This window comes from Ptychodera flava, chromosome 6, assembly GCF_041260155.1.
Source record: "Ptychodera flava strain L36383 chromosome 6, AS_Pfla_20210202, whole genome shotgun sequence".
Classification (NCBI taxonomy): domain Eukaryota; kingdom Metazoa; phylum Hemichordata; class Enteropneusta; family Ptychoderidae; genus Ptychodera; species Ptychodera flava.
In genome coordinates, this window is record NC_091933.1 from 5,670,151 (window position 1) to 5,742,239 (window position 72,089).

General features: G+C 37.8%; 1 long non-coding RNA gene across 2 annotated transcripts; it reads left to right on the forward strand.

Moving 5' to 3' along the window:
* The first annotated feature begins 12,848 nt into the window (after positions 1 to 12,848).
* Positions 12,849 to 50,786, forward strand: LOC139134681 (uncharacterized). 2 transcript variants are annotated; one of them, XR_011552835.1, is made up of 6 exons: positions 12,849 to 13,118; positions 24,898 to 25,035; positions 37,764 to 37,864; positions 38,151 to 38,232; positions 43,278 to 43,547; positions 44,330 to 50,786. It is a non-coding gene; the product is annotated as an uncharacterized lncRNA (long non-coding RNA). The 2 variants fall into 2 exon arrangements; XR_011552836.1 differs by lacking the exon at positions 12,849 to 13,118 and adding an exon at positions 20,470 to 20,900 and having other exon boundaries at positions 44,330 to 45,514.
* Positions 50,787 to 72,089: the final 21,303 nt, after the last annotated feature.

The window sequence follows — 72,089 nt, forward strand, 5'->3', positions numbered from 1 at the left end:
ACATATGCAAAACCATTGTTTTTGGCGTGGCGTGAATAATTAGTACTAAATTGCATGATTAGTGAATTTTGAAAAAGCTAGGTTTCTAGAAAGATGGTGACGAAATTTAGTACTGGTGTTTCTCACACAATTCTGATAACAGACAAAGATTTACATCAGTATTTTGTCAATTAATTGCTAATTTGCATATTTAATGAATATTTATGATAAGTTTAATGTAAGGAATCCTGCATCAAATTTGACTAATGTGGTACAGATGTTGATCTCCCAGGACTACCATAGTGTGCAATGGCATTTAGCAGTGTTAAGTCAATTACTTGCTAATTTGCATATTTGATGAATTTTCATAATTAAGATGATGTGTTTAGAAATTCTGCAAAGTTTACAAAATCTAGTCCTGTAATAGTGTTCAAAGACCTATCGGTATCATGATAATTAAGGTCTAATTTGCATATTTAATGAAATTTACTTATAAGCGTAATTAGTTAAGAAATACTGCATCAAATTTGATAACACGTCGTAGCATAGTTCCTAGAAAATGATGTACAGATGTAGATCTTTCAGTGTGTTGAATTTCACTTGTTGAATTTTTCAATGAAAACAGGCAAATTTGTTGCAATTTTTCTAAGATTTTTAGGTTTTTTTAAATTCAAAAAGCCATGGTTTTCAGGAAACAGAAACATTTTTACCTCACATTTGGTATATATATAAAATCAATGAGAGGCTATCTTATAAAGATGAATCAGTTCATTTGCATATCTGTGTATGTATGTATGTCTGTCTGTATGTGTGTTTGTGTTCGTGTGTGTGTGCGTGTGTGTGTGTGTGTGTGCGTTTGCCGTGAATACAAAGTGACGACGTCAACTTGAAGATGCACACACAAAGTGAGGACAGGGGTGACAAAGTGAGGGCCCTCACAACGTTTTTTATGGCAAACGGTTCCCGAAGTCTTCAAGATGATTTTCTGTGAGTTTGGGACTGTCGTCACTTTGCACGATAAAACTGACCATGTGTGTTCCTGATGGGACACACACCATGAGCGCCATCTTGAGGCCCGCTGGGGAGAAACACACAGGTAGACACACTCATTATATGATTGTAGCGCCACCCCGCCTCCTTTTCCTTTCATTGCAACTTTGTGCGCTCTGGGAACTATTGTTATGTAAATTTAATTTTAGCTAATTGCATGAAGTCGTCACTTTGTGTGTAGACAACGTGTGACACAGTATGTACATTTCAGGTGTTTGCGCGCGTGGTCTCACTTAGTGTGTAGACTACAGACCTGTGTCATTCTGTCATGACACAATTCTATCACTGATTGCTGGATACCTCGCCAGTTATTGCATATTTAGGTTGGAATATGATCATTTCTGGAGCGATATTACATTACATCAAGCAGGGCATTGGGTATGGTGTTTAAAAATTGCTACGTGGTTCATTTGTGGGGAGTTGCGCACCATAATCCTTAGCTATAGGTAACCACGTCGCATTCAAATATTCTACGTGATCAGACTTTTGATATGAGTTTTCTTCTTTTTTAATGTAGTTGTCTCGTATATTATTTTCAAGAACAAATTTAATGAATATTTAATGCATTCTTCCTTTTGAAACCATGTATTTGCATTCGCTGATTGTTATTATATTCATCCTCATCAGTTTTCGATCAGTCAAACATGAAAATATGCAAGACAAAGAGGAAGTACATATCCATTTTTTGGTGCGCCATGCGTTCAGTCTTGAATAAAAGTAAACAGACCTGTGTCAATCTTATAACAGAAATTTTGTCAGCTGTTGCTGGATATACTGCGCCAGTTATTTCTTTTTAAGTGTGGGATTTCCAGAACATTTGACATTACATCAAGCAGGGCATATTTGGTGTCATTGTATAAAAACAGCTATGCGGCTGTCCCACTTGTGAGGAGTTGCGCATTGTGATCCTAAGCTACAGGTGACCCAAGTCACATTTAATTAATCTACGTGATCTGACTATATAGTTTTTAATACAAGATGCCTTCGCGATGTGCTGACAGACTGAACCCCTAGCAACAGCACTCCAGCCATAGCCTGTATAACACATTGCTTGTCACTTCTGTATGCTTAGAGTGGTATGAAAGACAGCAAGCATTTACTAGTACATGTGTGTTTCTTTACATTTATACTTTATTTATTCCGGCAGAAATCATTATTAAAATGACAGGTGGGTTTCTTATTGTAAACGAATAGTATGCGAAACTCACACAAAACATCTACTGGTCAAGCGGGCCAGGAACTTTAGAAAAATCACTGGCCTTAAAGAAAATCAACCGGTCCGATCCTCAGGTCAAATCAAATATTGTGCAGATTTTTACCCGCGCTCAGTATAGGGGCCTAGAAAATTTGATCGAAAAAATACACAGAGACCACTTCATCATCCTAACATCAAACTGATTTTGTGCCTTTAAATTCATTTGCAGGAAAGCAAATGAAGATGGCTATCAAAACCAAAAGTTCGGGCAACTGATCTCAGTGCAAAAAAAAAAAAAATCATATGAAACGAAATCAGGGAAAGGTTAAGCACAAACACATAAAACATTTTTATTTCTTAAAACAGCCTTTAACAACAAGTATTTCTAACATTGAGAAAACGAGCACAAGCGTGGTCTTGAAATAGGTGTCAATACGAAAAAGTTAAGCGTCAAGAACTCTGATCAGGGATGGCTATAAGTTTTGGCAGCACAAACACCTGATCACACAAAAATGGAGTCATTACAACAGCTGACTCTTTCAAAAATCGATTCTGGCTTCTCCTCGAAGATGACTATCATCGAATCCAAGGAAGGGAATACAAAAAACTAGCTAAGGGCAATTGATAAAGAGAAAAATACTGAAGTGTCGAAACCCACGTGAAAAGATGAATCACAAAAATGTAATCTTTACAGGTGACCAAGGCAAATGGCCATCACGGTCAAATCACAATGAAGGCGCGATTTTGCACAATGTTTAAATATCGGACATTTACTTTCTAGTATCAAAGTTTGACGTCCAAAATATTTCTGTCATACATAACAATCTGTATACGGGCCTTATATCGATACTAGACGATACAAGAATGACTTGCTTTCTGTTGCGGCACGCCGGGTTTGCGAAATTGCCGATATTTTATGCCAGGCTGATACCTATCGGCGATGTTAGGACTCTAATAATCGATACTAGACAATTCTAGAATGACTTGCCTCGCGTCTCGACACGCAATATCTGTGAAATCAAAGATATTTACTTGATATTTATCGCCTGGGACTCTAATATTGATATTATACAATGACTTGCCTTGTGTCTGTTGCACGTCTGTGGTGGCAAGATTAAAAACGTAAAGGCCGTAAATGACAGAAATCCTGTCGGAAAACACCATAGCTATGGACCCACAGCTAGTGACTCCAATATCGATAATAGTCAACTCTAGACTTTTAAATCGTGGGTAATTATTCAATGTATATCGGAGATTTTACCACCCTACAGATCTTGACAAGCCCGACTTCCTCAGTCCGACCCTAACTTCGATACTTGACAATCCTATAATTGTCAAATCGCCGGCAAATATTCGATGTAAATCGGGGATTTCACTTGTACCTTGCAGATCTGGCCCCGCGGTCTGCCAAGCCCAATTTCCGTGGTCCGACTCTACTAGACTTGTCTAAAACTGTGGGTAAATGTCCTATATTGGAGATTTTACCACCTCACATATCTGACCGAACAATTCTAATTTCGATACCGTGTTGTCTAATAGCTGTAAATATTCGATATCATATAAAAGTGCAATGTTGCGGCGCGGTCGTCCTCGAAATCCAGTTTACCTCGACACGGTCGATACGCTGAACAATAATAACTCTTTTATTACCATAACGAGATCTCGCACTGCAAACATGCTTGAAAAATGGGGAGCACATTGATAGCGTCCCTACTCTCGCGAGAAATCATGAGGTAAGATCTTTCGCCTAGATGCAGTACCGATCAGCCCGTTCAGTTTTTATTGCGAATCTCACGGTTTGCAAATCTCTTGAAGGAATAAATTTCCTTTCTTTGAATAATGCTGTCGGGTATTTAGCCTAGCAAAACATTTGGGTAAACTTCTTTCCATGTAGTGAAAGTTACTGGCCGGCGTCTGGAAGAACAGCAGGACATCTTTCAAGAGTTAAGGTCCGGCATGAAAATAGCTGGTCTCGGGCCATTGGATTAGCTCGAATTTCGCCCGCTGTCTGTGGTGTGCTGTGGGATACTCTGTATGTACTGATTTGACGTCTGGTGTGGAGTGAATGATGTATACGATATGAGGCAAATCTGTCCGATGAGCCATGCAGTCGACTGGGACAATGTGGGAATCATTTCACAACTGTCAAACTGCAAAAAGAAGACACTGCATAATATTGATGAAACTAAAATAATAATTTAAAAAAGTACCCAGGTATAGGCACTGTTTTGAAAATTATGAATGTTGAACATGAGAATTTCCGTTTACTTCGCAGAATCCACTAACTGTAAATCATTCTTGTTTCATAAGACACATAGTTGCACTAATTGTCAAACTGTCAACCGCAAAGTGATAAATAACATAATTGACAATTAAAATCATTAATAATGCTAATGGATGCGGTTTTAATTTGTATCATTCCATGCCCAAGTCAAGACCACTAAAGGGTAATCACAAATCCCTCACAGACCACAAATGAACATGACACACCGCGCGCGAACGCAACCTCAAAGTCAGGGAAAGGCGACGACAAATCTCAACTGCTACTGATTGCCCTCACAGGAGTAACAACCTTTTTTGTTTGCAAACGACGCTATGCCTTGTTTGTTTGCAAACGACGTAATGCGGTAATTTGTTGGTAGAAATGATCACGTGATGGAAAGTTTTCCACTTAATGAATGTTCTATATTCCTACACATATCTGTTAACCTTCTCGGCCTAATTCTGCTAAGACTATGACTAAATGTCGGCGTTTTACATCGCAAATACGACGCAAACGCAAAATCCGACTCTTCGAGGTTCTTCATACTACCGACGAACGCGAGCGGGCCCCCTCTCTCTGTGTGTCTGTCTGTCTGTCTGTCTGTCCCTCCCTTCCTCTCTCTCTCTCTCTCTCTCTCTCTCTCTCTCTCTCTCTCTCTCTCTCTCTCTCTCTCTCTCTCTCTCTCTCTCTCTCTCTCTCTCTCTCTCTTATTGATGAGTTTTCCTCGAAATAGAAGCAAATTATGCTGTTCTGTCAATATATATTTCTCTTCCAATTACCATTGTATCAAAATTATGCTTCTCATTATCACAAAGTTTAACAGTACCTGTATTTGTCTCAAATTGGCAATTCATTGACGCTGTAAATCAGAATAATGATAAAAGTCTAGTTTGAGCTCATTTTTAACGTATTTTATCATCACATATATTTAAAGGGACAAAGTCTGTCATTTTTCATGGATTTTGTTTGATACGAGATACTACTTATAGTGTTTGAAATGTTGAAAGATACTGAATGATGGGTAACCGTGCATATATTCGACCCAGGATTTAGACAAATTAAATGAAACCATCGCGAAAATGAATTAATGGTCATGACCATTAGTTCATTTTCACGATGGTTTCATTTGTCTAAAACCGGAGTCGAATATATGCATGGTCACCCATTCATTTCAGTATCTTTCAACATGTCAAACAATATAAGTAGTATCTCGTATCAAACAAAATCCATGGAAAATGGCAGACTTTGTCCCTTTAATACCCTATAAAATTTATGATTAAACCGAAACATTAAAATAACTGTGTTTGCCTAGAGTCCCCGATCTTCGCCATAATGCGGTATGTAAGTTGAGTTTAATTAAACAAATGCAGATTAATTCAGATTGGTTTTTGGTACAGTCACTTTTGATGTATCAGGTGTGCATTATATATGCGGCTAAGCTTAGTTGTTCGGTATTCTGATTCAGCGCGCACTATAATGAATCCAGTTAGGCCTACACCAAGCCGATTGCGCTACGTATGAGATGAAAGTTGCAATTTGTAAACCACTTGTCACCCGATCAGAGACCTCCTTGTTGTTGATATGTGTTGATAGTATAAGTTTTAGATCATATTTGGAAAAAAAAACTAATCATGGCGAAAGTCTGTCTTAACGACCTGACAATCATCCACGAATGGACTGATGATCATCGAGGTTTTTGTGATAGAGGTCGAACATCACCACGTCACCTCCGACGGGTTAAGTCATAAAGGCAACGTCAAAGCAATAGTTCAATAGAGATTCACTATTGTAATATCTTTACTCATTGTACTTGAAGACATTATCTTTCTGGCTTTATTATCCTAACATCCTCTCGTTTGCGTCATACGATTAGTTTACCAAGGAAATCCTCCTCCTGCTGAAAAATTGATACGATATTTTCACACCCAATCACGAAGAAATCTCTCTATTTTACGGATAACCCCTATTTCAATAATACCACTAGAATTTGGGGCTATTTTTTCACTGACAGGATTAAAATGTAAAATCATCCACGACCAAATTTACATTAAGCCTATTCCACGGAATCGCTGATTTGCAGCACAGTTTCGTTGAACGACATCATCAGATGACAGTAAATACGTACCGTTGCCCCAATAATTAGATACATTAGGCTATTATGAGTCAATCCATCAGACTGAAGGTTTATTACTACCTACCTACCTACCTAATATTGTAAATTTGGCTCACTGCTTATACCGGCAAAATCATACTATACCCATCACAATGCAATGTACGCTGCGCTGTTTTCGTGGGGGGGGGGGGGGGGGGGGGGGGGGGGGGGGGGGTTGCCACCATCACTGACTGTGAGAGTTCGTTGACCCGGAACGTACATGAAAGTTGCAGGACGCGCAACGCGACGTAGCGATGTCGACGTCGAATCGCGACAAATCGTGGTTTAAAAATTGGGCCCTTCCCTCCAATTACAATTATCAGATAGGAGTATAAACCTAAATTAAAGGAATCTTTCAGTAATAAGATTTGTTTACGTGCCCAAGCGTTACGATGATTTACGATTCCCCGCATGAGCGTCGTATAGCTCTGAACGTGAGGTAGTGACGGTAAACGGAACAGTGTGAGTCCGTTCGTTGTACAGGCGGGAACAGGCTTGTGGCTGGCTATATTTAAAGTAAAAAGAAAATAATAACTATGAATATTGTAGCTAGCCGATTCAGTCAATCAGCACATTTCATTTTGAATAGATGTAGGCTACCTGCATTTCTTTTATTTATCATCCCCGTCAGATTTCGATATGTAAGAAAACATAAACACCTACAAAGGGATCTACCTATTTTTTGATACGTAGGTCTATAGTTTCACTTATTTAATCATGTAACGTCACAGTATATAATCACACTCAAATAATATTATTTACATTGCATCAAACTTCTGAACTTGATGTGTAACATAGCACATCAATATCATTGTCTTGTGAATTTGTGTGCATGTGTTGGGAATGCCGTAGCATTGTTAACATGCAGAGTACTTCTCAAGTGATAGTCATTTGAACTCAAAATATACATTACACGGAGTTATGATCAGAATTTACGACGTTTATGAACAACCTTCAGCAGTTATAATGTTCATAATATCTATGAAGCATTTACCAAACGTACAACTTGCAAGTTTTAATCTTATATTATCTCCGCGGCCTACCACGCGACTTGTAATCATCATCTGTGAGCCACGAAATTCAATAATGCTTTGAAAAGTCTTGATCAGTTCCAATAAAAAGATTCACTTACTATAATTAAAAAATTACTAACAACTTTATCTTGCCTTATGAATGAATTCAAACAACCTTGAATGAGTTTAGTTTTAAAATTATGTATACCGAAATAATGTAAAAATATGACATTATTTGATATCCCGGCACATGGTCGTGATTGGATATCTAAAAAGTCAAGCAAATGCCTGCCTGGTGCATGTGCTTTGACACACTGTGTAACCTATATACTTTTTGTCATTAATATCATTCCACAAACGTCGCAACCACATGTCAAACGTTTAAAATGGGCTATAATTGCAAATCAGTAAGGCTTTCAGTCACTATTGTTGATTATTGTCAAGTTGAAACTCGGATTGATTCATAATATCACAAGAAAAATATTAGGATGTAAACTCATGGAAGAAGTATTCTTTTCCTGAAACAGGTAGGAGATAAAAGTTACTCAGCGTCAAAATGTTTCATGGAACATGAAGTAGTAATTATTTGCAGACGTGACGATGCTACACAAAATCGATTTCAAGTTCAACCGATATTTAGTGTCAGACAAAAGCACAACATCGTAGTCGTCAAATTTAAATTCTTCATAGTCGGAAAAATGTTAATAAAGATTTTTCCAGTGCTATTACGATCTTAAAGATGAAAATATCACCTATAAATGGCTATTTTGCAAGCCCCGTGTCTTTCCAATCATTCATTCGAAATTGCTTTTGTGAAAGAAAAACAACTTCCGTTAGGCCCACAACAGTCTCCGTATTTTGATCAATTTTGGGGAGGAAGAGGCCCATGCTATCCACTTCGTGGGCATATACTTTAAAATTCATTCGGTATGCCCCCTTTTCGCCTCACTTAGAGTTTGAATTAAAAAATAATGTTGATACATTGAAAAATGTTTACACCATGCATGAGCTACATACAGGTGTAGCTGTGGAAACGCAGCTATCTGTTGGCAGGGTAGCGTGCGTCGAGGCTTTGCGGGTCATCAAAAGGTCAACCCGCCACGGACATATCCGTGGCTGGGTTGACCTTTTGATGACCCGCATAGCGACGAAAGCTGCATTTCCACAGCTACATACAGGTGCAGCCAAAGAACAGTGCACTTTTAACGAGGGTCCTTTACTATGATAAGATATATTGTGCATGGCAATTAATGCGAACAGACTAATTTTAAGTCAAGAGGGTAATTCATTAGCCGTTCATAATTTGTCCTCCAACAGAAAATTTTTCGACTTTTTCTCCCACTCCCACTTATTTTGGCTGTTTCCTCTCCCCAATGTGAAATTCTGAAGCTCTCCTGCCCTGTGGCGAAAAAACTTGCCATTTCTCCTGCCCTGGAAAAAAAATTCCCCTCAAAATTTTGTCAATCATTTCCCCTGCAGACACGAAGCTACCTTACCCTTTGATAAAAAAACATGCCGATTTCCCCCTGCTCCGTGAAAAAAATTCCCCTAAAAATTGATGTGGGGGCTCAATCAAGATAGGCTAAGTAGTCTGGGTAACCCTCAAAAGGTATAAGTGCTTGCCCTGTGTCCCCATCCCTGGAAACACCATGGCTCAACTTCCCCTGTCCCCGTTTTAAAAGTAGCTTCCCCTCTCCTCGCCCTGTCCCCAGGACAATCAACCGATATTTGCCCTGTCCGACAAAAAAGCACTAAAATTTGCTCCCCTGTCGCCCGAAAATATGTCCCCTGCGCGATATGTCAATAAACCAATCAATATATAGACAAATCCAACAATATCGACCCTCTCTATCAATTCTACTTCAGTCTACGGTAAACTAGTGAATAACCGCTCCAAAATTAGATCAACTGCTGAATAAGAATTTCTTCTGAGGAGACAATGCTCTCTGTTTTCCTTATACATGGACTGATATTTAACGTATCTAAAGCATCGATCAGGTCGGGACGACACAGAGAATACAATCAGCCTGACGAAAGACAATGTTGAAGTAAAACTTCCTGACTAATATGCTCGAGGGTCGCCACGTCGTCGTGATATAAGTATTTTTCTCTTAGGCATATACATCAAAGAAATATTTGAATACATTAATTCTCTTAAACCCGATTCAATTAATCGAAATTATTTCATCCCTAATTTACCGGCTCGGAGTACTTTCATCCTCAATGTCCTGTCCTAATTTTTCTGATCATTGTATCGTATACTACATGTAACGTACTCTGTGACGTGTCCCGGTATCAGTGAGCACACATAGACATGCCAGGCTCCAGTATATTGTACACCGACACGGACAGTATGCGAGATGTTTTGCGAAACGACGAATGTATCAAGTGTCATTATGCTTGCACCTCGGGCTTTCGCCTAACACCGCCAGACCATTCTCACGTTGAGGAGGAATAGCTACTAAAGAGAACAAAAATTGCCTATTTTAAGGCTGAGAAAAGTGGAGGCGGTAGCAATGGCGGTAGCCGTAAACAAAGTTGCGAAACGTTTTCCCAATTTCACAAAATTTCGCACGGTTCAGATTTGGAAAAGTGTCTTTCCTTCATCTGAATGTTAGTAAATCTGAAGCACTGTGGCTCGGTTTATGGAAAAAATAGACGCGACACCTCGGCTGATTTGAAATGGCAATCATCATCCAAAAAATTATTAGGGATTTACTTTGGTTCCGACCGTTTACGCCTAAGACTTCTACTTAGCTGGGAGAAAAAATTGAAAGGCTTAAGACCGTTTTGAGACTTTGGTCAAAGAGTGAGCTCTGCATATGGCAGGCCTGTGTGTTACCGGCGTTATACGGCCTCCCACCACAGGCCGTGTAACGCCGGTAACACACAGCCCTGCCATGCAGAGCTAAGAGTAAGCTAAGTCTGTATGGACGTAAAATCACTATCATCAATCAAGCAATTTTTAAGTTTTTATGGAATAATTGGCCTGACAGAATAAAAAGACTTACATTGATTGTAACTTACGAACGTGGAAGGCTCAAGATTCCCGACATCTTTGCCCTCCATGATGCCATTCTGTGCTTCACGGATTCGTAGACTGTGCGATTCAACGATCGCTCGCTGGTAAGCTTTGCTATTGAGATGGCTAAGTATTTATATGGATTTATTTTCTAATTTTTCATTTCAACTTCAGAAATTATTGCTTTCATACTTAGACGCAATATCAAAAGGCACAAGGCAGGTTCCTGTTGCTCTAATACGCCGAATCCAAGTTATCTAGATATCCGCAATCAAATTATTTGGGGCAATATCAACATCTCGAACAATGGTACAACTATTTTATCCACTGTGGCACACTAGATTAGTTCGAATATCATCTACATTAATGACATCGTCGATGACTATGGCGACTTTGTTTCGCCTACAAAGTGTTGTTCACGACAAATCGGATTGTGGAATGAAAAAGGCTTTTAAATCTCATTCCAAAACAATGGAACGTATTCTGAAAGACACCCGTTTTGATCAGATACGTAGACAATATAATTTTGTGTATGTAAACAGAAAACGTTTCTCTTTCACAACGACCGAATACTTTAATATCCAAGTTTTTTATGACATTTTGTTGTCAAACGTGTCATACCAATTGGATTATTAATAATTCTTAGAAAATAATAATTATCACTTGTATATATGTTCGGCATTAAAATCAAGACGGGAGGTTCATGACTTTAGAGGAAGGCCACAATTTCGAATGCAAGTTTGGAGGAGAGTCGACGTCACCATTTTCAAGGCAACCAGTTAATATTTGAATCACACCACCCTGCTTCTGTTAATTCTGTCCTTACCCTATGTTAAGCATGCCCGTGAGGCCATCTCGACATGACAAACATGTCTCTATAAGAATATTCGAAATAATTCTAGCTGTACCATTATTTAATTGGAGTTTTTACATGTTGATTATCACGACACATCTCTAGATTTTTCAAAAATAGTCGATCTGTAAATTATTTAGTAGGAGTTTCTTTTAATTCCACGACTTACTATTTTTGTGAAGTCTAGAGAGAACGTTTTGATAATGAGCCGCCATGGCAACGAAACACCGTCCGCTCTTCAAGCATGCGCACCATAATCTTTGCAAGGAAACTAGCTACAAAGTGCCGAACGAGTTGCCTAACTCAGGTTCCAGTCGCGTCGCTTGATGTGGTGCCTACGGTGTTGCTCGTCGTGTTGCCTCGTGTAACTTGGCATTTAGATCATGATCGCCCACTAAAAGTTTGCGCTTTCCTGTTAATTTGTCATATTTCGCCAGAATCCTTCGCACAAAATATCATAACTTGATATAGAAGTTGACAACATTCCAATCCAAATTATATGAATGACGATCACTATTTCTAAAACCAAACCTTGCGCAATGAAATTAATACAAACCGACCTACAATATGTCCATCACCATTATTTTTAAAATATGCGTCGTTTCTTCCTAGAAAATAAATATTCTGACACAATTCAACATTATTCCAGTATATCAGAAACCACTTTCTGATACCTATTAATAATTTTATGTCTTACAAATAGTCAACCGAAGTTTGTTTTCAAGGTCATGCCAGCCTGATCCCCTGCAGTCTACTCTAAGATAAATCTATTTACATGACAAAGGCCGCAAGAGGTATATGCGCTGCCTGCTGTATTATTGTAACATTGTTACAAATATATACACGGTTGGGTTAGGCTGGTAATTCAACAAAAGGTCAGCTCTTGGCTTGGTCGGCTTCTGCACCCTGGGGCATGAGGCCGGGGTTGCTCGTTTTCTGTCTTAAATGATCAAATAAACGAATCTGTGCTCGGAATGCTCGCTTGTCACACAATAAATTACTGGCAAAACTTACAAACAGGGGATTTGCTAACAATATTGAGAAATTTTACATTGTGAGTTTTTGTTGTTGTTATTATTATTATTATTATTATTATTATTATTCACTCAGATATGTGTCATGGTGACAATGAAATTAGTTTTGATAATGCATATCTCGTATTTCAGACGTAATATTTAATCATGTGAATTGTTTTGTGTCATGGGGATATATACGGCTCGGGCTGCTGCTGAGGCGCGCAAGAATTTGAATATGTATTTATGCAAATGACACTTCCAAGTTCCAGCGAGCCGTGCAAACAGTTGCGCCGCGTACTGCGCACAATGCAAGTTTCAGCTGAGATCGAGACTACGAACATGATGTAGTCTACTGGTATGGTCGCTGGCGCGGCGGTTTGTCAATTTTTGGGGTCACCACATGTCTGCGTGATCGATGACCTTTGATGACGCAAAAAATTGATACTTCCGCCGCCGCCACCTCGCTGACGACGTGAATGTTGAGTCAAGAACGGGTGCATGGCACGGTCGCGATCGCTCAGCTGATTGATGAAGGTACCAGAGTACTGGGGCGAGCCGTACTACGCACTTAGTAGGTAAGTAGCCGTGCATTATTGTGACAACATCGTCCGAAGATACTGTTAAATAATTTTACACTTCTGCTACATGCAAGTCCAAGTGACTTGAGCCTTTGCTAGTGATGGTTTTCATACGAATATGATAATAGATGCGTGCTTTTTTCGCGCCAATTCAACCACTGCCAACTCTGCTGCTGGCATGTCAACCGTTCACTAATGCATGATTCAGCTGATATGATCTTGATACACGGAAACATGTTGAATAGGCAAATAAGAGATATCATGAAAAAGTCGAAATTTATAAAGGCGTTCAAGAAGTACCGTAGCACGTGACCTGTGAAATGAAAGTGGTAGACACGAGACGGCTGCTCCATCTTTCAAATCATTGCATCAGTTGACTTATCTACCATTGGTACCGGATGTACCGTACATGTACAAAGCCATTTCGCATACAAAATCACTTTGTCACACAATGATTATCAAGAATACCTCTTGGCTAAGTTAAAAGAAGTCTGGTGTTTAAATGGCACTTTTCCGCGCGCAAGGGATTCAAAGCCTGTCAGTGACTTTGTTGAAGGCACATGCGTTTTATAGAAAATCAATTTTGTGCGTGTGTGATTTCATAATTGACAGAGTCCTTGCTGCTTTTCGATGTGATTTTAAAATGGCACTGTCGTATTTTTATGGATGTGTTTTCATTGTTGATCAAATAATGTCCTCTACACAAATACTGTGTTTGATTCTTAAAGGGAAATTAGCTGTAACTTTTGGCTATTTTGTCAGTATTCAAGTTCTTTGTATCAACTACAGTTTCTTGCCCCAAACCCTATGTCATGCTGAAGTGTCAAGTAATTTGCTTGTCAACACACACTATCAGGGTTCTCAAAATTTTTGAAGTAGGCGGAAAGTTTAGAAAAGTAGGCGGTTAGCTTCCGTGTGCAACCAGGTTCCCTGGGCACTGGGGGGGAGGGAGGGGTGTGTTAAGTATTTTTTTAATTTGAAGACATTTCTGAGCAATTTTATGCATTTTATACAGTGTATGAGACAACTGTACAGGGTTCGCGGTAGAGGTCGCCACAGTCGCAAAATGCGACTAAAACTTGTTTGTGGCGAACAAAAACCCATCGGCAATCGCCACGATCTGAAAAGCATGGCGACAGCTTATTTCTATAGTCGAAATTGATAAAACTAATCAGTCCAAATCTTAATGCTTTTCCACTGATATGCTAAAGACAACATAAAAGCTCTTTATTTAAAGCACTTACTTGAAATTGTAAAGGAAGACAAAATACAGAAAACAGTTACAATTACATTCTCGCGATCTCGATCTCCATGAACTGGCATTCCGATCACGTTGATACTTAGCCCTGCGTACGATGCTGTGTGTTCCGCTACAGCTAATAGCCCCGCTCACGGGGCTATTAGCTGTAGCGGAACACACAGCATCGTACGCAGGGCTAGTTGATACTAAGATAGACAACCATAGCCAAAAGCAGCAAAACTCAGCGACGATTCCGAGCTTTATTGTCACAGTATTTCATATCGCAGTATCAAATCAAACTGATAACAAATCCCTGGATCAGCGACATTTTAGTGAAATTTCCACATTAATCATAACTTGAAAAAGTAAACGTGAAACAAAGACGTCGTGTATGCTGTCGATCAACAGCATAGTGTGAACCGTAAAGTAACTTGCATGGCATGTGCATTGAGTGCACATAAATGCAAGTCGCGATCGACATTGCAATATCAAACGGTCTACATCTTGTGAAAACAACGACATAGCAGTGAAAGTTGTAATAGTCACCGGTAAAAACTCTTCACTGATGAAAGGATAATAGCTTCAAACAAATGAAATTGCATATTTAGAGAAGGAAAACCAACGTAGCATCGTGGCCTTGAGTGAGAATAACAATGGCGGATGTGCAGAGTGGGACTATTCTATTTAGGTAACGGGGGTGCGGAGGGACACAGATTCATGAAGGTACTGGCAAAACGTGCCATTTTCCTAACGATGCTGTAGCGGGAACTTCAATGTCTCTTTTTAACAGTTTTTCTGATTGGAAAAGTAATTTTACTAACTGTAATGATCTACAATACGCTCATCACCTTTCTGTATGGGGTTTTAACTAGGGTAGGCATGTAAAGTAAAGTGAAGTAAGCCTTTATTGAAATCCTATCCCAATTGGGGATCTTGATCATAAAGTGCAATACAGGTTTTGCAAAATCAACAACAAAAGAGTATATATAGATGAGGATGTAACATGTTCATCAATATTTTACTCTTTTTCATTTTTATTTTCGTCTGAGTTCAAACAATTTTCCCAAATCACATAATGATTATTTGTCTGTTCTTGAAAAATGTTTATAAGGTCTTGTGTGTCTCTGAATGTGTTTTTACAAATGTTTACTTTACTTAAAGATCATGTCCACTGTCTGTGTAGCCTTTGCAGTGAAAAAAGAAATGTACAATCTCATGTATCTCATATATATATATATATATATATATATATATATATATATATATATATATATATATATATGTATGTATATGTGTATGCATTTATGAATGTATCACATCAAAAACTTCAAGACTGAAGCATGTTTCTACCAGCATTTAGTATGTGTGGCTAATGAAAGTTGTGTGTGGCTAATAAAATTAGGACCAAATTAGCCACACTGAGTAAGTGTGGCTACTAACTTGAAAATCCTACCGCTAACCCTGCAACATACACATTTTTATACAGTGTATGAGACAACATACACACAGGGGAGGGTTTCAGGGAGGGGGTTCCCCTCCCTGTGTGCAAGAAATTTTTAAAATTTGAAGACATTTTGGAGTAATTGCATGCATTCTTGTACTGTTTGAAGACCATTTCAGCATGTGTTAAGGTGTTAAGGATTTTTTAATTTGAAGACATTTCTGAGTAATTTTATGCATAAAAGGCTATTTCAACATACACACATGTGAAGGGTTTCAGGGAGGGGGTGTGCAAGAAATTTGTAAACTTTTAAGACATTATGGAGTAATTTCATGCATTCTTGTACAGTATGAAAAACCATTTCAGCATACAGAATAATCATTATCACAATCAATTACAACATGTTTTCGTGGGATAAAGTTTAAAAAAAAAGTCAGAAAAATTAATTTGATATCACTCGGGCCTGTCAACTGCATTCTGTTGGCAAGGATAATAGCAAAATTTCACCAGACTGTTGTGTAGAATTATATTTAGCTCATGACTTGAACAAACATTTTGAAATACATCTTATTATAGGAACACAATTTTCTGTGATTTCAATTCACTGTACTATTAAATTTCACAATAAAATGAATCCACCAGCTGATTATTGATTTTTTGGTGATGTTGAATATTATTGAAAAAGAGAGCTAAATTTCAGTGTTCATGTTTGTTAAAATCCCAAACTAACGACACTGAACGCGAACCTGTACAACTCCCTTAGTGACCCTATGTGTACAAACCACCGGCAGTCGATTGTAACACAGTACACACAATGCGATATCGGTCAACCTGAAATTTGACACTGTGATCGACCTTCTACCTCCATGGTTGAATATTGACATCGTCATCGACCATGGATGGATTGACAGGGCGTTTCAAAAGTATGAAAAATGAGACTCAGTAACTTTTGATCGCTATAGATTTGATCAAAAACCTACCAAACCCATCAGACAAGGCCCTATTCTTGTTACGCAGAAAATCAAAGCTCTCAAGTGTCGACTTTCTCTTCCGCGTTTGAGCGAAACAACATCAGCTTCATTTGGAAATGGTTGGCTATTCGTACTTGTATGTACTTGTATGTTAGTCCAATGTTTGGCTATACCCGATGTGAACGTCGGAATAATTCGGGCTGTGATCAGGAAGGAAGGGTTGACCTCGAGAGTGATTCCCAGTTCGCTGATCGCGATACTATAGTACATGATATCACAACACGTTCGCTGATCACGGTACTATAAAGTGATAGCAACAAATTCACCGCATAAATTTTTGCTAGACTACATATAACCACATCGGCACTTCTTAAATATTATTTCCGGCTTGCAAGACCACCAAAAAAATCGAAATATTGTTATCAAAAGTAGAATTTCGGGCTAGAGAGCGAAACAGTGCTGAAAAGTAGCCAGCCAAAATAAGGAAGAAGCCGGTCAATTTGGCCGGTATCCGGCTAAAAATGAACACGCTGACTATACATGTGTTATTTATAATCATTGTGTTTGTTGACAAATGAATACTAGTCCGGACCTGAATGCAGTTTTCAACAATGATAATATTTAGGGGTTATTACACGAAGTTTGGACAATACCGCATCGTATTCGAGTGATGTGTCCGTATTTTGACGAGTTGTGCACTTTATCATGCATACACATGCTTTGGTTATGACTGTTTTCCTACGGACACTCTAAAATTAGCGACGAAATCAACTGAAATTGACCTTGCTTCCTCCTGGCTGTAACTTAAAAAAGTTGGTTGCTATAAGGAGTGATGACAACCGTATCACTTTTTGATATTATTCCACTATTGGGCCATTCCACTTCAAAAGAGGGTTTGTGGAGCACTTTTAAAGCGAACAATTTAAATATTACGATGTCAACACCGGTTTTCACAATTTTGAAGATTTTTTTTACCTTAAAATGACGGTAGATGTAAAACGTAGGCTGGAATGTGTAAAATGGATGTGTTTTCATGTTTTGAAACAAACCTCATCCCTGCGTGAAAGTTATGAGGCCGCCAAAATCGGGTCAAAATACTCGTGCCAAGCCAGCGTTCGATTTCAAACTCGATCGAGTATGAACAACTGAGAATATAGAGTTAGAGCATAGAGTTAGACCGGTGCCACACTTAAACCTTCAACTTGCGTGTTGCGAGTATTTTCAGTGCAGTTGGATTTTTGTGGCTCATTTACAGTAAACGATGCAATTCACCACCCAGATACTTAAGCTCATCAACAAGAAACTTATGGTAAAGCATTTCTATCATGATCTTATACATGTAATCTTCAGCAGTGTAGACGACATGAAAAAACTCGACTGTATGGGACCTGCCGTGAACGATGACAGGTGTCGGCAAATGATACAAATTTTCCATGTGTTTGTTTGTATGTTTTTGATACAACTGTACTTGTGCCTAAGTGCAATACCCATGAAGTGACTGAAAGCAGAATTTTGACTTCAATCATAATGACGTTTCGGATTGTCAGTGTTTCCGTTAACGCAAAATCCTGCATATTTTATGCAAATACGGTTTTTACATGGCGTGATGACGGCTTTTGAGGTCACATGCCTGGCTCTAATACATGAAATTGTAAATACTGCTTTTACATGGCGTGATGACGGCTTTTGAGGTCACATGCCTGGCTCTAATACATGAAATTGTAAATACTGGTTTTTACATGGCGTGATGACGGCTTTTGAGGTCACATGCCTGGCTCTAATACATGAAATTGTAAATACTGGTTTTTACATGGCGTGATGACGGCTTTTGAGGTCACATGCCTGGCTCTAATACATGAAATTGTAAATACTGGTTTTTACATGGCGTGATGACGGCTTTTGAGGTCACATGCCTGGCTCTAATACATGAAATTGTAAATACTGGTTTTTACATGGCATGATGACGGCTTTTGAGGTCCCATGCCTGGCTCTAATACATGAAATTGTAAATACTGGTTTTTACATGGCGTGATGACGGCTTTTGAGGTCACATGCCTGGCTCTAATACATGAAATTGTAATACTGGTTTTTACATGGCGTGATGACGGCTTTTGAGGTCACATGCCTGGCTCTAATACATGAAATTGTAAATACAGGTTTTTACATGGCGTGATGACGGCTTTTGAGGTCACATGCCTGGCTCTAATACATGAAATTGTAAATACTGGTTTTTACATGGCGTAATGACGGCTTTTGAGGTCACATGCCTGGCTCTAATACATGAAATTGTAAATACTGTTTTTTACATGGCGTGATGACGGCTTTTGAGGTCACATGCCTGGCTCTAATACATGAAATTCTAAATACTGGTTTTTACATGGCGTGATGACGGCTTTTGAGGTCACATGCCTGGCTCTAATACATGAAATTCTAAATACTGGTTTTTACATGGCGTGATGATGGCTTTTCAGGTCACATGCCTGGCTGTAATACATGAAATTCTACATACTGGTTTTTACATGGCAAGATGATGGCTTTTCAGGTCACATGCCTGGCTGTGACTAGGTACAGTCACCCAGTTGTATGTGCATGACAAGCCTATGTCAACTTTGCGGAGATTGCACCCAGAACGTAAATGTTCGGGCGATGAACAGCCAAGTATCAAGTAATTCTCTGATAAACAGGTCAAACAAACTCTCGGTGAAAAATCTGCCGATGAACCTGCCAGCACTTTAGCAGTGTGTCAGTGCAAGTCCTACTCCGGAAATTGCAACCAAAACAACCGAGTCGAATTCCCACATGGCTGTGCAATGCCAGCCAATATGTTCCAGTATTATTGAAACAACTGAATGTGAACCATGTTTAAGTGAAACTGGTGAAACAAGTGAAAGTTTCACTACTAGAAATGTCAATTCATCGGGTTGTGAATCAAACAACAATGTACAGTACGTGTTATCTCAGAGCGACGGTGAGAAAGAAATCCTAGCTGTGTTTAGCAATGTATTCGATGGCAACAGTGAGCGAAAAATCAGACTCCATAATTTCTATTTGTGCAGCAAAAGCTGCTGTTCTTCAATTCCGATGTACGAAAAATATGGGAACAATTCGACAAGTAAATTTCAAGTTTTTCACCTGTGTCTATTGAACAGAAAATTGGGCTTTGACGAAGTTACCAGTTTATGGTACATTGAAAAAATGAGAATATACAAATCATAAATGTTAAATGTTCACAAATAAAAATACCTGAAGAGAGATCGCCTGACTGTCCAACCTTGTTACATCATACATGATGTAAAAGTGTGCAAGATTTGACCAAAAATTCTTAAAATGGGTCCAGGAGAGCCATTCTGGAGACTTCAGAATAAAAAAAAATCCGCACCATGGGAGGGGGACACCCACGACCTCTTCACGGTCGCATTACGGACATTTCCAGCTATCAGCCATAATTTTCCTGCTGTGACAAAAAATTTCTACATCCCTGAAATACCAAGCCATGTTGATGAAATACTTAATGTTTTGGCTGAGCAATGCCACTTTTTCACTGACTTTGCTGATGGGGAATTGATACTGTCTGGCAGGAAAAGGGATACAGGACTAAATGTTAATGTGAATAATGAAATTAAATTTGCATATTCCCCACAAATCTAATGACAATAATTTTTAGGTATGAGAAAAAGAAACAAATAATCAGTGAAGAGACGCATTAAGCTTAGGAGACAAAGAAAGAGAAGACTTGGAAAGTCACCAGGAAATTTGCAGTCTACTTCAACATTGGAACCACCCCAGTTTGATTCAACATCAGAACCACCCCAGTTTGATTCAACATCAGAACCACCCCAGTTTGATTCAACATCAGAACCACCCCAGTTTGATTCAACATCGGAACCACCCCAGTTTATCTCAACATCGGAACCACCCCAGTTTGATTCTTCATCAGAACCACCCAGTTTGATTCATCAGAAGAACAATCTCAGAGTGATTCTCCTGAACTTGTAAACAAGGAAATTTGCACAAAGGACTTTAATTACATCATTGACAGAGACCCACTTCATACCAATTTTCTTAAGTGGAGAAAATTGAAGAGCCAACTTTCATATATAAAGAAAACTTGTCAGAATTGTTTCTAGGTAAGCATGCAAACACAAGTGTTTTCTAGTTATCAAATTATTGAAATTGTTCCATCATTGCATTGTGAGTGCATTATCAGGTTGTCAGTGTTTTATTATTGATATAGGTCATCTTGACTAATTCAAACCCTCGCTGACTTACGGATGTTGTGTACGTTTATAACCTTGCTGCATAAATGGATTCTCATGGGCATTGTAACATCTATAACAGTTCATCATTGGATTCAGTTTTTAGCGACAAAGTTACGTAACTGAGGAAGCTTATAGAGTTGGGAGAGGCAAAATTGACGTCATTTCGGTCAACAACTTCTGTAAAGCTATTTTGTCAAACCACGTGATCACAACTGCCGTAAAACTATTTTGTCACACCACGTGATCACAACTTCCGTAAAACTATTTTGTCACACCACGTGATAAGTGTTATCTAACGACTAGCGTACCATTCACGCTGCACACACACTATCAGCGAAAATACCAGATCGTGTTGAATTGACATAATAATTGAACTTGGAGTGTACGTGTGAGTGTATTGGCTTACATGAAAATGCGATAGACAATGATGCATTTACGTTAGAACGTCCATGCTCGATCAAAGTGTTTTTGTTCTGTCATTGTAAATTACGAGATTGGTGGATGTTGACGGACATCTTGCGTGAGTTTGGTCCTGACATGCATGTCGTTTCGATCTCCTTTTTACTGTGCAGGGGAGAATGAATTACGTTCCTCATGGGTTTCAAATATGTCAAAAAAATACGAAGTTTTGAGTGGATTTACGATTTCGTTTGTAAAATTACGAGCAAAAATTTCAGCTTCCCATTTCATCGGCGCGACCGTGCAAGAAACCTCAGTCTCCTACTTCCTCCATAATCACATGTTGTACAACATGAAAGGCCGGCCTCTTGAAACACTCAGTGTGTAAGCGTGTGGAAATTTGCGTAGTGTTTTTTCTCATTTAATTTGGCAAATTATCAGCAAAAACCTCAATAATTCAAGGTAACCCTTTCTTCTCAATCGCTTCCTGGAGTTTCAAAGTCGTACCAACGAAAATGAGTGAAAAAATTTGATGCAAAAATCGTGCATCGGCGAGAGTAATAAGCGTAAGGGTAAAGAGACTGAGAGTATTCATACAGAAATAGCCCATAGTTCGATTTTGGTTTTCCTGTTTTTCATTTGCATTTTGGCCGAATGGTTGCCTATTAGCGGGTTTTGAAATTTTTAAAGCATCTAAAAATATTAAAATGACTTTTCATTAACAAACGAAATAAAAAAGTAAGAAATTCAATTATTTATCTACAAAATAAAAATATTTTGGCAGGCTGAATCATGCAGCTAAAAAGTGAACAATCAATGTTAAAATTCCCAACCGTTCATTGCTGTGGCGCTCGAATACGCAGTCAGTTTCCGTGAAACCGGATGAAATTTTCTTTCAGGCGAGGCGTTTCAAGTTACTCTTGAGAAAAGTTACTTATTTATCAGTTGTTGTTTTACTGTTTCATGACTCATGTTTCTAATCCAATCACTTGTTGACCTGAAAAACAACGATATTTAGTACTCTTTTTCAACAGACTTTTAGTAAGTAGCCGCGGTACAGCTGTCTAAATACTATCGTTTTCAAGTACATATTAAGTGAACTTTGTAAATGAACATTCTGAACCATCGTGTAATGTTATGCTTGGAATTTTGTTGCTTTTGAGGTTTATTCGTGGTTTTTTGTTTCTTTCCATCATCAAACATTGACAAGTAAGCTTGTAAAACTAGCCTTAAATCACTTAAATTAGAATTATGTGTTACTTTCTGGTTTTGTAATATGTAAAGAAATAAATAAGTTGATTTCTTTTGATCCTTTCCACTTATTGGTATTTTTTCCTGGTTTAAAGTTACTAATACCCTTAACCCTTAGTCTCTACAATCTTAGAAAAATGAAACGATTGATTTAATAAAAGAAACTTATTGTGACAAGGTTCAGTCATTTTCATAACTCTGGTTCAAAATTCAGTGTGCTATACTCATATCTTGGCAGTGCTGAACTCTTCTGTCATAGTATCTGCAATTGAAGAATTACTTCACATAGAATAAGTTGTAAATGTAAATCAGTGCTGTTGAAGATTATTTAATTGTCAGGGTGTTGCCAACTCTTGTGTGTATATAAGTATGTCCGGTTCTGAGATGAGCTGTATTGGCATACAAAAGGAATTGGTTGATATCTGACAATTTGATTAATACAATCAATTTTGAAATTTACTCAAAACTTTTGAGACTGAATTTGTAACTTTACTAAGAATTTCAGAAACTAGAGGGAAACAGACATACCAGTGTGATGGGCGGACCAGAAAGTCCATGGAAATCAAGCAGGTTGTTCTTACATGAACATTGCTGTTAGTGTGTTGATTTGTAACACACTATGCTAACATGTTTCAACACCCAAGGAAACTTGCAACTTTAAGTCAATGCGACATATTAATAAAATTATTTTAATTTTGTATCGGAATATCACAAAACAATGTTGTGATCATCACAGTCCAGCTAGCTGTTATGAGTAAGCATGTGTACTTGGCTGGACTGATCAAGTTTCTGCAAAAAATCATTTCACCATCAATGACAAGCTAAAGTGACGTCTTTAATAAATGTATCCATTCAATATCCAAAGAAAATCAAGGCTATCAATGACACGAAGAAAGTTTGTTTAGAATTATATTTTCGTTTTAAACTACAGTTCTTTGATGCAGTGTGGTCGTCTGGCAATCCATCATCACGGCAAATGTAGTGCATGCAATACACAGTCCACACTGTCCAATCATGCGTGCTTGTTTTCCTGTTATAATTCAATTGGGTCAGAATTTTGTAGCAAGGAACATACAAAATCTTGCAGATAAATCAATTTGGATGATCTATGTTGATCTATGCAAATTCCAAGTTTGGTAGACATGTGAAAATTTGTTTTTGCCTTCATGTACAAGATGGCATGTTTACCAAGCTGGACGCTCACTGCTAAAAAACAATAGGTTTTATTACAGTTTCACATTTCAACCCTTTCTTTGCATCTTTCTCAGCAACATTCCCCAAACCTCTCTCCTTGCATCCCTACCACTAAATGCACTGAGGAGCACAGTGTCATATCATTGATGCTATTTTTAGCTGATGTCACTGTGGCATTCGTGGCTTGTCAATGTGCAACTACATTTGCAAGGCAGATGTAGGCACACATGGAAAGCAAATGACACTATTTAGACAAAGTGGAAATATAGATTTTGGAAAATTCAAGTGGTTACTGTTCAACACATGTATTACACAATCAACAAAGTCATGGTTTTAGTCAGCATGAATATAATTCATCAAAGTCGGCAAGCTTTACAGGTTTGTCTGGCATACACAATCACCCATGGCTTATCCATGAGTGATTGTGTATACCAGACTGCTGAACAACTTATGCAGTCACACTCATAAAAACATAAACATGTTCATTTCCCATGATATCTTGAATTGCAGAGAAATACTGCATAATTAAGCCCACTGACTAAGAGTAAGTCAACATGCCTCAACTAGTTTCAAATTAAACATGGCACAATGACGTTTTCATTGTCTGGTAAACTGACTTTGCTGCACGGTCATTCACATAAATTTGTTCTGCAGTAGGATCCAAAAGGTCAATATGACAGCTTAGCAGTGTTTTTTTTTCATGTTGAGAGCCATTACTTTGGCAAAAAGAAAAATAAAGCAATCATTTGTCAGTATTTGTAAAATGCCTGATGAAATCAATAATATAGCAGCACATTATTGCTAATATCAAATAGCACTGCACTACCACTCATTTGTTTCACACTTTCTCTGATCTCCATGTATTTCAAAACACAAATTAACAAGTGGCGACTGCGTCATCTTTGGTGACTTGTCCTTGCTAAATTTGAGATTTTGATGAAATACAGTCACATATTGAGTGAAAACACAATGCGCAAAAATAGTATTACATGATATCATTATTTTTTTATCACTATTCCAGACAATGTCAGCTTACAGATCCAACCTGAGAAGTCAAGCAGGCAATAAAAAAGAGACTGCTGAACAAGTTGCAAGATCTTTTATTAGGAAAAAATCGATCGATCTGGATGGTTTTGTGTGAAGCAAACAGAAACTAAAGGTTTGTACTGGTGTATTAAGTCCCCTAAATACAGGTTATCCACAGGGTCTGTGGTGTACGTGTTTCTTTCATTGTATCTTGTAATTCACATGGTGAAATCAACCGTGAAAAAGGTAATGTAATAAATTTCACAGTATAACTGACAAGTCAGTACATTATTGTACATCATTCATTGATGAAGGTGATTCTATTGTAGTACGTAAAAATGATAGGGGGGGGGCTTATAAACAGATATACCCCAAAAATAGAAACATTTACACTCACTTAAAGCAAATTATGTAAATTATTCAAGCAAGAATTGTTCCATTTCAAACAACACCTACACAATTTTGACTGCCCTGTTAGATAGAATAGTTCAGTCACAAAAATAGAGGTGGATAACATCACTAAACTTGTCTTTAGGTTGTATTTAAAATTTTAACAAAGGTGATAAGGAAAAGGGTCAAACAGTAAATTTTGTTTCAAATGTAATATTCCATTCCTACAGTACACTTGCCCGGATATAATTTATACAACAATAAATTAAATCATTCCAGAAATCAATCAAATAATTCAGGGGAGGGAGAGGGGGTTGAACTTATACATAAGGAGGGTCTTATTGGATGAGTGAGATTCACTTGTACATGTGTGGTATTTGAATATGTAAATCATGATATATCACTCTGCTGATAAGTATGACATCATGATCTACAAATCAAATACATCATTACAGATTTATGAATAGACAAAGTAACATAGGGTGTACAGAATGGAACTCTACCTGCAAGCACCCCACATGCAGGAAGAGGATGATTTGTGATGGCAGATGTAAACAGTGGGAAGGGTCAGTCCTTGGGGATGGTGAGGTTCTTTATGCATCTGTTTATTTTCTTCTATTTTATTCGTTAATTGTTTTATCTATTTCAACTGACAGTGGTGTTGACTTGATCAATATTAACCCTGTGAGTGCTGTATTTTTTTCCACCAAAATTTTAGTGCAACATTTTACAAGTTTTGATGAACTTTTCTGTAATTTTCATGATAATTTTGGAGCAAATGAACTCAACATTACATTGGCAACAATTTTATTATCAAAATTTTTGCAAAAATGTAACAAAAATTGACTTGGTAGGTATATTTTATAAGGGTGATAAAAATTGACTTTGGCACTCAAAAGGTTAAAGGCCAGTGAGTAGCCAGTTTGTAGAGCAATTGAAAGAAATGGGGACCGGTAGATAATAAAGAAAGCAGTCAGTTTTGAGTCAAAATCTGTATTTGAAATATCACTTATAAAATAAATAAAAAATATGAAATAAAATAGAATAAAATAAATAGTTTCGTGAAGAACCCAACCCCATCCCACTCCACCCTAGGAACTGACCTGTCTCCTGTGATGTGTCATGTGAACTGGTTTATGCTACAAAGTGAAGGCATTAAAACATGCGCTCAGTTTGTTGTAAGTAAACTGGTTTTCATAGCAAAGTGAAGGTTTCAATGATAACACAGCTGGTGTTCTTTAGAAAACTGGTTTACATAGCAAAGTGAAGACATTAACTGGTTGACATTGTGTTAGTGTCTTTGTGTAAACTGGTTTATGCTACAAAGTGAAGGCATAGAATTTGTACGTTTGTGTGCTCAGTTTTGCAAATGGTGTGATGTACAAAGAAGGTTTAAGGCAGCAAGGCATATTAGTTTGACTGTAGCATACCACTATTTTGTACCTCTGCCAGATGATAGGTTAATAAGATCGACCGAAATTCAACCCATGTGTATTCATTGAATCTTAAAGGATTTTCAAGAATATTATCACTAGGTATATTCCCTCTTATTTCATTAAATGATTTTAGTTGAAAATGAAAATTATAGTGTGATTCTGCAGGTATTTTACAATGCTTAGTGCAGTAGACAGAAATGGCGGTTGGCGGGTCCCTTGAAACTGACCAGGTGAATGTGCAGAGGCTATACAGAAACATGCTAGTTGGGATACCTCGAACCTGCCGGAAAAGTGTTAGCAACGATGCTGGCCCTAACATGTGTTCAGTGACAGCAAATTTCTGTTTTTCTCACTGGCAGATGTATAAGAAGTACCAATATTCATTTTAAAAATGTTAAATTCTTATAAAATTTCTTAAGTTAGCAGTCTTTATGAGAAATCCAATTATAAGAAAAAAAAAATCTGACAAAAAATCACTGTCCAAGATTCCTTTCTACATTTAGCCAATCATTTCAGTGTTCAAATCCCTATGGAATGATGAAGTGTCAAGTATTCTACTTGTCAACACAGCCTATGGATGTGTAATGATCATTGCTATTGTTTACAAATAACTTCTGTCAAGCCTTGAATTCAATTTTCAACAACAACAATGCTGACTATGTAGGCTGTGTTGATAAGCTGAACATTGAGCATTTCACCATGCTTCATGGATTTGAAATTGAAACTGTACTTTGATACAAAGAAAAATAATACTGAAAAAAGTCTCATTTACCTACCATAACTTCTGAGATTAATTCTTAGATTCTTAATTTATGAATTGATTAGACATCAGGCATATTTTGATCTGCAAAGATTTCAATAGTTATGCAGACCAGTATGAACTATATATTGCGCAATACTTCTTAATGTAAACTAGGTCATATGTAGTACAAAGCAACACCATGATAGTAACTTTGTTACAGTAGAGCACTCGAGAAATACTGTTTGCTATTTTCATTTCATTGTAGGAAGAGGTGTCTTTGCTATCATATCGATTAAAGCTGGTTGGGAGAAGTTTGGAAAATTGCTCTTTTTTTGGCACTTAGGTTGCATACAGTGATCCAAGAGTGGAAGCCTTTTCCTGCCAGACAGTATCACTTCCGCATCAGCCAAGTCAGTAAAAAGCAGTATTGAGCCAAAACATGACATATTTTCACCCACTTGGCTTGGTCTGTTATAGCATCTTCAGTCTACAAAAATCAAGTTTACAGTATTTATGTTTTCAACAGCCTTCAAATGTTCAGTATTATGTTAAAATACACCATATGGAATATGTTCTGTTTCATTAATTTTAACCATCTTGAACTGATGGTGAAATATGGACTTGGCAGGAAAAGGGTTATCTCTGTATGGGTATAATTAAGTTTCAGAGGTCAAAGATGAGCCTTACAAACAGTTTCACCACATGAAACAGAGAACCTGCAGAACATACGTGATGACAACATATCTCTCAAGATATGATAATTTTCTTGTATTGACTGCCTCCCTACACTTATTATATACACTGACTGAGACAATATTGGTCCCATCATAAGAGTGGCATAATTTTTGAATTTTTTAGTTATAATTGACTTCTGGAATAGGTAAGCGTCCATCTGTACCGGTATGTGTGTATGTACATGTATGTATGTACATGTACGTATGTATGTATGTATGTATGTATGTATGTATGTGTGTGTGTATTTATGTATTATGTATGTATGTCAGTGTGTGAGGATGTCTGCTCAATTTAATGTTTTGAGGACCAAAATACCTATGGACTTGATATTTTAAGTGTAGATGCATGATGCGTAAATGGCTGGATTTTTTTCTTTTTATGTATATGTATTCCTGAAAAATATTTAAATTAGATCAAGAAGGGAAATTCCATAATTGGTAAAAAAATCTTCATACCTGCCAGTCAGATAGCTTGGTATACTCAGATTTGTTCAGACTGTGATACAATAGATGAAACTGTATTTCTTAGTCAATTTTTTTCATTTTTTGTTACAAAAATCTTATTAAAAAGTCTTCAAAACGTTTCTTCAAACAGCTGTGATATTTGACATTTGCACAGGGAGGACCTCTGCGGGAATGCTGAAATTGTGCTGAAATAGGCAAATTTGTATTTCTTGAGGTAATTTTGGGGCAAAATGTTTTGTTTTGTGAAAGTTGTAGCCAGACAGCTTTCATATTTTGGTGTATAGGTTACTAGGGATGACAGAATAACACATAGCTTGTGAGCATAAAAATCTCATTTCAGATGACAGAAATGAGATTTTTATGCTCCCAAGCTATGTGTTTATGCCCGGAAGGATATTCGTATTGATGGAAAAGGTCTGCGTGTAGTCAATCTGGTCCCACTTTTTTCTGTCTGTCTATCTGTCTGTCAGTAGTAAAGGCCTGAAAACTTGAGCAGTTACCGCAGTGATGTGTAGATGGGATGTGCACTATAGCTGTGAGATTGTTCAAATGAAGTTTTCAGTCATTGTGATTATCTCTACAACAATGTAAACTTTCAAGTGAAACGTTTACATAACTATATATTCTATTCAAAGCCTTCCCATATGACACTAAGATCTCGGGTAGAATAAACATTATTGTGAAAAAAATTATGGTGAGAGGAACCCTGGTTGTTCTGTCTAGGAGTACCCATTTTGTTGCCATACTGATAGATGGATGGCAAGTGTGTCGTCACGTTTATTAATTTAACACCATCTAAAATTTAAAACCAACTAAATTTAACACCAATTAACTAATATCTTATCTAAAACAAATACATCAAATGCTTTTAAATTTTTATCAGAAACAAAAAGTGCTTACTGTGAACATGGCATATACTTCCACTTAAGTTTGTTGCAACGAGAAACCAATTAGACATTGGTATTTCACAATGATATGTTCAACATATAAAAGCAGTGTAGGTGATGTTTAATAGTTTCATCCTCATCAATTAATTTAGTGTATGTGTTGCATGTGTCTTTCTGTTTTTAGCTCATAGTTGGTATGTATATAAATACCAAAAAGAGCTTATATGGTGAGTCGGTGGCGTGTGTATATGTCTGTCTGTACCGGTATGTATGTGGGTATGTATGTGCAGATGTATGCACACGCAAAGGCTCCCGTATGACCTAAGCTCCATCTCAGTACAGGTGTACAGGTAGATACAGGGGTTGAGATGTGATGTTGTTCAAATGAACACGTCAGTGTCAAAAATGTGCAAATGAGGTAAGAAAAATGGGAAATCTGTAAATATGCAGGAGTAGTGGCAGACCAGTGACTGAAACAGGCTACTCCACTGACCTTGAGTCATTTCCTGTTATTGTTTATGAACTGTTACATATTAACAGACCTGCTCAAGCTAAGGGATGGACCATTAGATCTTGGGAGGGGATGGTCACAATTGTAAATTTCTAAAAAAAAAATTTCCAAATGAGAAAAGCTGTGCTAATTATTTTTCAGATTTATAATGTTTTTTTTGTTTGACGCTGTCTGAGGATACAATGTACATCCATATCACTAGCGCAAATAAGATTGCATGGCCTAGTGATTAATATTGCTGATAGATTTCTCGAAATGTTGCAGATCATCTTTTGACAAGCTTAGAAGCTGTTTACAAAAAATGTTTTGAAATTTTAATATTCATGTTTTTAGGACAATTTTTGCCTTATTTTGATCAAAACATCTATTCTCTGTAGCAGCATGTCCATTTTTGTCATTCTTGTTTTTCTGGTTTAAATACTTCTTGTTGTTTTTCTGGTTGTACTGTGCAGAAATCATTGTCATAACATCAACGTAGAATTTTCCTGCACTGAACAGATAGAAACAATATTTATTGTTGAGCCATTAACCCAGACATGTCTCAACTGATTTCTTTCAAAATTGGTCCAAGGACATAGACATATGCCATACATATGCACATGGATTTATTTTATAATACAATCCAGTCACTCTCATTAATTGATGCCTTGACATGAAAACAATCACAGGATTCGCAGTACACTGCTACCACTTATGCACTGCAGATCTTATTCCCTGCCCTATTAAGGCAGATATCCCAATAATGATTGGAGACTATGAAATGTCTCTGTTCAATACTTTTACTTGCCAGTCTGGATGATGAATGTAATATTTACATTTATCATTCTCCATCTTGTACCCATTGTTCTCTCTTGTTTCATGTAACCTCATCTTTCTTTGATTACAAACTGTCCAATTAACAAGTACTATTGTTTGAAACTGTCTGATTTACTAGTAAACAAGTCATCGTTGATGACACAGTCCCCACTTGTTAATAATGGGTACTTTGATTACATGTCCTCAGAGAGGATAGAGTCCTCTTCATTAATTAGGTCTGTGATAAAAATACTTTGATACAGATGGCGCTCAATGGCCAAGAATGAGTTCCATGGTGATGAAAACATAAAACCAATGTAGGCCACCATCCTAAAGTTCATAAAATGAGTCAACTAGGAATTAATCAACAGGATGTTGCAAAACATTTTTGCATACAATTCTATCACTTGACAGATTATCACTGGTACCATATTTCATAAAGTTTGATGCAGTATTTACAACACTATGAGATCAACATCTGTATCAAGTTTCATCACATTTGACGCTGTATTAATTTGTGGCTATATCATCCTAATTAGGAAAGTTCATTACTTATGCAATTACAAATTAATTAAAATGACACTGAGTTCAATGTTCAATGTTAAAGCAATGTGACCTTAACATCAGTATAAAGTTTCATGAATTTGATGCAGTACGTATTTCTTGACATATAAGCCTACTTACGAAAATTCAATAATTGACATGTTGCTGCTACATGACGTGAAACAAATTGACGAGCATATGTATGAAATAGGTCAATGTCCTTGTACCAACTTTGAATGATACTGGTGGAAATATGTCTGAATTATAGCTCTGTACATCTGAAAATTGTAACAAAATCACCGCCATGCAGCGATATTTGATTTTACTGTTTAAAAAATCAACATGTATATGTATGACGTAAGTCAATGTACATGTACCAACTTTGAATAAGATCAGTTGAGACTTAAAGCGCAGTGGTCGTCGCGCCGCGCTTGCGTGGTTTTTTGTTGATAAACATAAATTTTTGTAAACATAAGTCTTCTCAACTTCAATAGGAGTGAGATGGGAGCAGTCCCCCACTTTGTTAAGGCCTTTGTAAGACTCAACATCATGCAATAGTAAAATAATAAGATCGGAAACGAACTTCAGTGGTATAAACTCGTGTAGAGCTACGAACATTTGGGACACTACACTCAGCACATTATGTCGCTGAGTTCACTGTACGCAGACACAGTGAACAAAAAGCTTTGATCGCGCGCGATCACGCTGGTTATACACAATGCTATGTACAGTACAGTGAAAATACATAACTAAAATGATCAACATTGCCTATATATGTAGACCAGCAACAAGCACAATGCCTAACACAAAAATTACACTCAAGACCATGATCGGCTAGCCTGAGCAGGACACGGGAGATGTTGTTGGGAGACGGTCACCGCGTTGACGTACACGGATATAGAGAATCCGGTCCCACAACGTACTGGCCGGCCCGCGACGACTTGGCCCACAACCAACTGTTGATCACCATGTCTTACTTCTCCTAGTATTACGTGGTAAGAAATAGTAAATGTCAGGAAACAATAGACAAAACAAGCGGGTTTTCGCGGCATTTGGCACGAAAATTGCACGGCTACACCGTGCATAGACGTATCGAGAGATCCTGTGCCCCGGGCCTGTGCACGGTCATGGCAGTGATCCAACCGCTAGCTGGTGTAGGCCTACCGGTGCTGGGCAAACTTCGTTGTTGTACCTCCTGATTGCCGGGTAGGTCTGAATCCTCTTTCAAGTGAGATAACCCCCACATAACAAGAAGACCTATGAAAGGTCCTTCGCTTGACTTGATACCTGTACTCAGAATTCTCGTTTGCACCCCAAAACGGGGTAAACTTTGTTGTAGTTGAGTTGGATTCTCCACAGCCGAGTGTAGCGCGCCATATACCCGGTTTGACACGGACGTTCATACAGACCACGGAACGGAACAGATGCAGAGATGCTTCTTGCTGCAGCGGGCATTGCTCTGCGAGCTGTAGATTTCTGTAGTTTGAGTTGTTGTCTTTGTACAACTTGTTGTACACCTGTCGGGCCTCTTGAAATGAAAGCTCTCGTCCTTGCTAGCGATGTCGAAAACTAGAGCCCGGTCGTTGATAGTCTGTTGGCGTATACATGCGTACATGCGTACGTCTAGCTCTATGGCTCGAGCGGTAACAGTAGCCGAGCCCCATTCAACTGATTCAAGAAAATCATGAGCAAATGTGATCTCAATCCAGCGTGCAATTATTGTTCAATATTCAGCAGATATTTAACTTAGATTAATTGACCTTTTATTGCGTGTTACATTTGGTTAGTTGGTATGCTTGTGACAGATCAGCCGCCATTTTAACAAGCGGCAATATCGCAAACTTACAATCAACCCGTAACATGTGCGGCGTTCTTGGATTTGTTTACAACAGAGGGGGGACCCCTCAGGAGGATGCGCAGCGCGACGACCACTGCGCTTTAATTGCCAGAGTTATGGCTCTCGACATGAAACAACCATAACAAAATTGCTACCATGTGGCCACATAGGACCATCTCGTGAAACCAATCGACATACATATGTATAAATAAGTCAATGTCCTTGTACCAACTTTGAATAAATTTGCTTGATACATGTCTGAGTTATGGTTCCGGACATGAAAAAATCGGAAAAAAATGGCCACACGGCGGCCATATTGGATTGTATCATAAAACAAATCAATGTGCATATGTATGACATAGGTCAATGTCCTTGTACTAAGTTTGAATAAAATCTGTGAATAAAATTAGTTGAGACATGCCCAAGTTTTGGCTAAGGACACGAAAAAATTGTAACAAAATGGCTGCCATGCAGCCATATTGGATCATATCAAGAAACAAATTGACATACATATGTATGACATAGGTTAATGTCCTTGTACCAACTTTGAATAAAATCGGTTAAGATATGCCTTAGAGTATTATGGCCCTTGACATGAAAAAATCGTAACAAAATGGCTGCAAGGCAGCCATATTGGATCGTATCACATAACACATTGACATGCATATGTATGACATTAGTTAATCTCCTTGTACCAACTTTGAATAAAATCCGTTGAAACATGTCTGAGTTATTGCTCTGTACATGAAAACATCGTAATACAATGGCTGCCTATCTAGCGGCCATATTGGATCGTATCACATAACAAATCGACGTACATATGTAAGACATAGGTCAATGTCCTTGTACCAACTTTGAATAAAATCGGTTAAGATATGCCTGAGTTATGCCTCTGCATATGAAAAAATCGTAACAAAATGGCCACTAAGCAGCCATATTGGATCGTATCACAAAACAAATTGACATGCATATCTATGACATTGGTCAATGTCCTTGTACCAACTTTGAATAAAATCGGTTAAAACATGTCTGAGTTATGGCACTGTATATGAAAATATTGTAATAAAATGGCCGCCTGGCGACCATATTGGATCGTATCACAAAACAAATCAACATGCATATCTATGACATTGGTCAATGTCCTTGTACCAATGCTTGATAAAATCGGTTGCAACATGTCTGAGTTATGGCTCTGTACATGAAAAAATCGTAATAAAATGGCCGCCTGGCGGCCATATTGGATCGTATCGCAAAACAAATTGATGTGCATATCTATGACATTGGTCAATGTCCTTGTACCAACTTTGAATAAAATCGGTTGAAACATGTCTGAGTTATGGCTCTGTACATGAAAAAATCGTAATAAAATGGCCGCCTGGCGGCCATATTGGATCGTATCACAAAACAAAATGACGTGCATATCTATGACATTGGTCAATGTCCTTGTACCAACTTTGAATAAAATCGGTTGAAACATGTCTGAGTTATGGCTCTGTACATGAAAAAATCGTAATAAAATGGCCGCCTGGCGGCCATATTGGATCGTATCACAAAACAAATTGATGTGCATCTGTATGACATATGAAGTAATCCTTGTACCAAGTTTGAATGAAATCGCTTCTTGCATCTCTGAGATATCTGCGTGAACGGACGGACGCACACACGCACGCACGCACGCACGGACGCACACACGCACGGACATGACCAAACCTATAAGTCCCCCCGGACGGTGTCCGTGGGGACTAAAAATACACTTTTTGTGGTTGGACTTTGACCTTGCACCTGGATCTGTTCTATTCAACTGTTCTCCCATTCAAACTGGAAAGAAAAAGTGTATGTAACTTTCACTGGAGTACAAACCGGGTACCTGAGATTAAGAAAGCTTCTCTCTGATTGTTAGACCACAAGGGTATTTCTGCCAAACTCTCATCAGAGATTAATTTAGAATATGACAAGCTACAAAATGCAGAAGTGATGTCATATGCAGAGCAGTGATTTTTAGTCATCCGGGAGGACTTATAGATTAGGTCATGTCTGTCCGTCTGTCTGTGCGTCCGTGCGTGCATCCGTTCACGCAGATATCTCAGACATGCCCTGGTCAATTTCTTTCAAACTTTGCACAAGGATAGTACCCTACCCCATACAGATGCACGTTGTTTTGTTTCACAATGCGATCAAATTTGGCCGTCTTAGAGGACTTTTTAGTTAACACCTCCATAGACTCCCATATATAAGGCAGTTCTCCATAGACTTCCATGTATAAGGCAGTTCTCCATAGACTCCCATGTATAAGTCAGTTCTCCATAGACTCCCATGTATAAGGCCAAGAAAAATAAAAATTTAGTTTCTCATCGTATTCATATTGCAAAAAGGATGCAGTGACACAGTTTTTAGTCCCCAAGGATGAAGTCCAGGGGGCTTATAGATTGGGTCATGTCTGTCCGTTCGTCCATCCGTTCACGTGGACATTTTAGACATTTTGACAATATGTCACAGACCTCTATGACCTTTGACCTCAAATATACATATTTGTCCATAACTCAGTAACCACAAGTGCTACACCCTTCATATATGGTATGATGGGACACCTTATGACGCCACATATTGTACCTCATTAATTATGCACATATCTAATTTTGAGCAAGCCCATAGAGCTAGAGGTCTGGTTTTTGGTATATAGGGATAACTTAGCAATACAATTTTTTGACAAGATATCACATGATCTCGATGACCTTTGACCTCAAATATACATATTTGTCCATAACTCAGTAACCACAAGTGCTACACCCTTCATATTCGGTATTATGGGAGAACCTATGATGCAACATACTGTACCTGATTTATTATGTGCATATCTAATTTGAGCAAGCCAATAGAGCTGTATGTCTGAGTTTTGGTATATAGGGATAACTATAGTATAGAATTTTTTTTACAAAATGTCGTGTGACCTCCATGACCTTTTAGCTAAAATATACGTTTATGTCAAGAAATAAGTAACTACAAGTGCTATGTCCTCTATATTTAGTAGGATGGCAGACCTTATGACAACACACCCTTTACCTCATTCATTATGCACATATCTAATTCTGGGCAAGGGAATCGAGCTAGAGGTTTGGTTTTTGGCATATAGGGATTAATTCACAATACAATTTTTTTTTCAAAATGTCGCGTGACCTCAATGACCTTTGACCTTGATTATAAATATATATGCCTAACTCAGTAACCACAAGTTCTATACCCTTCAATTTTGATAGGATATTAGACCTTAAGATGTCACATCTTGTACCTCATTTATTATGCACATATGTATTTCTTGGCTGGCCAATACAGCTATAGGTCTGATCTTTTTTAGCTCATATTTGGTTTTATATATAAATACCAAAAAGAGCTTATATGATGAGTCTAAGTGGCGTCTGTGTCTGTATATTTGTGGGTATGTGCGGATGTATGTCCGTCACACACAAAGGCTCCCATACCGCCAAAGCTACTGTCTCAGTATTTGGTGTACAGGTAGATGTAGGGGTTGAGATGTGAATTTGTTCAAATGAACACATCAGCGTCAAAAATGTGCAAATGAGGTAAGAAAAAGCAAAATTCTGAAACAGGCTTGAAACAGGCTTACTCCCCTGACTTGAGTCACTTCCTGTCATTGTTTATGAACTGTTACATATTAACAGACCTGCTCAAACCATAGACATTAGAGGGGAGGAAGACCGTCAGTAGAGGGAGGAAGACCGTCTATGGTCAAACTAAGGGGGGCTAGCTGCCTTTCTGCTATGCACGTTGCTAAAGTTCTCCAGTACCTAAAGTTTCAGACCTTAATTACTTTTGTCATTCTTTTTTTCTGGTTTAAATATTTCTTGTTGTTTTTCTGGTTGTACTGTGCAGAAATCATTGTCATAACATCAACGTAGAATTTTCCTGCACTGAACAGATAGAAACAACATTTATTGTTGATCTTTGGTACCCATACTGGTATGTACCAATTCTGATCAAATTTGAGCGACACCGTATAATTGCAGCATTTTTCCTGATTTAGAACCATAACTTAGACATGCCTCATGTGTTTCAAATTGGGAACAACGACATAGACCTATGTGCCATAGATCTCAACATATACACTCCAGTGATACTTCTTAATGACTACATTTCCCTCCCCCATCAAGACTAATACTCCTATTTCAAGTGGGGACTATGTCATTGTCAATGACTTGTTCAATGAACAGTTTTCAGTAAAACTCCTCAGCCCTGCAGACCTCAGAGTTTTGCCACAAACTGTGCAATTAAATTCTGCAAACTTCTGCTATGAATTTGCTTACGATATATTATAATGAATTAAGCAAAATTTTTTGCTCACACAAAATTGAAATTAAGGTCACTGCTATGTGTATTACGTCACTTCCCGATTGAGCAGCTTGTAATGTTTATCTTTAGTAAAACTTTACCTGCATAAAGTTTATAACTAAGTAATGGTTGACATACGATATAATGTATTAACTTTTGTTCCATTTGAATCTACAGATCATACAAATGTTTCTTCAAAGAAAGAAAGAGTATCGGCCTCAGAGGGAACATGTGGGTTTGACATTGAAGATAATGAACCTGAAGAAAAATGTGAAAATGTAAGTTTGCTTTTGTAACAAATCACTTACATTTCTACAGGCTAAAGTATATCAAATTAGCAATATTTGGCCATTACCCTGGATGTGAAATAATAAAAATATGTGATGTATATTTGTGACTTTTACCATGCTTCACAATTTTTATTGTGGTACTGTCATTAATCAGAGCTACATGTAAACAAAATGATAAGTATTGCAGAATTGATGTGTCTATGCAAGTGCAATCCATTTCATGGTAAATACTCTTATTTATTTCTGAATAAATTACTTTCCATTGTGTGTTTAGACCACAGAAGACAAGGCAGCAGAACAGAAAGATGCTATTTCCTTATTCCGTGGTATGGAAGGTATATGCAGTATGTTGCATGGTAAGTACAGATAATGCAGTTGCTCCTTAGGCTGGATGCCATATTCGGCAATTAATGCATAATTTTGTACAATTTTTATGAGTTTTCTTCCACTTTCAATAAATGGCTGATAACTCTAGAAAATATGCCACCAAATTCAAAAGTTAAGGGAAACTTACCTGGAAGTTGAAGTTTTACTAGAATTCTGCTGAACTGCTGTCGTACCTGAGGTGTCACTCGAGATTGCAAGATATTACCCAGCATTGAGTTCTCATTGGCTGTTTAATACATTGTGTATCAAATTTATGGGTGGGTGATCATGAGATATCAAATATTACCCACAATGCAGCAATGCAGGGGAGCATAGAATTGGGTGGTTGATATATGAGTGACACCATAGCTACGACAGCAGCTTAGCAGAATTCTAGTCAAACTTCAACTTCCAGGTAAGTTTCAAATTCTGATTCACTGCTATCTCAGCAAGTGTCACTCGAAATGTTTAGAGTGTATCCATGAACTAATGATTGGACAAATTCACCCACTTTTGTGTATATATATAAAAGAACACAGAACATTAATCTCTCAAAGGTTTAGTATGAGTTATGTACTGGTACAGTTAATAAACAAAGTCTCCTGTCTGGAGGGTAAGCAGATAGTCTTGATGGTTTGATTTGTCTATAAGGAGTGACTGTTTCACCAGGTCTCCTATTTTTATGACATTCCCCTTCTTTGTTTTGACAGTGTTCCTGATATCTATCAAGTATGTAGTCTGAGCTTGTTGAGCTGACAGTAGTGCAATAAGAGTTACTAGTTTTAATGTCAATTTTTAAAAGGGAGAGTTTCTTAACAGAGACCAATATTGTAGCAGTCTTAAGTACAATGGAGACATCCCACATACTGTAATTTTATTTATGTGTTGTTTTGTTGAACACCCCTTTCATAAATTGAGTAACTAAAGGGTGACTTCCAAATGTTAGGCTACTATCTGACAATGTAATGAATGATGACATTGCTGACCATCACTATTGATTTCACTGAACCAAGCCAGCTGACTTACTGTATAGTATTGCCAAAGCTGTTGCTACAGGTTTTGTATGGATATTAATTTCCCTCTCACTGCTTAAGTTTCTCCATCATTCCAGGTTCGAGTTATATCACCCTTTAGTCCTGGTCTACAAGACTGGAGGATGACCTCTGTAACTGGTTCTCATAGCCCTTTGCTTCTAAGGGATATTGCCTGATAAGAGGCATGCTAGCAGTTTTAGTTTCTTTGACAGTTGGTGGTGTTTCACTGATATGTTCAGGGGTAGTGTCAGTAGTGAGTTTCCTTTTGGCAAGAGGACTGGGTATGCATGCAATCAGGCATTTTGTCAAGGTGGCAAACCATGGTTGGGTTGCCCAGAATGGCACTATCGGGATTCTACTCACTCTGAACTGTCCTTAATGGAGCACACTGAAAGGAGGAAATGCATAAAAGTACCACTTAGACCAATTAATCAAGACTAAATGCATCTACAGCAATGGCATACAGGTCAGGGTGCCATGATACATGTTTGTCATGCTGACGTAATGGTTGAGCCTTGAGGCAAAGAGGTCAATTTCTGTAGTGTACCAAATTAACAAGCAATGTCCTTTACAACTTGTTTGTTAGCATATCTGCCCAGTGTCGCTGTTGTGTTGTCTGAAGTGGTAGTCTGCCTCTGTGTTCTGAACACTGGGTACTGGTATGTGTGCTGCACTAAGTCAAATATTATGTGTTATTGCCCAATTTCAAATTTCTCTGAAAATTATTTTGCAGCTAGGATTTCCTGTCTCCCATGTTGTTATAGAAATAACGGGCGATGCGCTGACCATTAACGTTTATTTGTGGGCAAGGGCGAGAGGAAAGCCAAAAATTAACGGGCCAGGCTTGCCAAGCCTGTTAATTTGGCTTTCTTCAGCCCGCGCCCACAAATAAACGTTAATGGTCAGAGCTGAGTCTGTTATTTCCATTATATTATCAGCGAACCCAAGAAAACCGTCAAAATTTCTGAAAATTTCAGGAGCTAACGACAACTGGGCCCAGAAAATGAGCAATACGCAACGCACTGTCACACGCGCTGTAAAAAATTGGCAAATCCGGAGATGTTTTCAGGAAAAAGTATCTCAACTAGACCTACAAGTGCTCCATTTTATTTTGTGATTGATTATGATTTACGTTTGAGCTGTAAGGTTACAATACTTTGAGTTGTTAATCTTATTATTCATATTTACGGGCATGTAAACAAACCATTACTGTGTATTTGTGGTCAGTCACATGGTTCAACTCGACCAATCAAAATGCGACGGGCAGGGCATGGTAATATAATGTAGAAATAATGGACGACGCGCTGACCATTAACGTTTATTTATGGGCAAGGGCGAGAGGAAAGCCAAAAATTAACGGGCGAGGCTTGCCAAGCCCGTTAATTTGGCTTTCCTTGAGCCCACACCCATAAATAAACGTTAATGGTCAGAGCGGAGTCTGTTATTTCCATTATATTATCAACGAACCGAGGAAAACCGCCAAAATTTGCGAAAATTTCCGGAGCGAATGACAACTGGGCCCCAGAAACTGAGCAATACGCTACAAAACGTCACGCGCAATGTAAAAAATTGGCAAATCAGAAAAAAGTATCACAACTTGGCCAACAAGTCCTTCATTTTATTTTGTGATTGATTATGATTTACGTTTGAGCTGTAAAGTTACGTTACTTTGAGTTGTTCTTATTATTCATATTCACTGCCGTGTAAACAGACCATTACTGTGTATTTGTCCTCAGTCACGTGGTTCAGCTCGACCAATCAAAATGCGACAGCCAGGCATGGTAATATAATTATATATCACACTGCTGTGGTGTTGTAATGAGCAGTCAGATGTGTACATTTTTCATGTTAGTACAGAAAGCTTTCAATGTAAAAAGAGCAGCTTTCATTTCAAAGTAATTTATGTGTTCTGATGTTTCAAATCAGACCATGCACCACTTGTCTGGTCTTGCATCACCCCTTCTCATCCTTTTTTGCTCTGATATTTCAAGGTGAGGTCCAGGTTACCATGGGATACCATATCCCAAACATCGGACTATGTGCCCGAGGGTATGTGACCATTTGCCCGACGTAAGGAGGGCAAAAGGACCTGCCCCGAGGGTACATAGTCCCTTGTTTTGGCTACAATATTTTTATTACATGCCTCTCTTACACAGTTTCACTCAAAATATTAACGTTCATTGGCAAATGATCATCAAAATGCTTTATTTCCATCCGTTACAAATGGAACGACTTTCATCATCGAATGGCGCATTGATATATTGAAACTACTGTTATACGGTTTATCAATTTTTTTTGCGCTAAATTTCACAAAAGCCAGATTTACCATGCAAAACATGTAATTTCCACATTTTTACATGCAAAAGGTGTCAAGTTTAAAAAAGTTCCGGGTCACTTTCAGTCTAATTGTTGTGTGGACATGGTTTAGGAACTAGAACAAGAAATCAGATTGATGCACAAATTTGTCAAATTAGGTTACATACAGCTGCTGTTCCGTAGAAGTCAGTGTTGTTTTGTTTTGTTTTGTTATCTTCAACATGTTATACTGAATTCCCTATTTAAAGCATGTTGATACTCCTAGTATTTAATTAGAGTCAGCACAGCCTGCACATTTAAGGACAGCATGACAACAATCTCATTAAAATTTGATATAGAGATCTGCAAGTTGATCTTTACCTTTGCTTATTGCCGCTACATCTGAACCCTGCCACCAGACACACACTATTGTAGATTTCCATAATTTATTATGATTTGTATCCTCGGAGATTCCCCAGAGAAGTCTACCATGTGTCTCCCATGTGTAGACAAATTCATAGACTTAGTTGTAAAAATTCTGAAAACGTACTTTTAAGGACACCATTCTTCTCAATTCTCATTTCAAATTATTTGGAAAATTATGCAAGATTGAGAGAGGAGATAGCATTTTTGTACAATTTTCCACTGATTGTGTCTTCAGCCATACAGAATAATGTGATTGAAAGAAGGGAGACTAGTACTTGCACCTGTTTTTTGAAACAAAAGGATATTGATTTTTTTCCAATGGAAATGACAAATGAATGACCCCTTCAGTTCATCATAGCTTACTGCCTAAAAGTATGGCATTTGTAGTACCTACAGAACGTGACTTCAATGGTTGTTTAATGGTTATTTGGAAACTTTCACTGAAATTTCTAAATGATCTTTTACTTGATATTATTTATCAATTATTCTGATGTTTGCACATTATTGCTTGCATACAGAACTAAAAAAGTTATTAAAAAAGTAACCTACAAGGATACAAATCAAAGAGAATTGTGGGTATTTTATTGTACTGCGAGCACAACCCACTTGGAGCACCCAGGAGCACAGTGGTTTGCTAAACCAATCAGCAGAACACTGCTTACTTAGCACAGTGGATTTATAAACCAATCGGAATGCTGCATATTTAGCAACATAGCTCTGATGGGCTCTTCGTAGCACAAGATTTATACGTGATCACCTATGGCACAATGGTATAAAGAGGTTGCTGAAGACAAAACAAAAAATAGACAATGACCGAGGAAGTGAACAGCCAACCACTCTATCAGATTTTAATCAGTTTGATGTTGACAATATACAGTCAGTGAATGCAAGCTAAATGCATGGGCTTTGTATAAGTGTATAAAGTGTTATATAAAGTGTTATTATAGAACCAAAAACAAAGACAATCATGATTACCTTTTCACTTTTATAGTTCATGATATTCTGATTTGACCAAAAGCGTCAAATTTGTAACAGAAAGTTTTATGGTTGGAAAAAGTTAGACAGGGTTGGACATTTCTAATACACTTTGTCTTTCATTAAATCTGAAAATACTTCTGCACTTGTGGGTGTGAAACGAAACATTATTTACTCTTGCCTAATCCTTTAGCTAATAATCCTGATTTTATTGTGCTTGATATTGTGATCTTTGTATTTCCCTACCTACCATTGTACATCAGTGACTTGAACGGGTGGGGAATTATTCATTGTATCTGTAATAGAGTTGATTGATGATGGTGATGCCAAAGATGATGAAGATGGTGATGTTGGTGGTGGTAACGAGGAGAAAAAAGAAGATGGTCATGATAATGAGTAGGTTCTATTGACACAGTCACTGGTCTCTGCTGTACCCATGCAACCTCATTTGGCATCGACATCAGCATCTGCAGTGACAGAAAATGCCACATCTAGCATCATGTCCACCAGTCTAACTAGTTCTGTAGTGACAGACAATGATGAATATGATGACAATTAAACAGAGCAACCACAGAGTGAGTATGAAATCACATACTGTAGACTGTCGCAAACATCACACTGTGTTTTGGTGTTAAATGACCTAGTGATGAATTGAAATGAAGCATTTCACTAAGAAGTTTATCTGTGTGTGTAGATGAAGTTTATTATGGCTCTTGTAAGATGTACACAAGTCTAATCTATAACGTGAAGTACAGGCAATGTTCTATTTGACAGTAAACCAAATTCATCATTTCAATGCAAATGCAAACATAATCACTATTTAAATCATGTAAACCATATAGACATTTTTGTACACTACATGCATTCTTAGGCCTTTTTATGCACCAGGCTTTGTTTCTATGGCTGCCTTGCATTTGACTCATTCACGTTTTCCCATCATTCTAACTGTATAGTACTAATCTGACAAACCTCCAGAGTCTAAAATACATTCTTTTATCACATTAACTTAAATTCACTTGCTTCACACCAGTGTTGGATTTTGTAGATGTCAAATGACGCCAAGTACTTAAATGTGCTGGTGTCAGAACTTCATCAGTATCCTACTGCTGTGGAAACTGAAAAAATAAAATGTAACTAAGACTTTGCTATAATTGTAAATTTTGACATATCATGTACATGAAGATCACTGAACACAAAATGTTGCATGCAACTCTGATTTTGGCATGCCTATTTGAAGGCAAATTGAACTGCAAGACTCTTTCAATAATGCATGCTCATGACTTTTTGACACAAGTGGGTTGAGATTGTATAAAGAATTTTTTCACCTAAAACTTATGAAATGTTTTCTTTTCTACAGAACTAAATCAAAGACAATCGCCTGAAAGAAAGTTGAGAGATTGGTCGTCAGCAGAGAAAAAAGCCATGACCATTTTGATGTGAATTTAAAAGCACTGAAATGTCCTGGTAGAGATGAAATTCTTTGCTGTATAAAGAAGTATCCAATTTTCCGGAGAAGGCAATGGAGACAAATTAAAAGTCAAGTGTGGAATAAAATCAAACAATTGAAAAAAACGAAATTGACATAGTATGTATGAGATCAAAGTAAAGGCCACAGTAGCTGTAACTTTTGACCATATTTTTCTCCCAGCGTCATGAAGGAAACCAAGCCAGGTCCATCCATCTGTACCAGTGCCTGTTTTACGTGCTCATGCTGTTCGTACAGATTGAAGTGGGAAAAAAACCCTCGATCACTTCCGGTCAAAATAATAGTGCCCCTGGTGGCGAAAGCTTAATTCCTTGTGTTTTGGCATGGGCCCACGGCAACTTAAAAATGGCGTGTTTTTTTTTTAAATTGATTGCGTAATGTAAATAACAATTTGTACATGCAGGTGTACAGTAATTTCATGATCTGAATCAAGTTGCTGTGTTGCATCTGTTGATGATAATACTTTACCAAAAACAATACAGAATATTGAGCAGTATTTGTAGCCTATGATGTTACCTTCTTTATATTTTTTATGCATCTCTAACTTTCTAACTTTTAGTCCCCACGGACACCATCCGGGTGGACTTATAGGGTTGGTCATGTCAGTCTGTCTGTCCATGCGTGCGTGCGTCTGTTCGTCTGTGCGTCCGTCCGTTAACGCAGATATCTCAGACATGCCTGGATTGATTTCATTCAAACTTGGTACAAGGATTATTTCATATGTCGTACATATGCACGTTGATTTGTTTTGTGATATGATCCAATATGGCAGCAATTTTGTTACGATTGTTTCATGTACGGAGCCATAACTCAGGCACATCTCAACCGATTTTATTTAAAGTTGGTAAAGGACATTGACCTATATAATACATATGCAATATGTCAATTTATTTCATGAATATGATCCAATATGGCAGCATGGCAGCTATTTTTTTACAATTTTTTCATGTATTGAGCCGTAAATCCGGCATGTTTCAACTCATTTTATTCAATGTTGGTTCAAGGACATTGACCTATGTCATGCATATCCACATTGATTTATTTTGTGATACAATCCAATGTGGCTGCATGGCAGCCATTTGTTATGATTTTTTTTCATGTAGGGCGCCATAACTCTGGTATATCTCAACTGATTTTATTCACAGTTGGTACGGCGACATTAACCTGTATCATGCATATGCACGTCAATTTGTTTCATGATATGATCAAATATGGCGGCCGTGCAGCCATGTTGTTACAATTTTTTCATGTACAGAGCCACAACCCAGGCAAATCTCAACCGATTCTATTCAAAGTTGATAATAGGACATTGACCTATGTCATGCATATCCACATTGATTTGTTTTGTGATAAGATCCAATATGGCCGCCGTGCGGTCATTTTGTTACGATTTTTTCATGTACGGAGCCATAACTCAGGCACATCTCAACCGATTTTATTCAAAATAGGTACGGGGACATTGACCTATATCATACATATGCATGTCAATATGTTTCACGATATGATCCAATATGGCACGCCATGCGGCCATTTTGTTACCATATTTTCATGTATGGAGCCACAACTCTGGCACATCTCAACCAACTTTATTCATCATAACTCAGACATTTATCATTGGATTTTATTCAAAGTTGGTACAAGAACAGTGACCCTTGTCATAAATATGCATGTCAATTTGTTTCATACTCCTATGCAATATGGCTGTCTTGTGGCTATTTCGTTATGATTTTGTCATGTACGGAGCTATAACTCAGACATATTTCCACCAGTATCATTCACATGTGGGGCAGGATGCGCTTACTATTTTCGAACACCTGACATCACTTCTTGGTCCTTTGGCCAGAGGTCGATCCATATATCTTTCTTTCATGAATTTGACTTTGTTTGTGTACCGTCTATTTACTGTCTGTTCTGTGCTGTTTTGTATCTATGTTTACAACTCTTGTCTTACAAATTCTGACCTAGTGTTATTGGATTATGGATTGGTATGATTGCGATTATTCAACGTTGGCACAAGGACATTGACCTACCGTATGTCATACATATGCACATCGCTTTGTTTAACGGCATGTAGCAGTATCATGTCAATTATTGAATTTTCGTACTTAGTCTGATATGTCAAGAAATACTGCATTAAATTTCATGAAACTTGGTACAGATGTTAAGCTCACATTACTTTAAGTAAAAAGACATTTATCAGTGTCAAGTTAGTTAATTTGTAATTGCATATGTAATGAACTTTCCTAATTAGAGTGATACCGGTATATCAACAGATACTGCGTTAAATTTGATGACACTTGGTAGAGATTTTGATCTCATAGTGTTGTAAATACAAATCAATGACACTTAGTAGTATCATTTATTATATAGATTAATTGCTAGTTTGCATTTACATAATGGGTTTTTAGTCCCCGCGGACGAGGTCCGGCGGGGACTTGTAGATTGGGTCCCGTCCGCCCGTCCGTCCGTCCGTCCGTCCTCAGCCGTTTCTCAGACACTGCGGAACCAATTTTGTTCAAACCTGGCACAAAGGCATAGCACTATGACCTACAGATGCACATTGATTTAATTTGCAATATGATTCAATATGGACGCAAGGTGGCCATATTTTTGAGTTTTTTTCATGTCTTTGAACCATAACTCAAAACATCCTTGAACCGATTCTGTTCAAGCTTGGCACAAAGGCATAACACTATGGCCTACATATGCATGTCAAATTAATTTGCAATGTGATCCAATATGGGCGTGAGACGGCCATTTTGTTTGCGATTTTTTGTGTCTTTGAACCATTAACTCAAACATCCTTCAACCAATTCTGTTCAAACTTAAAAATTGGCACAAAGACAGAACACCAAGGCCAACATATGCATGTTGAATTATATTGTGATACGATCCAATATGGGCATGAGGCAGCCATTTGATGCGATTTTTTCATGTCTTTGAACCATAACTCAAACATCCTTGAACCCATTTTGTTCAAACATGGCACAAAGGCAAAGCACTATGGCATACATATGCATGTATCAATTAACCTTGCGATAGGAGCCAATATGGCTGCAGAACTGCCATTTTGTTGGAATTTTACATGTCTTTGAAGCTTAATTCAAAGGTCATTACACTGATTTTGTCCAAACTTGGCACAAAGATCATGCACTATGGCATACATATACATGCCAATTTACTTCGTGACATGTTCCAATATGGTGGCCAGATTGTCATTTTTAGCTCCCATGTATGCATATGTATATATGCAAATGGGAGGTATTCTTATAAGGTGGAAAAATGTCGTCTGTATGTATGTACGTATGTATGTATGTATGTATGTATGTATGTATGTATGTATGTCCGTCCACATCAAAAACTCCTAAACTGTAGCACCTACTGTCTTAGTATTTGGTGTACAGGTGCACCTAGGGGTGGAGATGTGAATTTGTTCAAATGAACATGTCAGTGCCAAAAATATGCAAATGAGGGGAAAAAAAGGAAAAATCCTGCAAATGGCTAAAACTCAGTAAGCATTGGTCAGATTTGGTTGAAACTTGGTATGTAGATTTCTTTAGGTATTCTGAATTATGTGTGCAAAAATTGGGATGAAATTTGCATGTTTGTATTTTTAGGGTATTTTTTCCGTTTTTAGTCAAAAAATCTTGTTCTCTGAAATCGCTCGTCTGATTGCTATGAAACTTAATATTCATGTTCCTCAGGATGACTTCAGTCATGCTTGTACAAATTGTACTCAGTGATATTGTCATATTTGTAATTTTGGGCAATTTTCCCAAGTTTTGATAATTTTTTTTTTATCCAAAAACTACTGAATCAGTTTGATAGCTTTGATATTTGGTATACAGGTATCTAAGATTAATCTCAATATAATGTGTTGAAGGTATGTTGAAACTGGCAATTTTTGTTTTATTTTTGGGGCAATTTTTGCCTTTTTTGGTCAAAAATTTTTTCTCCTAAAGCTTCTGATCTGGTAGCTTTGATATCTAGTGTACAGGTTCCTAAAGTTTATGTTAGTTAGATATATTTAAAATTAGGATGAAATCTGAAATTTTGTATTTTTGGTCAAAAAATTTGTTACTCAAAATTTACCAGTCTGATTGCTTTGATATTTAGTAAACCGGTTCTTAGGGTTTTTGTTAATAAGATATTTTGAAATTAAGTTGAAATCCAGAAGTTTGAATTTTGGGGCAACTTTGCGAAACTGTCAGTTTTACTGGGATATCTTTCATTTTGTATTTTTAAGATTTTTTTGGTAATTTTATACCTACTGGAACTAAGAGTATATAATGTGGTGATTAAGTAAGCATTTGATATGGTAAACTGTATTTGGTGTTGAAATGTGGTAAAAAAAATCCTGGCAGATTTTGAAAAAATTCCAAACAAATGCCAATAAAAAATCCAGCCAGAGAAGGTTTGACAAAAAGAAAAGGTGGAAGAGTGGGGAAAAAAGAATGTACAATGGATCAGATAAAAAAGATAATGTACCTCATTGATCTTCCAGACACCGTCCCTTGTCAAATGGTCCACCCCGATGTATTTTTGCACGCAATTAACCATGCAGTGTATTTTAGTTTAAGATGTCAAGTTAGGTAAGGATTTGAAAGGAATAGTCAAGTTCACCACAGTTTAACTTTATCTCTTGTGTCATCATCCTTGTGTAATTGGTTAAGTTTGTGAGTTGTTCCAGATGTGGATGCACCAGCTTTTCTGGAAGAAAACAATGTTTACTTATCCCTGTAGGGTTTCTGAGTTGATGATTGTATGTTGAAATTTCTCCATGTATCTGGTGTATGGGCAAAGTGTAAACTTTGGTTGCATGTTATGTATTTCAGTCTATGTCAAATATTGTAAATGAAAAATCAAGAACAGTTGCTGTGTGCTTGTAAAAATAACATATTTGTCAATACATTTGTCTTAAAGATTATCACAGAAGTAGAAAAGGAAAAGAAACTAATCAAATTGCTGTAACATATTCACCCTCAGTGCCTGTATAGGCCTATACTTAACTATTTTATCATTAAATTCAGCTGTTTGTTATATCTTTATCACTCTCCATGGGCCAAGGCACACTTGGGGTCAATGTCATCACTCTGTGCCAGTCTGTGTATGTCAGTCTGTCTATATGTATCTCCATGTTTCATACAATTGTTGACTTGTTTTGATAACTATATGGGAGCGAACAGTGATATTGTCACTATTTTTTCCCAATATAGCTGCCAGATGGTCATTTTTGGATTTCTTTATGTCTTTGAGGCTTAATCATATGCAAATATTCCTTATCCAATGTTGTTGAGACTTGGTACAAAGATAAAGTACTATGGCATACATATGCATGTCTACTAATTTTGTGCTATGGTCCATATGGTCAATAGACAGCCATTTGATTTCAATTTTGGTGTGATTTTTATATGTCTTTGAAACATAAACATAGGTCACTGTCCTTGGATGGACTGATTTTGTTTAAACGTGATATGGCTGCATTCTTGTGCACATTAATTTGTTTCATTATATGATCCTAAATGGCTGATTACAATAACATACCCGATCCCATACCATTTCTAAAATTCCACCAAACCATGTGTATAGTATGTGCCATCATGACACTAGAGGCAGTGAGGGCATCGTTATGTGTGATGTAATCAAAAGTTCCTTCAATGGTCATTACCGGCAGAGATGGGTCAATTTTATTGAACATTCCTCAGATTACTTTATTATGCAAGTCACAGGCCTGATGCAAACCGTTGCATCAATGTCATTCCACAGCTACCTAGACCACAGCTACCTAGACATCAAAGATTATAACAAAATGGACAAGCGGGTACTATGTCATCAACGATGACTTGTTGTTTTTAGCATGGATGTCCAAAGTACTGCATCAAACTTTATGAAATATGGTACCGGTGATAATCTGTCAGTGTTAGGATAGGATGCAAAAAATGTTTGGCAGCATCCTGTAGATTAAGTACCAATCGATTCATATTAATGACCTTTTGTAATTAGCATAGCGGCTTACATGTGTTTTATGTTTTCACCACCATGGAACTTATTTTTGGCCATTAAGCCCCATCTGTATCGCAGTATTTTTAATCACAGACCTAATTAATGAAGATGACTCTTTCCTCTCAGAGTACTTGAAGTACCCATTAACAAGTGGCGACTGTGTCATTGTCAATGACTTATTATCTGAGGAAAGATAATATAGCTTTACTACTGGTATTTGACATTGTTGCATTCGCTTCCATATGTATAGCGATGTTGATTGTAATGTTCCTTGTTTCATTGATGGCAATTAAGCATGTCATTAAAGCTATTTCATAAAATGCAATCAATGTTGTTCTCCTTTCTGTTTTGATTCAGTTAACAATGCAACTGAACTACAACTAACTAAAGTCATCAAACATATTTTGATCATCTGACAAATTTCTGTCTGTGTTAAAGCATGGATAGAAAATGTCACAAAAGGTTTAGATAATGTTACTGATTCTGATAAAACTATAGTACTGACATACTGTTGGTACGTAAAACTTCTGGTGTAATGCCTTGTTAATGGAAGCTATTCTTACAACCTAGAAATTGCATGTATATACAGTCAAATCTGTGTTAAGAGCCATTCATGCAGCACAGCCTCTCGTCTATAATGGCCACTTCGGAGCAGTCCCAACAAATTTTATGATAAAGCACCTGGATGTAGTGGGCAGCCTTTCAATGTCCTGTGTTGCAGTTTGATTGTATGTACATATGTACATCCATCAAACTCAAAAAGCCATGTACCGCTGTATACTGGCACTGGTTTTAAAATTGCTTAGTTTTTTTCAATTTGATCTAATATGACCCAAGTTTGATAATTTTAGGGCACAATTAGTATTTTAAGGACTCGTGAAACTGCACAACTATATATATCATTGAAACTTTGGCCCAATACAGCAATAAGTGACTTGAATCTGAAGATTTGCATCTTCAGATTGGTGCTGTGAATTTTTGTCAAAATATTTTATTGTTCAAATCTTCGATTTCTAGTCCCTTGTAAGGTAGTAGACTAGATACAAGTGAATTGATACCTAATCTTCATCGATGACCTCCCTTTTCAAGACAAGCGCATTTTAGACTAGAAAATTTCACATATTTTTCAACATTTCTAGGTTGTGTTGTATATGGATGTAACACCCGTCAGGTTCAACCAACAAAGCAAGGGCATAATTGCACACACTAAAGCAGTTTAACTATCAAAGTGACGACTTTTTATACACACAAATATATCTGGTTCAGCCAACAAAGCAAGGGCATAATTGCACACACCAAAGTGGTTAACTATCAAAGTGACGACTTTTTATACACACAAATTATCTGGTTCAACCAACAAAGCAAGGGCATAATTGCACACACCAAAGTGGTTAACTACCAAAGTGACGACTTTTTATACACACAAACATATCTGGTTCAACCAACAAAGCAAGGGTATTATTGCACACACCAAAGTGGTTTAACTATTTTGAACATATGGAATTGATGGTGAAAATTCTTGCCTTCAGTAATTTTTCGAAGTTTATAAACTACTAGTGTTCCCTAAAAGCTAAATTTGTCAAATTTACATGCACAATATTAGCTCCCATATGGTACACGTATGAATGCAAGTACGTACAACTGTAGAACTGCTTCACATGGTTTGGATGCATGCTGGTCTGTAGCGAGCAGTGTGCTAAACGCAAAATCTCTACTGTAGTACTGGCCAAGTGGGCAAGCAACTTTATAAAATCACTGGCCCTGAAGGAAATCAACTAGTCCGATCATCAGGTCAAATCCAATATAGTGGAGATTTTTTACCCGCGCTCAGTATAGGGGCCAAGAACATGCGATTTAAAAAATAAAAAGGCACGTACCACTTCAAATTCTGACATCAAACTGTTTTTGTGCCTTTTAATATTCTTATTTCTTTTTTTAATTCTGCAAATGAAAATGACAATCAAAACCAAAACTTGGGGCAACTGATCTCAGTGTTAAAAAAACATGAAATCAGTGAAACGGACTTGAATATGTCTCAACACGGTAATGCTAAGCATCCAGAAATCCGATCAGGGATGAGTAAATTTTGGCAGCATATATAAACACTGGATCACACACGAATGGAGTCAATACAACACTTGACTCTTCAAAAAACGATTCTGTCTTCTCCCCTTTGAGGGACTCATCGTCAAATACAAAAAATTAGGGCAGCTAATGAAGAGAAATAATACTGATGTGTTGAAACCCACGGTAAAAATAAATCACAAATTTAAAATGCAAGCGTAATCATTACAGTGAGCATGGCAAATGGCCATCAAGGTCAAAATACAATGAAGACAGTACTTTGCATAATGTTTAAATATCGGACATTTACTTTCTAGCATCGAAATGTGACGTCCGACATATTTCCGTCATACATAACAATCTATATATCAGGTTTAATATCGGTACCAGACGATACAAGAATGACTTGCCTTCTGTTGCGGCACGCCGGCTTTGAGAAACTGCCAATATTTTACTTCATGCTGATACATATCGGCGATTTTGGAACTCTCTATAGTAAACAATACTTGGCAAATCTTGAATTATTTGCCCTACGTCTCGACACGCCGGATCTGTGAAATCACAAAAATTTACTCGATAATTTATATTGGCGACTGGGACCCTAATATCGTCACTAGAATGACTCGCCTCGTGTCTCGGGCACGTCTGGTCTATGTAAAATCACCGATGTTAATCGGCGATTTCTGGACAAATGTCTGATATATGTCCGATTTGCCACGTCACAGATCTTGCTAAGACCGCCTTCATCACTGCGGCTCGAACTTCGATACTAGACGATAATATACTTGTCAAATTGCGGGCAAATAATCGATGTTATATCTGGGATATACTACCTTACATATTTGGCCCCGTGGTCTAGGGACCAAGCCCAACTTATGTAGTCCGACCCTAACTTAAATTATACGGTACTAGACTTGTCTAAGATGGTGGGTAAATATCCAATATCGAAGATTTCACCACCTCACATATCTCACCATAGTGTTTGTCGAGGGTCTATGATCTGACCAAACAATTTTAATTTCGATACTGCATTGTCCAGTTAACCCGATTGGAACTAATTTGGAATAATGCATTTGGTGGTGAAGTAATGTAATCTCATCTAATTTTCTTTTTACATTACACACTTGCTTTGATGAGTAATTTGCAATGTTAAAACATTCAGCTATACGGCACCAAATGAAACACTTTCGAGAAATTTGAAAAATATGAAAATCAATTATCCCAAATTATTTCAAATCGTGGTGCACATGCATGATGGTAGATAGGCTAAACAATTACTCTTTTATGACCACGACGAGATCTCAAACCTAACGCATGCTTACGAAATGGGAACATATCGAATAGCGCTCCTACTCTCGAGAGATAACGTGAGGTAAGGTCTTACGCTTTGCTGCAGTACCGATCACTCTGTTCACTTTTTATTTGCGAATTTCACGTTTTGCATATCTCTTGAAAGAATAAATTTCATATCTTTGGATAAGTTTGCCAGGTATTTAGCTTAGCAAAACATTCTGGTAAACTTCTGTACATAAGGGAAAGTCACTGGCCCGCATCGTTAGGAACAGCAGGACATCTTTCAAGAGTTATTGGTCTGGTACCGTATGAAAATCGCTGGTCTCGTGACATCGGGTTATATAAAGATGCAAATGACCTAAAAACGTTATTTATTGATGAAAAACCGCCTTTTTAATTGCCTTGCGATTGGTTGTTCAGGATCCCACAGATGCTGTCTTTATGGCATGCCGAAACTATGCGTTCTCAAAATGCAACAGACGTTTAAATGTAGGAAAAAGTTGCATATATATGTAGAGAATATAATCACATTGTTACCAGAGGAACGTAGGATTAGTAATAGGTTGAACTTGATTAAAATTGAAGGCAATCCTCTACAAATACTATATGCCCATATTTTATAAAAACGCAATATCATTGCTGACTGTACACATTGGGCTGTGTTGACAAGCTGAACACAGAGTATTTCATCATGTTTCATGGATTTGAACCACAAACGGCAGTTGATTCATAGAATAAAAACTCTGGGGAAAAAGAGTCAAAACTTAGAGCTGTTAGAGTCTTAAACTTTCTGTGAATTTATTTCATATTTGCACAAGGATTTTCCATAATGTGAATTTGAAATAAGGAGCAACATTCAGGGGAATCACAAAGATAAACCATTTCATGTCTACAATATTAACACTAATATTGTCCAGCAAAAGCACATGCAGAGTCTAAAAAAATGTAATACTGAGTCATTATTGGACAAAGTTGAAAGGAGGGGAATATAATTAACATAGATCGTTTGCTTTTCCTAGTTTACCTTGTTTGTAGTTTGCAGGTGCTTTTGCATTAGTGGTGTCACTGTGATAGTAGGACATGTTCAGACACACACATGCCCTAACATAGATAGTAGAGAACAGGTTGACACACAAGCTTTCACATAGATAGTAAGACCAGTGCATGCCCTCACAACTCGGTCTGGCGTCATATGCATGAAGGTCCAATATATAGAGAACTAAGGCACTTAGAGCTTATATCTAGCGTGTGCCCCACTATTTAAGGGTCAGAGATTTTTTTTCTGCGTGTTATATGTACAAAGACCCACTCCTTCATGGTGTCCTCACAACGTAGGTTGGCAACAGGTGCCTTCACTATGTTATGAAGACACGTATAGGTGTGTGTGTGTGTGTGTATGTATGTCAATTAAGATTAGAAATTCCTAAACCGCAGCACCTACCATCTTAGCATTTCACGTACAGGTGCACCAAGGGGTGTAGTTGAGAACATGTTCAAATGTCAGTGCCAAAAATATGCAAATTAGGGGAATAAAGGAAAAATGCGGCAGCTTGCTAAAACTCTGTAACCTTAGGTCATATTGGGTTGAAATGTGGTGTACGCAGGTTCCTTTAGGTATACTAAGTAAGTTACAGAGTAAGGAGTGTACAAATTGAGGTGAAACATGTATGTTTGCATTTTTGGGGTTATTAGTCCCCACGGACGAAGTCCGGGGGGACTTATAGATTGGGTCATGTCTGTCTGTCAGTCTGTCAGTGCGTCCGTCCGTGCATCTGTGCGTCCGTCCGTTAACGCAGATATCTCAGACATGCCCTGGTCAATTTCTTTTAAACTTTGCACAAGGATAGTACCCTACCCCATACAGATGCACGTCGATTTGTTTCACAATGCGATCAAATTTGGCCGTGTTAGAGGACTTTTTAGTTTACAACTCCATAGACTCCCATGTATAAGGCAGTTCTCCATAGACTCCCATGTATAAAGCAGTTCTACATAGACTCCCATGTATAAGGCCAAGAAAAATAAAAATTTAGTTTTTCATCGTATTCATATTGCAAAAAAGATGGAGTGACACAGTTTTTAGTCCCCCCGGATGAAGTCAAGGGGGCTTATAGATTGGGTCAAGTCTGACCGTTCGTCCATCTGTTCGTCCATCCGTGCACGCAGATATCTCAGATATTTTGACAAAATGTCACGTGACCTCAGTGACCTTTGACCTGAAATATACATATTTGTCCATAACTTAGTAACCACAAGTGCTACACCCTTCATATATGGTGTGATGGGACACCTTATGACGCCACATATTGTACCTCATTAATTATGCGCATATCTAATTTTGAGCGAGCCAATAGAGCTTGATGTCTGATTTTTGGTAAAAAGGGATAACTTAGCAATACAATTTTTTTGACAAAATGTCATGTGACCTGAATGACCTTTGACCTGAAATATACATATTTGTCCATAACTCAGTAACCACAAGTGCTACACCCTTCATATTTGGTATGATGGGAGACCTTATGACGGCATATCCTGTACCTCATTAATTATGCACATATCTAATTTTGGGCAAGCGAATAGAGCTAGAGGTCTGATTTTTGTTATGTAGGGATTAATTAGCAATACAATTTTTTTTGAAAATGTCACGTGACCTCAATGACCTTTGACCTTGGTTATACACACACACACACACACACATAAATATATATATATATATATATATATATATATATATATATATATATATATATATATATGCATAACTCAGTAACTACAAGTTCTATACCCTCCAATTTTGATAGGATGTTAGACCTTCAGATGTCACATCTTGTACCTCATTTATTATGCACATATGTATTTCTTGGCTGGCCAATACAGCTAGAGGTCTTATCTTTTTCCCGATTTAGAACCACAACTTAGACATGCCTCATGTGTTTCAAATTGGGAACAACGACATAGACCTATGTGCCACTAGATCTCAGCATATACACCACAGTGATACTTCTTAATGACCCCATTCCCCTGCCCCATCAAGACTAATACTCCTTTTACAAGTGGGGACTATGTCATTGTCAATGACTTGGTTTGTTTTCAGTGTTTAGTCAAAAAATTTTCCTGAGACGGCTTGTCCGATTGCTTTGAAAGTGGTATCCATGTTCCAACAACTACTCATATGATATCTTTGATATTTGGAATAATGGTTCATAAGCTTTATCGAAATGTGATGTATTGAAAGTCTGATGATATCCACAATTTTGTATTTTGGGGAAAATTTTTGTCATTTTTGGTTTAAATAATTGTTTCTCAAAAAGTACTCGTCTGATAACTTTGATATTCAGTAGACATATTCCCATGGATGATCTTAATTTAATATGTCAAAATTATGATGACATATGTAATCAAGTATTTTTGCAGCTATTTTTGCTATTTTTGGTCAGGCTAGCCTGCAATGGTTGTCAAAGATGTCCTCCTCCATCAACACATATGTCACAAAAAGTTCTCTATATAACATAAGAGGCTCTAGCTTCAGAGAAATATCTTCAATTTTGTGTTTTTGTGAAGTTTTTTTCGGAATTTTTGACGGGAAAAAATACAGAAATAGTTCGTTGTATTGATTGGAAATTAGGTTTGCAAATCCCTACAAATGTTCTCATACATACATTGCATGTTAGAATGAGATAAACAATTCTGATATTTTTATTATTTTCTTTGTCGATCTTGGTAAAAATATCCCTACAACAATCACTTCCGATGCTGGTTGAAATTTGGCATGAAAGTTCCATTGAGTGCAGTACCATTATATATTCAGATTGTGATGACGTGAATAAAATTAATAAATACTGTGAAAAAACTTGTTCTTATTTTATACCTTCAGGAACATAGAGTATACAATGTGGTTATTTAGTAAGCATTTTATATGGTAATTTAAAACTGTATTTGTATTGAAATAGCAAAGCTGAAGGTGATTTTAGCAGGTTTGGTCTCCAAGAAGTATATTCCATAGGTTTTTCGATTCTCTCTCTCTCTCTCTCTCTCTCTCTCTCTCTCTCTCTCTCTCTCTCTCTCTCTCTCTCTCTCAGGGATGACGAGATCGATGTTTATGTGTATCAAGGTTGTAAATAGTTTACATATTTTACATTTCCTGCCATTGAAATCATAATTTACATCAGAGACTTCCGAGTGCAAAGATAAGGAAAATACAAAATTTGACTTTATTTAATATAAATACGAAAGTTAACAATAACAAATGAAATCTAATCGAAGCCTTTTTTCTTAAACTTATCATTTAAAAAAACTACGTAACTGCGCTTTGAACTGTGGCAAACTTTCGGTATTCCTATATAGATGAAGGAATACTATATCCGATTGTAGAAGTACGTTATACAAACTACATATCTTGCTGCTGTCTGAAAAGTTGGAATGTACAAATCAGCGTTGCCAGAACTCCGAGTATTGAAGTGATACATCTAAAAACGTGGAAACTGTAAATAATCACGTGAAAAATCATTCATTATTTTAAATGTCTGAACAGCGACAAAATAATTAATAAGTAAATCCATACATAGCCCATTGACGTGAAAGAAGGAAGCGAGAAGAAACCGTAACATGTACTACCAATATAACCCTCCCAGCTCTCTTCTCAAGTTTGTATAACAGTCGTTTATTTCCCATACTGTAATAGTACAACAATAAGTAAGTACAGTAGGAAATTAAAAGTTCCATTATTCCATCTTTCTCCTATTCCTCTTCTGTAAAAAGAATAATCTCAAGTGAGGTTCCATGAAAGGAAATAGACGCATTTCATTCTATAAATAAACCCATTGAGTCCTGACAGTTGAACAGATGAATGAAAACTCGTTGCTTGAGCCAACGTTACAGAAACATTGACGCTTTTATGGGCGAAAACATTGGGGCTATATCCTCCAACTTGAATAACGCAAGAAACGAAATATTATATTCGCCTTATCCCTTACACACAATGCGTATCTGAGGGTGTAAATCTTACATGAAAAAACGGAACAAAAGCCGTTTTATTGTACAAGTAAAATAGCAAGGTTGCTTGTCAACTCGAAGGAACGGAGACCATACTTCGTTTTTCTAACCCACTGACGACGCTCGGCTAAACGCAAGACTAGACTCTGAGTGTATAGGTTTGAAAATCATTTAAAAGTGCAAATGGAAATTGTAACGGCCGGTTTACTGTGTATTGTGTTAAACGAAAGAAAGAAAAAGGGCAAGCGCGCCGAGTATCGAATCCGTGGAACTTTGCAGTCAGTTCATTTTCTAATGTAGCTATTCAATTAAAAAAATAAAATGAAGGGTAATTATCAAAATTTGATTTAAAATATTTTAGGCGAGCAGATGAAGAGCATTTCAGCCTTTTTCTAAATATATTAAATTTTGCCACAAGTTAGAGCCCCAGTATTTGTAACTTTTAACAATTTTTTTCATATTTTTGATTAAAATGACATCCTCAGTATGTGAAAGTAGACCATAATTAATACTGAATCGCATGGTATGCATGCCCAGCCCGCCTCACGATTAACAGTAAAAGGAGTGAAAAATGACTTCTTGTCCGGACCAGAAGTCAGCTTTGTTGACACACGAAACGAAACGTAACGTAATCACACCACCGCGCATGCTCAACCACATCTACGCAAGTTTTACTGTGGCGTCCGTAGAAACTATACGCTCTTCGAAAGGTCTGGTCCATCGAAACTGGAGACTCGGCTAAAAACGCGCGAAAGTTGGGTGAAATACCGTAAAGATATAAATATGTAAGTGTTCACAGATTGTTCCGACTATAATGAGCCGTGCAAACAAACGTCTTGAACAGCTAAACTAACGACGGGGGCAGTCGATTATAGGCTTCATGCACTGCATTGCACGTTTTGACCGACGGTACGGAGATCAAGTTGGGTGCTGAATGAATTGAGAGAGAAAAACATATATGAATAAAAATTCAACACTTCACCATTGTAATCATTGAACTAGTCGTTTCTTCCATTATGGAGTATAATGAAAATTAAATGACGGGACTGATTCTGTTCCGTCTACTCAAACGAAGTTTTGTGTACGGCCAGGCTACGCTGCATGCAACACAGCCTATCAACTTCGCATATTGTTGCCGTAATTGATAATGCTCAGAAAGGAAAAATTATATCTTGAATGCAGTACAAAAGTCTTACTTATTAAATTTAAAAGTATTTCCAAATAATATCGAACGTAACGGGTATCTAATCCTCACAAGGACTACAGTAGTACAATTATCGGCTAGCTGCGATGCGATGGAGCTCCAGGCATGGTAGAAGTTCGAACACAAGAGAGATCCCGGCCTCACTGCAAAGTCGTCCCCTGCGCACCCGCGCCCGGCCCGACAGCAAACTAACCTCTTGGTTTGATTCTGTTGTTTACATATTTTTGTATAAAATTCATGATACATATATCTGACTTTCACAACTGTACAATTTGCTTAGGACTGTGATTTTAGCTGTAGTCTACAGACGATCGGAGGGAGCTAAGGCAGGCTCCAAATTGCACTGACAATGCCCGGGACAATTATACACGCAGATGAGAAAGTCATTCACATCATCACATAAACCTAAATGAAGTGATCAATACAAAACTTTTAAACATCACTGGTTCTGAAAATTTATGATCAATGGTTCTGACCTATGGATTTTACACTGCGGCGCTGTTTTTTTGTGTTTGGCCGGCTGCTAGTCCTGTAAGGCTGTACTACATGGAGGTAGTAGACTGTACAAGTGCGGCGGGGCCGGGCCGAGATTGGTGTGGGGCCTGCAGCAAGGTAAAATGACAGCGTCCGTTGCAGAATGCCCGCGTATTATCCTTTCGCGTTTGGGAGGAAATTTACCGCTGTATTCAGAATGCCTTTTTACCAGTATAAAAGCTCAAAAACTGATGCATCAAGAGCCAAGAGTCTGTAAATTTCTTAGCTGTAGGTCCATTGTTTTTTCTAAATTTTCGCTGAGATACAGCCGTGCGTGTACTGGTCCCGATCGTTCTGACTCAGGCGTTCACAGCTGTTTAGGGAGCCGTCATTATTTACGACCTGGGGGTCGGAGTAATTACATTAGAAACTCCGAATTTTGAGTCACACCCAGCCAACCATGATGACTTTGAGTAACCCCCTCTCTAACAGAAAGTTTGGCTTACCTGAGCCCAAGTAACAATATGTAAATATAAAAGCTCACCTAATAACCAGTCTATGACCATATAGGCCTAGTATTGTTAAATGTGGATGGGTAGCATGTCATTATGGTATGGTTAAATGTTCAAATGGTTGTTGAACACAAGTCAATTAAAATAAACATTTCTATGATAATATAAAGGATGAATTCACAACAGTTCAGTTTTGTCCTAGATCCTGTGCACTTATAGTAATATCTGTCGATAACATTTTTCCATGACCCAGCCTCTCCTTCATCTCTGGTAACGACTGTAGAAAACTACTGTGTGACATCATCATCACCACTGTCGATCCTCATCTTTACTGTCACTGGTGCCATTGAGTACATGAACAACGATATCATTCTCATCGTCACTATCTTCTCTTTCATAATAAGTATTGCTAGTAGTAGCAGCTACTTGTAGTTTTTTGCCTTGCTTCATCTAGTTGATATTTATTTGTTCTGTTAAAATATTTATTTTCTTTTTATTTAATATGTATCAGAGTAAAATATACATTATCAATTAATCATTATGTCATTGAGGACAGAGTAAGACGAAGAAAAAACATTTTGAGCACCCCCTTATTAGCTTTCAATTTTTGAATGATCCCCAGGTCGTAAATACTGACGGTTCCCTTACTTGCTGCCAAAGGCCATCGCGTTCACAGCATTCGACAGCCTACCATACATTGCCAAACTATGTTGCTTCGATTTCGCAGTCATCTTGCCGCTAAAGCAACAATCAGCTGAAATTTATTACTTCAAGTTACTCAATTTTGATAGCTATTTGCCTACAGAAGTGAGCCAAGTGTATATAGTGTCGTCTTGATTTTACATCGGTACCCGGAGTTCTGAGTAAACCAACTGCAGGGTGCGCATCGGTGCACTGCCGACTGCAGTTTGAATAATCCGTATATAACGCACACTGTACCAGAATAGAATGTCAGCCTCCTCTGCCAAAGTTCTGTATCCTCTGAAATACAGTAGCAGTACGTATTTGAACAGAGAAGAACAAAATAAAACCATTCGCAGGTCATTCAGCCGGCGACCATGGGCGATTACCCAGGCAGTGTGGCGTGGCATGGCAAGGCCCCAGGAATGTTGCAGGCTCGATGATGTCATCAGTATCGGCGTTCTAGGTCACGTGCACAGCCTACAAGTTGTCAACAAACCCGCGCGGCAATCCAACTCGATCGGGCAATATTTAGCGTTTGTATGTCACTACAGGAGCACAAATTTGGCTTATTTCTTCACTGAACAACATTTCACGATGGATGTAAGAGAATAACATGTAATTTCGAACATAAAAAAAGGTTAAAAGTTACAAATACTGGGGCTTTAAAGTGTGAGAAATAGGGAGGATGGTACATTGCGGCAAATCAGAATTTGCTTGGAAAACTTCATTCAATATTTGAAAATCATATCTTTTTCAAAATGCTGCTTAGCTAACACCTGATTATTTTCTTACTTTCCAAAAGTCAACCATATCCTAATTTCTATTAGAGTTTAGGCGTGGTCTATTGGGAATTCCCTCCGGAACGTAAATAATGGACACCTCGAAACAGCCAATCAGATTGAACCAAACAGTGACGTTGACATATATCACTAATAATATCAACCAGTGTGGTGGCTATCAGGTGTGCTTGGATCTAGTGTGGTGTCATCCGTTTTGACTACAAGTCTGACCTCCCGCAAGTCAATTAATGTTTCAACTTTCGCAGACTTGATTTTTGGTGGATATTACCGCTCAGTAGATGATAACAGCGGAGTGTTGGCATCTCAATTTCGACAGCCAACGGTTCAACGTAAACCGGGAGGAGCAGCAGGAACTCAGTCAAGGTGAACATCTTTACAGTCCCGATGTTAAATATCTTGACCGTCATGGCATTTCAAGATAGGAAAACTTCCTGTGGCTGAATAAAATTATTTAAATTAATGTTCTTGGAAACGGTAGCCGACTGGTTTTGTGTGAGGCCTAGCAGCTAGGCGATGTTGCCGTGAGTGTGTGGGGGTTCGAATCCCATTTGGGTTATAGTAAAAAATATATTTCTAAAATATGTACAATTTATTAGTTCCCTCATCACAGTAATAGGGTACGAAAGGAGCGCTAGTATTTTAACGAAATGATAGACCGCGGCCCGTTGATCAACTTCATATATTAATTTTGCACCGGAGAAGTTGCATGAGCATACCGGTGGCGAAAATGAACAATTCAATCATGTCAATCCTTTCATTTATATCGGATATACTTCCAAATATGTACACTGTCGGGAATAGGCTGATTCATAATTAGGTGTCGAAGAGCCAGGAATGTACAGTGAAACATTCATGAAATTGTGATTAGCTTAATCGTAATATTCGCGGGAATGCTCAGACATCAATCTAGTTGTCATGATAACTCGTCTCGTGCTCCGCCTCTTCTTAGCATAGACCACGCCTAAACTCAAATAGGAAGTCGGAAAATGGCAAATTGGAAATAAGGTCCCACCTGCAGTTTTGAAAGGTGATCGGCATCACACAAAGTTATCTAACATCAATGAAAATAGGCACTTTTCTAAGATAACTATCATTTACAATGACATTTGTATATGAAAATACTGACTGTCCGCAAAGTACCATCTTCACAAGAGTTTTTACCAATTTCTCAAAGTTTCACCGGCGTTGAAAACTTGTTCATTTCGAAAAGGGCCAAAGCGCGCTTCATCAACGTGAAGAAACGTTTGAAAATTGATGATTAGCCTAATTTCTATTTGTAAAGATTATATCGCCTTTTCTACGACAAATGCGACATTGCAGACGCTCGACAGCATGACTCATTATCAAAGAAGCTGGTCAACCATATAACTTACCGGTCGATCGGTTAATCAATGAATGCTACCCGAGGTGTGAAAGCTGTCATCTCACATATATTTCAATCTGTTTATGAAATGGTTTATTTCAGAGGCCGAACATCGCCCTAGTCGTAGAACGGAGTCATATTCGGCACACCACGGGTATTCCTGTTCCTATCCCTTCCATTCCCTCATTTGACATGGTCAACCCACCTTTATAATTTCAAGTTGTACGGAATTGAGTATGTTTTCAGCCCCTTTCAGGATCAAACTAAATTTTTTGGACACCAAAAGATGAAAATGCTGTTTGCAACGACAGTTTGCTCATACGACATTAAGACTACAACGAAAATACTTTCTTATTTTAGAATTTTTTATTACTATTAGGATTATGTTTGTACAATTGCCTATTAGTTATGTCATCAACTTGGTTCAGCAAACTAGCACAACAACAACATAAAAACAAATGACAAAATTTTAAAGTCATAGAGCGATCACTCCCTACGTTTATTTGTATACCAATTGATCAACTTGGCTTTTCCTTAAACGACTTAGGTTTGCCACCCAGTAAGGCTATATTTTGGGAAAATGTAAACAAATCTTGTGGCTTTTTTTATTAATTCTTTTCTTGTTCGAGCTCAATTTCATATTTCTTGAGCCATAACATTAATATCTCAGAAAAACTGTCATAGACCAAACCTGCATGTACACTTTAAAATTAAATTTCAAGCTATTGAGTGCTGTTGTTTCAGAGAAAACAGACACTGAGCAGGTAAGGAAACACTGAACAGCTAATACCGATCCGTGTACCACCTTCCGCAATGTTTATGATTTTATAGAGAAGTTTCATCTTTTGGTGCACGGCACTCTGATCTGAGGCTTCTTGATGTTTTCGTTGTTTTACTGCAAAACAGCTGTACATGTATTTTCCTAATTTGTTCAGTGTCTGTCTCTCTGTCCATCGTCGATGTTGCATTCTCATTGTCATTGAGTAAATTGCAAATGAAATATATATTGGAGAGCCGATTCATGACGTATGAGTGGTATTTAGGAAATTTAAAGCGCAGTGGTCGTCGCGCTGCCCGTGCGCGATTTTTTTGTTGATAAACATAAATGTTTGTAAACATAAGTCTTGCCAACTTCAATTGGAGTGAGATGGGGCGGTCCCTCACTTGTTAACGCCTTTGTAAGACTCAACATCATGCACTAGTAAAATATTAAGATCGGAAACGAACTTCAGTGGTGTATTTCTATCTATAAACTCATGTAAGGCTACGAACATTGAGAGACTCTGCACATTATGTCGCCGAGTTTACTGCACGCAGTCACAGTGAACAAATGGGTTTGATCACGCGGTCACGCTGGTTGTACACAATGCTATGTACAGCACGGTAAAAATACATCACTAAAATGATCAACATTGTATATATATGAAGACCAGGAACAAGCACAATGCCTAAAACACAAAAATTACACTCAAGACCATGATCGGCAAGCCAGAGCAGCACAAGGGAGGTGTTGTTGCTTCGATAATGGAGAAGGTCACCGCGTTGACGTTTACTCAGCTCCATGGCTCGAGCGAGGCCCATTCAACTGATTCAAGGAAATCATGATCAAATGTGATCTCAATCCAGCGTGTAATTACTGTTCAATATTCAGAAGATATTTAACTTAGATTAATTGACCTTTTATTGCGTGTTAGATTGGAAAGGTGGTATGCTTGTGACAAATCAGCCGCCATATTATCGACAATATCGCAAACATACCAATCAACCCGTAACATCATGCGGCATTCTCGGATATGTTGTCAACGGGGGGGGGGGGGGGGGGGGGGGGGACCCCTCAGGAGCATGCGCAGTGCGACGACCACTGCGCTTTAATTCAGTTCCACTTGTTGTTCTTGATAAAGACGCCATTTCTTTAAATACGCGGGTAACTTTGATGATTTATCCTCTTCAAGTTAATCACTGTCACAGAGCAATAATACAATAATATCCTTTTCAAAAGCTGCTCTATGTCACAAATTTTGATGAAACTATCAGTGTTTTCTGACAAAAATATGCCTTATTGAAAATGCTCTTCCTGATAATATAAGGGCATCGATACTTAAGAACCAATTTATGCACTTACTGTCGGAAGGCTATCTGTTTCACAATTTACCGATGTATAAGTTAGTTGCTGTGTTTGTATTTGCGTACTATATGAAGTGTTTTTGTTAATAATTACGCATGTGCGAGTGCTCGGTGAGCTTCACAGTGCCATGCCTTCGCGAGGTTAAATAGCTCCGTACGAAGGTTACAGAATTTACCTAGGATCGAGGGTTTTGATCGAAGAAGAAAGAATGACGTTTTGGGGAATTTTCTGTTATTTGAATAATCTAAAAAAGGTTCTATATAGAGGCTACAGGGCACTATACAAGTGACAATTTTCAAATTAAATATGTTCGAGTAATTTTGTAAACATTTTAACAACACTCTGTAACTTTTGTTGTATTACTTGAATTAACATCATGCAAACGCAGCTACATTCTTAAACCCCCTTCCCTCCAATTTCAAGAAAATTAAATTCTCCACACTTGGTTAAACTTTGCTAAAAAGTGACCATCTTACAGCCCCTTACACCTCGCTACACTTCGTTACGTTCGCTACACCCCCTTCTCCAATTTTCACAAAATTTTACTCCTAGACTTGGTTACACCTCGCTACATGTTCTTAACTACGCTACAAGATTGGTGTCTCTCTGGCGAGTAAAAAGTGACCATCTTACAGCCCCTTACACCTCGCTACACTTCGTTACGCTCGCTACACCCCCTTCTCCAATTTTCACAAAATTTTACTCCTAGACTTGGTTACACCTCGCTACAGTTTCTTAACTACGCTACAAGATTGGTGTCTCTCTGGCGAGTAAAAAGTGACCATCTTACAGCCCCTTACACCTCGCTACACTTCGTTACGCTCGCTACACCCCCTTCTCCAATTTTCACAAAATTTTACTCCTAGACTTGGTTACACCTCGCTACATGTTCTTAACTACGCTACAAGATTGGTGTCTCTCTGGCGAGTAAAAAGTGACCATCTTACAGCCCTTACACCTCGCTACACTTCGTTACGTCTCGCTACACCCCCTTCTCCAATTTCACAAAATTTTACTCCTAGACTTGGTTACACCTCGCTACGGTTCTTAACTACGCTACAAGATTGGTGTCTCTCTGGCGAGTAAAAAGTGACCATCTTACAGCCCTTTACACCTCGCTACACTTCGTTACGCTCGCTACACCCCCTTCTCCAATTTTCACAAAATTTTACTCCTAGACTTGGTTACACCTCGCTACATGTTCTTAACTACGCTACAAGATTGGTGTCTCTCTGGCGAGTAAAAAGTGACCATCTTACAGCCCCTTACACCTCGCTACACTTCGTTACGTTCGCTACACCCCCTTCTCCAATTTTCACAAATTTTACTCCTAGACTTGGTTACACCTCGCTACATGTTCTTAACTACGCTACAAGATTGGTGTCTCTCTGGCGAGTAAAAAGTGACCATCTTACAGCCCTTACACCTCGCTACACTTCGTTACGCTCGCTACACCCCCTTCTCCAATTTTCACAAAATTTTACTCCTAGACTTGGTTACACCTCGCTACGTGTTCTTAACTACGCTACAAGATTGGTGTCTCTCTGGCGAGTAAAAAGTGACCATCTTACAGCCCCTTACACCTCGCTACACTTCGTTACGCTCGCTACACCCCCTTCTCCAATTTTCACAAAATTTTACTCCTAGACTTGGTTACACCTCGCTACGTTTCTTAACTACGCTACAAGATTGTGTCTCTCTGGCGAGTAAAAAGTGACCATCTTACAGCCCTTTACACCTCGCTACACTTCGTTACGCTCGCTACACCCCCTTCTCCAATTTTCACAAATTTTACTCCTAGACTTGGTTACACTTTGCTACACGTTCTTAACTACGCTACAAATTGTATCTTACTGCGCTACAAAATTGGTATCTTCTGGCGAGTAATGACGCGACTGCTCTTTTACAACTTTACTGCTGTATTCCATACTGAATATCTACATACATCACCTCAACATATCTTGAAACTTATGTTTAAGCTTTCATCCATCGCCAACGTACCCTAGTATAGTTTTTATATTATTCGTCGGGGTTTCTGGTCCTTTAAACAAAGTTCCGGTGACCCTCTCTCTTTTACTACTCTAAACTTTCTTTCTCTTATGAAAGGAATAATTATTCACGATATGTAAATCGATGGGAAGATCGAACTGTTCCATACAAGACACCCTATGTGAAAATAGTCCCATCTTAAACAGGCTGCGCATTGATATATTTCTCTGTAATTAGACTTCTTTTCCTAGCCTTCGCTACACTCGCAACACTTAAATACGTAGCGAGGGGGTAGTAGTCTATAAAAAGTTTGCACCTCGGATCTTGCAGTGTATAAAAATTCGAGATACAGTCTAGTAATCGTGAACGATACATTGGCACTGCCCAGTTTTTAATTAATTTTCAATCTGTGACGTAACAACGTAACGACTGTATCAAACTTCTGGTACACTTATAGGCGTCTTTCAATAAAATGGATGACCGAACCCCCCCCCCCAAAAAAAAAAAAAAAAAAAAAAAAATACTGCACCCCCTGCACTTACAAGAGAGTGCAATCAGCAATTTAGTTTCTCCAATGCATTCATTTTCACATTCAAATTCAATAAACAACATTCTTTTCGGAAAAGACCCTAATGAAGGTGTTCATAGGTTTGAAATATTTGCATAATGGCATGCTAGTGAACTTCTCACTGTAAATTTTTTTTTCGTTTTTTTTTTGCTATCAGGCCGGACAAAATCTCAGCATGTCGAAAGAAGATTTATCCTTGACGAACGCTGCCATATCATCTGCTAGAGGCAGATATGATTAGCTGTGAGGTGCTATTCCGTCAGAATATTTATGTTGTCTGATTTTCAATGACAAATAGAAAAAAAGAAGGGCTTACAGAGAGAAAACTTGACGAACTCTTTTTCGTGGTAAAACTATATAGAATGTCAACCATTGTAATTCATACAAGTTGGTGCATCTTGATGTATAGATCGTCAAGAAACACTTATTACACCTTTCCCCCTTTCAATTGACGAAGTTATCTATAGTATTTGTGTTCCGTCTACCAATTGCTGTTTTGTCTCCCCGTATTTTGTTACGTTTTTCTCTGACGAATCATCAATCAACTTTGTTTCATACTACTTGAGTTGACATCACAGCATTTAATAAGTATTGCAATCTTCGATGGTGTTTCTGGTTAGTTCAACCACGGATATCCTTTTGATTTGCAGTTTCTAACTGTATTATTCGATTGATGAAATTGTTCCCACTACTTCTATGCATGTCTCTCACAGTATTATCAAACCAATGTTGTTTAGAAGATTGTTAATCAATTTCCGAGAGCCGGTACACCATCTTTCAAATCAACTTTCCTTGTTTATCATCTCAGGGTTTTCCAAACACAAGGAAAACAAACAGTCAAGTGGGGGTGCTTTTTAAAGGTATTAGCCGACTGCTATTTTCTTTATTTTCCAAGGGGAATTTGAAAAATGAGTATTTCTTCACAACGAAGATGTATACAAAAGTCCTTAATATTAGCTTTATTATGAAAGATACGCGTAACGCGTAACGTGCGCCATCACATTTGATCTGCATCATAGTTTGATAAAACACAAGTAATCTTACAGCTATGCAACATGTACAGTCTTACTGTGAAGGTTTTGTCAGTAAACTGACAACAAAGAAGGTATACATTTTAGATCCCTTTAAAATATCATTTCCCCTTGATTACGCATATGCATTTCCCCTTGATTATGCATTTGCTAAAACGAATCCTGTACCTGGTTAGGTTGAAAATGCATGCAGCGTTTTGGTGATATGATCAAAGACGCCAGATTATGCACGTTAATACGTCACTGAATAATTGTGATAGTATTACTAAGCCTGGCCTTGTGCATCTAACGTGTCAAAAACATCGAAGCAGACTTTTTATGAGATTCTGACATCACCAATAAGTATCTCAGCCGAAGCTGAAGGCGTCTTCGAGCCTTCATAAACGTCCAATGGGAGATGATTCGCTATTAAGGTCTCGCTCGCTTACCGTATATAATTAACTATTTTTTCAACTTCTATCTAAGTCTCTCTGAAAAAAAAAACTAATGCAGAAATAGTGGCAAAGGTCGACCAATAAAATACAATACCCATAAGACAATTGTGACCTGACTGAGAATCATGGCTCACCTATGTGGAATAATTTTTTTTGAGCGACTACTTCACTCCATGGGACGGTTTATTGTCATAGTTAGACGCAGACAAAATGCGCAAAGCCGGCGTTGATATCATAATAATACTACATTTTTATTTGCATAAAAGCGATTTCTCACTACATTTTTACTTTGATGTGTCAAGTGCGGGTAATTCATCGTCAATTACAATTGCGTTATAAACATAACAACGACAAAAGCTTGGATTACAAAAATATTTATGATAATATTGTTCTACAGAGATATTGGCCATAATATTGATGGTTTGTGTAGATTTGAATACTAATATTCTGTAAATCACTTGAACCGCCAAACCCGGACACTCTTTACTTGCATGGCGGCGTCCTCTCCGTTATTGACGTATGGGTTCCAGGTCGGGTACCAATTGCCCTTGTCTTCCCAGAAGTCTTTGGACGCTATCGGTGAATTATTCGACCATGATTTTGGAGCACCTCCATTGATGAACCCATCCCAAAAATAACCGTTTGTGCCGCCGACAGCAACGTTGAAGACGAGGTAGAACTGTGTACGAAAATAAAAGAATTAAAAGCGGCATGTTAGGCGATGTAGACCCGCTGTGATAATTTGCCCCAACGAATAACAAAGAGTATTCTGATTGAAATTAATTTATGTTTGTGTACATAGAAAGTACATTAGTGTCAACAGACAAATTAAAAGTACAGGCAAACACGTGAATGATATAACCAACAAAAGTGCACAAAATAAATTGTATCATGTAAACCAACAAAGTAAATTAAATCCAGATAAAAATGGAGACAACAGAAGGGGATATGGTAGCAGCAATAAACATTTGAAAGTAGTTCTTGCACATCGTTGTACCCCCTCCAAGAAGTATCTAATTTAAACGTGCATCTAGAGGCAAACATTGCACATGCAATGCAATGATTTCCCTTTGTATGTCTTCACAAAGCAATCTTCTGACGAGCAGATTTAGATACAATGCTTAGCTTGGGAGATGAACTGTATGATGCCATCATTACTGATTTTAAACTCAATGGTGAATTTTTCTATGACATGCTGCTGTTAGATGACCCATAACACACTGTATCTGTTGATCCATAGCAGTATGGCATAAAATAGAGGTGGAATATATACTGGTATGATCAATTATCAAATCAGTTGTACTGTGCCTGACGAAACTATTAAAAAGGTTGTTTCACATTATAAATATTATTTACTTTTTGTGAAAGGTTATGGTATGGAATTTGATGTATGAGGTATTTGATTCATATAGCCATGGCTCAGATGGAATGACGCAACCAGAGGGTACATGTGTAACAGTGATTTAGTGGCCTCCCACCGATAGGTTTTAGCGGTAGGTTTAGCTGGAACTTCAAACTTAATTTCCCATAGTCCTTTATACTAGTTTCATGACGATTTCCTGTGGTCGCCTCCAACCAAATTTTCAGTAGTACTATTCCTCCCTTAGCTTAAATTACTACCTTCAACCTTTTATTTCATTCAGATTTCCTTAGCTTAGTGTACAATTTTGTTAGCTTAACTTTGTTAGTAATTTTAACCTTATTATCCTTACACTAGGTTTTATTACTCTTATCTCTGAATTTTTTGCCTCAGTTTCTGTGATAATACCCTAATTATGTTAATCCCCACAATTTTTCAACAGATGCATACAGATGCATACACGATTGTTACTCAACAAACCATTTACAAATATGTCGTCTGCTTGATTTTTATCTCCTTTATATATACCATTTTCTATATATTCCCCTTTCTCACAAAACGGGCTTAAAATCGCGATGTGAAAAATAGTCTTTCAGCCGTATGCCGCACATTGACTCCGTGGTCTGTGTTTTTCACAGTGAGTGGGGTTGTTGATACATGCCGAGAACACTAAGTGGTCAGTTGTGTTCCGTGCCGTTTGGCTGGCGCTATTGTTTGTCCCAGGACAGATGCCTG